The following is a 72,089-nucleotide window of genomic DNA, read 5'->3' as shown; positions in this document are numbered from 1 at the left end:
TATCTCGAGAGGACGTTTGGGTTAGTAATGTCATGTCTTAGGACTGTTCTATTAACTCGTCTTGCGAAGACATGTTAGTTTTTGATGATTCTTTTTCTGAGAGTTCTGATAACAAGTCTTTTGAAGGTACTTTTTTGATATGATGATGTCCCTTACAATGGAGATGTTAACTTGCCTCAGTACAAGATGATTCGAGAATAAGTCAGTCACGTGGCATCATGCTGCGTTTATGCCTGTCCTGGGCACTTATCAGTCAGTAACTTTTGGGATTATTTGTCCCCCGTATATAAAGTACAGGTGCCGAGCGAGAGGAGGCAGAGTAGCACAATACACAACTGGTGTTTGGAGGCATTTTTCAGCTACACCGTCTGTGATTCTCCAATATAGTGACTACATGTAACAATAGAATAACTTGAAGAAGACAAAGAAGTTTGAAACATTCAACATTCATCATCAAAAGCAGTGTCCCTGCATTTCAACTTTTATATCTTCAACTAAGCAATGTTGTCTATCACTCGCTGCATAGAAGTTTGGAAAGTCAACTCAAGAACTTCATAAGAACTTTGTATACTATCAATTGTTTTTTTGGTGTCCCATGAGTATTCGGTGGATGTTTTATAATACTGTAAATGCTTAAGTTGAATCTCAAATATAGTTATATTTGATGCTTGTTGGCTATCATTTTCCTTTGTTGGTAATGTTTTGCTATTGTTTGATAAACTTTTTTAGTAGATTTGCATAATATACGTCATGTGCATTAGTATAACAATATATATATATATATATATATATATATATATATATATATATATATATGTATATATATATATATATATATACATATATATATATATATATATATACATGTATATATATGTATATATATGTATATATATATATATATATACTGTATATATATACAGTATATATATATATATATATATATATACACACACACATATATATATATATATATATATAAGAACAAAGGTCAGAAGGCACCCATAATTACAAGTATACATCCATCCAATTGTGTGACACAGTTATGGCCAACGAGTTGCAGTATTGTCTTCATCGATGACACAAATGGTAAATGTTACTAACTTCATATAATGCAGAAAAGATAGCCAATGTGCTAAGAATTTCCCTGAAAATGTAAGTCATAATCACTTCAAGTGTCACTTTCAACTTAGCTGTTCCTGAATAAGATTAAACGATTAAAAAATACTTTGATTAAACTAATTATTATAGCATTATGTGAAAGTATTTTCGTTGACGAAAATGGTTTATTTCACCCAAAATGTTGTTTATGGATCACAGCCCCGAAAAGGGTCGGGTGATATATACAACGAACTGTTTTAGACCTTTCCAACAAGCCTAAGAACACCTCTTGATTCTTTGTGGTTCCTGAGATACGCATATTTCTTATTTTCGCGTCCTGTCCCTTATAACTTGACGTAGTACACTCATCTCCTCCAACGCCATACTTAAGACCTCAGGATCTTTCCACTAAGCCAAAGAACTCCTCTTTACTCCTTGTGGTTGCTAAGATACACATACCCCTTATTTTCACGACTTCCCGCCCCTACCCCTTATACCTCATCTCCCCCATTGCCATACACAGGATCTTGAGACCTTTCCAACAGGACCAAGAACACCTCATTACTCTCCGTAGTCCCTGAGATATGCTTACCCCTTATTTACGTATCCCTACCCCTTAGAGGGAGGGGTACGGCCATCGCCACACCCCCTGTACGTCGCAGGACCTCGAAACCTTTCCAACAAGCCCAAGAACACCTCCTAACTCCTTGTGGCCGCTGAGAAACTTTTAATTTAAAAACGTCTATGATTTATGGTTTATGATTTTTTTTTCATATGTTAATTTGGAACTTACAGCAAGATTGTTTTTTTTTTTTTTTTTTTTTTTTTTTTTTTTTTTTTTTTTTTCGGGGTGGGGGCCTTGCCAGGCTCCTGGATATAAATGCTTGTTACTCACTACATATGTTGACCTTTTAGTGAAAGGGAAACGTATATTTACCTTAATTTTTAGCTGTACTTTTTAATATTCTTTTAAGTTTGTGGTTGAGTATCTCCAAAATCATATAAGTAAATTATATGTTCAATATTTACATTTAATTACAAGTTACAAGAACACCAAATTTACCATTTGCAGGAAAATTACAATATTTCAATGTCCATGTTCATTGCAACCAGTATGTATTAGTAACACATCGAAATATTAAAAAGCATCTCACTTATAAAGCCATTCTGTCCCAAAATTATTATTATTATTATTATTATTATTATTATTATTATTATTATTATTATTATTATTATTATTATTATTATCATATAAGCTACAACCCCAGTTGGGAAAGAAGGAAGCTATAAGCCCAAGGGGTCCAACAGGAAAAAATAGTCCACTGGGGAAAGGGAATAAGGAAATAAATAACTATATGATAAGTAATAAACAATTAAAACAAGAGCATTTACGCATTTCTGACCTCTGCCAAATGTCAATGGAGTCGTTCAAGGCTAAGATCTATTTGTTGGGGAAATTTCGTTGAAATCAGTTTTTTTTTTTTTTTTTTTTTTTTTTTTTTTTTTTTTTTTTTTTTTTTTGCGTTATTTTCAAAATGGCGGAAAATGAGAATTTGGATCCGGATCTAGATCATCTAAAAATTTTAATGGGGAGGTCCATGACCTAAGATCCACTTGTGAGGAAAATCCAGTCAAAATCCGTCGATTATTTCTGGCGTTATATTTGAAATGGCAAAAAGTGCAAATGCGGAAATAGAATCCAGATCAAGATCACCTCCAAAATTTTTTAGGGTCGTCCATGACCTTACATCTATGTGTAGTTAGAATTATGTTAAAATCCATCTCATAGTTTTAACATAATCCTGTTAACACTAACGCAAACAAAAAAAAAAATGGATAAACTAGATTTTGGATCTGGATGAGGAACATCTCCAAAATCTAATAGGGTTGTCCATGACTTACCATCTATCGGATGTGAAAATTTTGTCAAAATCCGTCGAGTAGTTTTGACCTTATCTTTAAAATTGCAAAAAAAAAAAAAAAAAAAAATGCGAATTCAGATCTGGAATCTGGATCCGGATCATATACAAAATTTAATAATCATCCATGATGGTGGAAATTTGGTCAAAATCCGTAGAGAAGTTTTGACGTAATCCTGTCCATTGACATATAAAAAATGCCCATTTGGATCCAGATCAGCTCCAAAATTTATTGGGGTTGTCTATGTCCTAAGATCTATCCTTGGTGAAAATTTCATCAAAATCTGTCGAGTAATTTTGATTTAATCATGTTCACAGACACACAAATGAATAAACAGATTCGATCGCAATACCTCCATGGCGGGGGTAATAAAATATTTCAAGAACAGTAACCACATTAAAACAGATATCTCATATATAAACTATAAAAACATTTGCTGCAAGTTTGAACTTATAAAGTTTCACTGATTTAGCCAACCGATCAGGAAGATCATGCCACAACTTGGTCATCGCTGGAATATAACTTCTAGAGTACTGTGTAGTATTGTTCTTCATTATGGAGAAGGCGTGACTATTCGAATTAACTGCATACATAGTATTATGAAGAGGGCGGTACTGTCCGGGAAGATCTGAATGTGAAGGATGGTCAGAATTAGGAAAAATCTTAGGTATCATACGTAACGAACTAATTCAACGACAAAGCCAGAGACCAATATCTAGATCAAGAATAAGAAATTTTATAGACTGTAGGTTCCTGTCCAACGAATCAAAATGAGAGTTAGCTGCTGAAGACCAGATAGGAGAACAATACTCGAAATAAGGTAGAATTAGAGAATTTAAGCATTTTTCCAGAATAGTTATGTATATATATATACATATATATATATATATATATATATATATATATATATATATATATATATATATATATATATATATATATATATATATATATATATATATATATATATATATATATATATATATACAGTAAAACCTTAAAACACTTTCTCAATAATCCAATTTTTTGTGGGATTAAAGAAGACAGACCTAATGTGTTTCTCAAAAGTAAATTTGTTATCAAGAATCACACTTAAAATTTTACAAGAGTTTTATAGAGTTAAATAAACATTATCAATGCCCAAATCAGGATATAGAGGAGCAACTATACTTGGTCTACTTACAATCATACTTTGAGTTTTGTTAGGATTCAACTTCACACACAATAATTCTCACCATGGGCTAATTTTAGCTAGATCTCTGACAAGGATTCAACAACTAGAAATCTATATTCAGTAAAAGTTATATTTTGGTAGTTTTCCATTATGAGGCCTTATGATAAAGTTGCCTCTGTCATAGACATGACAGTTCAAATGGTATGGCGTATGGTACATTGCAGCATGAGGTGTCCATCAGACACACCAACAACTTCTTTATTGGCATCACCCTACGTCTTCACAAAATCTTTGATAGTCTTCGTGATAAAGAGATCTGCACAATCGACACCTTTACTAAGCAATCATTCTGGAATAAACCTTGGAGATGTCGGTGGTGTGGTGAATTATCCAAAACATGGGATTCCACTACTAGACCTCACAGAGGAAAATGTTTGTGAAGGAGTCCCTGGACATATCATGCCGTAGGATCATCACTCTCTTGGTACTCAAACAACACAGGGACGAGTGTAGACAAATAATTACTTGGATGAAACGTGCTTTGCTAGAAGGATGAGTCACAGCAAGAAGTGGCTAGACAGTATTCAGTCAACAACTAGTCATACATATAGCCATCAAGTGCTACTGAGTAAAAGGGAATACTTCATAATGGTGGCCGCTGACTCAATAGAAGGATTTGTTTATAATTCTATTCTTTGTTTTACCACAAAAACACCAGTAGCGACTACCACCGAGAGATGATAGGGCAATCGTTCTTACGGTGGATCACATCACTTATTTTACCATAGCTTCCTGAGCCATTTGTCCTAGTAATAGACAATAGGCCAGGCAATACCATGCTATTATAGAATATTCAATGCCCAAAATCTGCCACTTAAAAAAACAGGACATAATGAAATGGTTGGAAAATGATGGCATATCCTATCTACTACATGCTACACGCCTGAATTGCTGAGGAATTGCATGCAGAACAGGCTAGACCCACAATACCTCGTGGATAGTACCATCGGCATATGGGGTCAATGAGGTCGTCCGTCTACCACCTGCTCATCCTGAACTTAGCGCTACTGAGTAAGTATGAGGTAATATGCGAAGATATATAGTATATATTCCTCGTAACGACATTTGACCCAAGCAGACCTGCAGGCAAGATTGGATGAAGTCAGGCTTGTTATTACTAATATGGTATAGTAAGGGATGATCCGACGACTTTCAACGACTTAGTGTTATTTCACGTTATCGATCCAGACGCGCATCTCTCTCACTGCCTTCAAGGTTCAATGAGAATTTTTTAAATGATTTTGAATGGAAGCATTCACACTGGTGCTTCAATCTTCTCTGCTCCACTCTTGCTCCAGTTACGATTCCTTCATAAGATATTTTAACTGGAGCGAGAGCAGAAGAGGAGTAGAACGAGAGCGGACTGGAGCGCCCATGGAACGCATTTAAAATCACAATGGGATCGTGTAAAACATAGATAAATTATTTAAAAAGTTGTCTTTTTTTATTACTGGTCAAGGGAGTATAAACATAAGCACAAACTGATTAAATTGCATCGACAAAATTTACTGATTTTGTGACTACAGATGAAATATTAAAGAAATTAATAAAAAGCAAACCAGAACAACGATCTTATTTGCTGTAATGGAGTGATAATCAATATCTATATAATAGGCTACTATAGATATCGGTGATAATATAGTAAAAATATGAAATTGGCTGGAAGTAAGTTGGCTCCAGTATTGCAAGGTTAAAAAAAAAACGCAATACGTATAATAATAGACTGATCTTGTTGAAAATGCATTATATAATCTCACTAAACAATAGTCCTATATGATTATGCTTGTTAATTAGATTTTATGATTTTGGTCAAGCACTGAAAGAAAACATACAGACATGCACACACACACACACACACATATATATATATATATATATATATATATATATATATATATATATATATATATATATATATATATATATATATGTGTGTGTGTGTGTGTGTGTGTGTGTGTGTGTGTGTGTGTGTATATATATCCTCCCAAAAAAGATTATTTATTCCAGGCCTGAATCTATCGATTCAGCCCTAGAAAATTGATCTACAACCACATTATCTTTACCTGATATGTGCTTCTCATTAATACATTACGGTTGCAAATATAATGACCACCTAGTTATATGTTTATTGCAGCGATTAGTGCCAGTAGTTCGGTTTCAACTGTCGAGTCGACTCGTTGCTTCTTCTTCAGCTTTGACGTCATAAAACAAGCAGGGTGAAGAATTCCTTCCTTATCTTCTTGCAATAACACATCTTCAATCCCGTTATCCGGCGCATCCACTTGCATAAGGAACTTCTCGTTGAAATCCAGTGCTTGAAGTCATGGTTTCAAAGGTAATATGGTCTTCCTTAGATTTTTCATTTTTCCTTGTATCTCGATAACGTAGGTCGGGTCATTGCTCTTCTCCAAAATCCTGATTGGTTCTTGGAACTCGTTGGTAAGAGGGAATCCTCTTACCGATAAGTAGACCAACACGTGCCGTCCTACCATAAACTGTCTGTTCGTAGTCTTCATACCAAACCTTTTCTTTGCTCGTCCTTTACTCGTTTTCGTGCCTTCTAAGGAAAAATCCTTGACATTTTCTACGTCCGTTTCCTCTCGATCCTTCCCTATTTCTGCCAACATTTTCTTCTGTCTCTTGTTGAAAGCCTCTCCTCCTACTTCCATTCGGTGTAAGGGAGCTTTTTTAATGTACTCGTTCAGATTTCCAGCCATCTGACATATGTGACATGCACAGCAAAACTGGCACACGTCCTTATGAATGCCTGGCCAGAAAAAGTGTTTCATTATCTTCTCCGTCGTCTTCCTTATGCCCGTATGTCCCGTCTCGCGCGCTACGGCGATCACCTGTCTTCTCAACGGTGTGGGAATTAATAGGTGCCCATATATCACCCAATCGGCATTCCCAAAGATATCCCCGGGTCTATGCTTCCTGATAAGCAACTCATCTTTAAGGTAATAACAGGTCAGAGACTGCTGTGCCTCTGTCTCGTCCATCACACGGAACAATAACTAACTCTGTTAACTTAGCATCCTTCCGTTGCAGTCCTATCAGCCTTTTCCGACTCATTTGTACTTCTAACATTGAATTTTCTGTTTCTTCCAAGTCCATTTCTTCTTTGTCCTCTTATCCGACCGTCTGTCGTTCCTCTTCGCTTGGGCCTACTCAAGAGTTCTCTCCTTACGCACCATCAAGGGATCCTCTTCTTCAGAAAACAAATCCTCCTAGTTCATTACTCCTTTGATTTTTTTTCTCCTTTTACAGCAGTCACTTTCTTCTTCATACTCCTAGTCGTAACACAACTAGGAAACAGATATTGGTAGTCCTTCTCGAGTTCAGTCCTAGGACTATAATTCAAAGGTTTCTCCATTACAATGGGACAAGGCACGAACGGCGCTCCATCAACCTCATTACCCAGCTAGATGTCTACTCTTTCGACCACCAATGAATCCTTCACTGCACGGTCAAAATGACCTGTTACCAACTTTCATGACAGTCTTAAACGACAAATAGGGGTAACCTCCTCACCTCCTATTCCATTCAAATAACAGTCTTCTGTGAGAGACTGACCCACCAACAGGTGTAATACTCGTACCACCAAACTATGGTCACAACCTTTGTAGCGCAATATCTTGACTAGGGCTGCTCACTCCCGTCTATTGCTGCTAACCTACCTTCATAAATATTTGGTTTAAAGACCTCCCTGCTGTTAGGTTTCGTCCTGTTTGCCGTGTAATCGTTGGCTACTTTATTTTCCTCTCCGGCTTTTCCCAATTGCTTCTTCGTCTTCGCATTCTGTGACATGGCATTATCTTTAATCACTTGGGCGACATATTTCGGTTGGTTTGACCAACATTCCTTACTGATATGGCTTTTCTTGCCACACTTAAAACAGACAATATCAACCTTCTGCATGTTTTTCACGATACCTGGAGGAAGACGATTCGACAATGGTTGCTGTGGTACTATCAGATTTTGCTGACGAACAGTACCCATGCTACTTCTGCTGTAAGTGTTGAACTTTTTCACGTAGTTATCACTGAACTGGTTTCCATGGTTTAGCGAATATTCGACACTTGGTCGGAACGACGACTGAAACTTCATACCAGAGGAGAGTTTACAACTGATAATATTATAGTTTTCACTCAGCGAAGCAGCTTTATCAAATTTCTTCACTTCTCTCTCTCTCTCAAGTACGTTTGAATGTGTTTAGGAATACTTCTATATCAGCAATCTTCTTCATATTAGCAGCCTCTGTCCATCTCTTAAAACATCATCAGGAAAGTCATTTTCTCGTCCTTTTTCAAACTTCAAGATCTTTTATTATAATATTCAGGGGTCATCTGATACACTTGCAGCACGCTCCTCTTCCCTTCTTGATACTCCTTCCTCTGGCCCTGAGATAAATATAAGTAAATACTGCGGCCCTTCCTAAGAGTACACTCTGCAATAACACAGACCATTTATCTTCTGGCCATTTCATCGTCGCTGCAACCGTTTCAAAATGATCGAAGAACTCATGTGGAGCCTCTTCTGTGAACCTTGGAATTAACCTCTGTGTTTTCGACACATTAAACAAGGGTTCGTGCTTAGTAGGGGTCTTCTCTGTCTGTGTTTTCAACTTTGCAGGGGTGTTCAATAGCTCCAAGTCCCACGCATCCCTCGCTTATTCCATCTCCTTTTCTTCCTGTCTTCTCTCTTTTTCTTCTTCTCGCCTTGTATCCATTTCTTTTGCATGTCGTCTTTCTTCTCTCTCTTCTTCTTCTTGCCTTGTTTCTATTAAACTTGCATGTCTTGTGATCTCTCTGGCTTCTTATATCTCTTTTTGTTCTCGTTCTGCCTCTCTTCCCGTCTTTCTTCCATTTATTTTTTTGCATGTTGTGCTTCTTCTGCTATCATCTTCAACTTAAGCAGGTTCTCCTCCGCAGCAATTCGTCGAATCTCTACCTCAACATCCTTATCTGCTTTCATTCTTTCAGTTTGAGGGTCATCTAGTCCTTACTTCGCTAAAAATTCTACCTTAGCTTCCTCCAACAGTTCACGAGCTGCCAAAATATTTTCTTCCGACAACTTTCCCGAATTTATCAATGGATCTGAGTCTAGACACTTGATTTGGGCCTTAATCATCCCACTCGTTGCATGGCCACCATATCCTATTAAGATAGAGAGCCACTGAGCTTTAGTTACATTAGCTTCTGGCAATTCCTGAACATTTTGTTTATTCAAAAACTCTTGGATATTAAACTGTGCCATCTTGTAATTTAACAAACTTGAATTCCTTTCCAAAAATATATCAAAATAATACACAAAATCCTATTATCACTGTACTATTCAAACTTTCAATCAATACATGCCCCTGTTATCACCCATATCTAAAACTGATCCCAAGGGTCTGGGCACCAAAAATATATTATATGATGATGGCTCCTGGGTCTGAGCATCAAAAATATATTATATGATAATGGCTCATTATCCGGGAACCCAACATATAATATAATATTTATTACGGCTGGCAAGCTAAACAACCTCTTGAATTCAAAACTCACTTGCTTGCTTTTACATTAAAACTGTTACACTTTAAAATATCAATACATGAGCTCTGACACAGTTAAATAACTCCCATACAGCATTATATGAACCACTGAATATCCAAAGGTCTCTTAAGTACACTCAAAACTAAACTGGGTAACTATTACTACGAATAAACTTACTACAGTTCATAAACAGGAAAAGAGCGAATACTATTCTAAACAATGGTGATTAGAATAATACACCCTTTAAAAATATATATTTTATATATATTACAATGCTTTGAAAGAATTTACATAAAAAATAGATTACTCAAAATATCAAGTTAGAACAAAACTTATATTGAGACGAAAATGTTACGAATACAAATTTATAACAACACTTGACTTGAAAATTATATCTGAATAAAACCTTAAACTAAGACACAAAGAATAATACAATGAAACTTATATAATCACCTGGGGTCACTTGAAATTAAAACTTAATATAAATATTTAGGTTTGATACTTATTGAAAATATATAATCAGATCACGACACAAAATATTTTCTCGTTATTACAGGGCCATTTACAAAAACTTTACATAATGCCAACACTCACCACAAAACCATGAAATTAAAATCCCCTTTCAAATTTACTGCACTGTTTTAACTTACTACACCCGATATATGTTGGAGCACAAAATCACTTTGGAGAGGACACACTAGAGTTACTAAACACTTTTAAAACAATACTCTGAGCTGCATACATGAGTGAGAGAGATAGGGAGATGGCTGTATCTGTATCTAACCCTGGTATCACCTTATATAAGAGACTCAGCTACCCCCAGAATATTCCAAATAGTTTTGGAAGTGTGGGGGTTTGGCCTAAGTCATCATAGTTACCAAGTATTGCTCTCTCTCGAACATGTACTCAAGCAACTCCAGACGGCTCTCTCAGTCAGCTAGCTCCACCCACCCTTTGTCCCTGAAATGAAAAAAAAAAATATAACATCCTATCACTAGGTTTTTTTCGGGAAAATTTCAAAGTACCCAAAACAATTGCGTATTTTCTCTCATAAATGACATAATACCTCATAAAAATATAAAAGAAGTTTACATAAGCCTTTGTTCATATTTTATATAGTCACATAACACTGTCAAACAGCTAATATATAACTTTGTAACAAAATTACGTGAAATAAAAAAGTTATTTCTTAAAAATAACGTAAATTTACATATACTGACTCCTATAAAGAATGCAATGAAATTAACAACGAAAGTCTTACGTAATTTACATTATAAACTTACGACTGCAGGAGAAGAGCTCATCTTAAGAGCTGGTAACCTCTCTTCAATACACAAATAGAATTTAAATAAAATTATTACCAAATTACTGTATTTACTCTAGACTACAACTGCTTTGGAAATATATATATATATATATATATATATATATATATATATATATATATATATATATATATATATATATATATATATATATATATATATATATATATATATATAGAAGAAAGAAATTCTAAATGTATAATAGTAACTGACTAATGTCATCTGTTAAAGTTCATTTTTCAGTCTCACTAAACAATAATCCCAAACAATTATGTTTATTTACTTATATTTATGATTTTGCCAATGCAATGAGGGGACCGAGAGCGGAGAAGGAGCGTACCTAACGTGTGAGCACACCAGTACCGAGGACGAACCGAGAGCAAACCGACAACAGACAACATCCATGATTGCTTGGATCCTATCAATTTCATCGTCGCCAGCGCTGACGACGGTGATCAGTTTTCAAATAGAGACTACGAGTGAATTAGATTACCCCTGTTATTCCATATATATATATATATATATATATATATATATATATATATATATATATATATATATATATATATATATATATATATATATATATATATATATATATATGTATGTATATATATATATATATATATATATATATATATATATATATATATATATATATATATATACATATGTGTGTGTTTATGTGTGTGTGCATTCATTATTTTTCGTGCAATTGTTACTTTTTACATAACATGTGTATAGTGTTGTTGTTGAAAATATAAATGTCATTTCATCCATTTTATCTCCATTCCATATCAACATATGCAATATATTACGATCAAAACCTACTCACTAATACCCCATTATCATAACAGTAAATAAAAACATACATGTTATTTATAATTATATAAAGGCCTATAGGAAATATACTGCATGGAATATGGTTATTATTATTATTATTATTATTATTATTATTATTATTATTATTATTATTATTATTATTATTATTATTATTATTATTATTATTATTACTTTCTAAGCTACAACTCTAGTTGGAAAGGCAGGTTGCTATAAGCCCAGGGGCTCCAACAGGGATGGCTCAATGAGGAAAGGAAGTAAGGAAAAATAAAATATCTTAGGAACAGAAACAGCACAAAAATTATTTCCTATATCAACTATAGAACTTTAACATAATAAAAGGAAGAGAGATAAGATAGAGTAGCGTGCCCGAGTGTACCATCAAGTAAGAAAACTCTAACCCAAGACAGTGGATGACCATGGTGCAGAGGCTATGGTACTACCGAAGACTAGAGAACAATGGTTTGATTTCGGAGTGCCTTTCTCCTAGAAGAGCCGCTTTCCTTAGCCAAAGAGTCTGTTCTACTCTTATCATGAGGAAAGTAGCCACTGAACAAATACAGTGCAGTAGTTAACCCCTTGAGACAAGAGGAATTGTTTATTGTCGGCAATGCAAAATGTGAAAAACCACATCGTAGCACATTCTTCTAGTCATAAGTTTAAGACAGGGAGAATCAGGTGGACGGGTCTTCTTTCTCAACTCTTCAGCTAAGCCAAGGAAAGGTGCTTGAATATCTATAACGAGTCTAAGGTAAATGGAAAAAGTCTAAGAGAAAGTCACCATATTCAATAAATCTGATACTACATTATAATGCTCAACATTACTGGAAGGTTTTCACATGCAGTACCAAAATAATCAGAAGATATACCTGATAACTAAAAAGATATGGAAGAAAACCTATACACAACTTGCTTGAAGTGGATAGTAAATAGGCTACTAGTAATTCCTTTGGAAAATTAGATATGCCGTATTCAAATAATTTTGTATGTATCTTGCGCACAAATTCAAAAATAGAATTGATTAAGATCCCCCTTATAGTGCTCCGGTTTCTTATGACCTGTTATGGCATTTTAATAAAACTACCCGCTTTTCCAACTGAAATCTCATATGTCGTGTTTGCATGTATACACACTCGTTTGAACTGTTCTTAAAAATTCCTAAATCTCGAAATACTTGCATATATATATATATATATATATATATATATATATATATATATATATATATATATATATATATATATATATATATATATATATATATATGTGTGTGTGTGTGTGTGTGTGTGTGTGTGTGTGCGCGCGTGTGTATGTCTCACTTCAAAATATATCATAAAATCTTATCAATATAAGGCAAAAATAAATCTTACTCTCAATATACCTATCTTCAAACAGCGAATTTCCCAATAACACCGACCAGGTCCCGCTCCAGGAATGCATTTAATGACTACAGAGACTAGACTGAAAGGCTGGCCTCAGGAAACAAAGGTAAATACAGAATATGTTATTCAAAGAATGTCAGGAGTAAGAGATTAATAAAATTGCAGTGCTCTCTCTCTCTCTCTCTCTCTCTCTCTCTCTCTCTCTCTCTCTCTCTCTCTCTCTCTCTCTCTCATTCATCATCGAAGCATTTGAGATTTTACAATTTAAGATTATCAAGGGTGATGTGAAGGTGTAGAGAAGCATAGATTAATTCATAGAAAGGTAGGTATAGAGAAGCTGGGGATCTGTTCATTTGGATAGCATTATTGTTGAGAATGATAGACAAAAGTTCCTCTTTTTAATTCTCTCATACGTATAACTGTTAACTTTATTGCTTTTTGTTGACAAAATATAAAATATTTGGAAGAAAGCTCTGAAAACTGGGACAGTAGGTTTCGAGGGTTTTGGAATAAATAGATCTACAGAGCTTTATTATAATTGTTTTTCTTCAAAATCACGATGATTGGTGTAAAAACTAATTTTGGACTAAGATGTGTCTATAATTGATGTTATAATGACAATAGGAAAGGTTTTTACGTCATTTCACCTTTGTTAGTAATAATAATAATAATAATAATAATAATAATAATAATAATAATAATAATAATAATAATAATAATCGGAGATTTCTGAACTTTGCTAAAGGTTAATGGAGTCGGCTATCACTGAAATCCGTTAGTTTCTATAGACGTTAGATTAAAATGACAATATATGGAAATCCGGATGTAGAAACGGGATCTGGATCCAGATCATCTCCAAATTTGAATGTCGTCGCCCATGACCTAAGATCTACATGTGGTGAAAATTTAGTCAAAATCCGTTGAGTATTTTGACGTAATCCTACCTACAGACAGAGACAAATGAATAAATAATTAAACCGACTCGAAAACATAACCTCATTGGTGGAGGTAATGATAAGATCAATATCAGATAACAAAAAAGATTATGATATTATAAACAATAATATGTTAGACACTGGAAATATAGTGAAAGTTCCTGACTAACTATAACGATATGGTAAGAATTACTATACTTTTGCTAGCTTATAGAAAACTCCTCTGTTCATTTTCCTGGCATGAAGTTAAATATACGTTTTTATTTAGTAAAAGATCTTCCTCCGAAATAGATATAGCTCTAACTAGAATTATATAGTTTAATTAATATATACAAATAGGATTAAAGCTCTCAGGGTTGATACAACCGCTCGCGGTTATGTAATATAAAGCATCTAGTGTACCCGAGTCGTCGAAATGATGGTTAAATTTTTAGATATATATGCACACACCCACCCTCACACACAGACACAGATACAACCTTTCCCACCCCATCCCTATTTCCTAACTTGTAGCATGTGATGTTATATTGTGATATGAAGTCCCTTCTAAGCTTTGTTCACCCAAGATTTACAAATAGAGTTCAATAAAGAAAGCGCAGGAACGAAAGGCGATTAACCCAATGACAAAGATGTTTATTTTCTCTATTGGTGATATAAAATGGTACCAGAGATTCGTCTACAATTTATCATAATACATCTTTAAAAACTAAATCATAAGCAAAGACCACTTGATCTTAATGACAACTAGAAAATTTTTAAATTTTACAGATTTTTTCTTGACTTTTTAAATTCACACAACCTCAATACTCTTTTACACAAATCCAATGAATTAATGATTTCAAAGGTTGTTAATGAGCATTCTATACAATTACTTTTTTCCCAGTCACACAAGAGGGTAGGGGCACAGAAGGGAATTCCCTTCATGTTAAGTTCTAAGCAATAACAGATTATAAAGACGATACATTAAAGTTTTTGGCTCGGTCACACAACGTGGAATGATGATATACGCTTGGTCACGTCATTGACCTGTTTTACTGAGTTTTCTTCCCTCGACTTTTAGTTATATGGGCATCCTGCATGTGTAGGGCTATAATGGGCATCCTCCAGATGGGGAGGAGGATGTTGAGGCTGGCGTGAGAAGGATGCAACTTATGCTTGGGGTAAGGAAGTAGACTAGTAACAGACTGCTATGTCCTCACTTGCATGGCGCTTATACTGTCATTATTTCTCCCTGTATAGAGATATCTATACAGTTCTCGAAAAATCGTGAATGGTCTTCCAATTGAAAAACATAAGCATAGCGTAGGTTTCTCATAAATGTATTTTCATTCAATAAAAATAGTCTTCCTGAAGAAGCATTGTAAATATACGATTTATATTAGAGGAAATGCAGTTTCTACAAATATTAGCAATCATACTTCCCGAAAATTACACAATGAACAAATATTAGTAATATATATATCTTGGTTAAGAGACTAAGCAACCACAAGTTTTTACTTAGGATATTCGATTGATACTAAGAGAGGCTCATCAATATACATATATACAATGTCAAGCTGAACGTGTGCGTATATAACATAAATAAGGTGTTAATTATGCTACTCCGAGAAACACCAGAGATTTAATTTTTGTACTCAACAACTATTCTTTTTGTAATACTTTATCAAAATATTCATTAACTGCACTCCCTTTTACCGTATGATTAAAAAACAGTAATATCACAACAACTTAATTTATAGAAAATAAGGATTTCTCTACGACAAAGGAGAAAATACAACTCTTGTTTCACCATGAACCTTCAAAAGTTTTTCTAACAGATATTCTAAAACTTTGGATAATTATGGATTTATAGGAATTAGGTGATTTTTTTTTCTCTTATAGCTAGATTTTACAGTAAGATCATTACAATGACTTCATGTGATTTCATATATACAATATACACAATACAAATTGCAAACCCTACAGATAAGAAAGTATGAAAGCGTAATATCCAATACAGTAACTTATTTTATTCTTTATTTTACTATGGCATTAAGAACATATTCTTTAGTAAAAAGATTGTCTAAATCATTTTCATAAGCTTAACATTTTATTCCCTATGTTAGCAACTAAATTTGGGTCGTCTGTCAATAGTCCCAAAGATCGGCCAGGCCATACTTCCGCTAAAATATCTGATAATACCACCATTGCTGAGTTTTCGTCTTTCTTCGATGGTGTCATGAAATCCAATTTAAGAATCTTTAGTGAACTGGCAGTGTCAATTTTACAACAGCTTTTTAGTATTGACTTTAACCAAATCACAATGCTTCTTGACGAGGGACAAAAATAGAATATGCGCATTTTATTTTCAATATAACAACAAAAGACACATTCATCTTCATTCGAGATTTTCATCAAATTCAGCCTATCTCTGGTAATAATTATTTCATGAACATTACTATAAACTGCATCTTTCCCCTTCTTATCAATATACTTATTATTTACATACTTCCAAAACTGCGTCCAAATAAAAAGCGGGTATAACTCTAACCATTAGTTTATAGTCTTCACAGTTCATAAGCAACCAGTATATTTCTTTAACAGACAACTTGGTATGATTCTTTAAACAATATAATTTCCTTAAAACATCAATCATCTACCTATAACATGATGTGATGAAAATAGTTGCCTCTATTTTTTTTTTCAGTTTCATCATAACACTATCTTTTATTTTACAATAGAAATACATAATTAAAAACCACAATACTTACTTATAAAATCATATACAATACAAGGTTAAATTGCTTTAAACTTCTTAATACACTTGCCTGTTTCATCATCTGATGATAAATTTTGGTTCAGCCTTCCCATTTCCAATCCCATTATTCAGTGAATGAAAAAACCCTCGCACGTTATTCTGTGAAAACTTTTTATTTCGATTTCACGTTCCCATATGCCTTTGGCCTAGCGTGACACAAAATACTATTACAATCACTGCAGACTACATCAATTATAGTATCCCATTTGTTGTATGTAGGAATAATTTTTGTAATATTTTTATATTTTCTAATCGGGCATTTTACAACACTTCCCATAGCTTCCAACTGTGTATTATTTATAAAACTAACATCTTAATCTTTAAACCAATCTTACTCATTTTCGTCAACGATCGACATCAGCTTTGCTCGTACTAGTGAGGGTGGAATACGGGGTTCCTCGGTGGAGGAAGTTGTTATTGTTGTTGCTGTTGTTTGCTGTATTGATGACGATGCTACAGGTTCAATACACTTCGGCTCTTGGCTTACTCTTGTTCGCCGCTAGTTAATATCCTTTCAATTTTTAAAAATTCTTTTCTTCTGAACTGAATTTGAGATTGATGGCTTCTAAGGATACCATAGGAGAGGCACAAATGGATGTATCATCTAGTAATGAAATGAGTTTAACAACTGAGGCCCCTTTTGTAACTAGAAAGAAAAGGAACTGGGAAAAAAAAACTGCAAAGGCCCAAAAATGAGGTATCTGATAGCAGCTCAAGTGGAAATGAAAATGGAGGTACCTTAATAACCAAGAGACAACAGGTGAGTACTGGTACAGTCGCTCATATAAGTTAGTGGATGTCCGGATATTTGAGAGAGATTTTTATTTTCACTCCTTTCTGGACGACAGGTCTCTGGGAACTGGAAACAGGTCAACTCTTCATTAGTTGAACATTTGACTGGTTTCGCCCTCCCAGTCACCTGTCGTCCAGAGAGGGGAGAAATGGAGATTTCTCTCAAACATCAGGACATCCACCAACTTATATGAGTGACTGTATATCTAAGGTTGAAAATTCTCTATCAAGTTTAGTTAGGAATGAGGTAAAGAAAGACAGTATTGCTGTCTCTGGTGGAAGAAAGCGGGTGTACTTTCCCAGTATGCTGGATATGTACTACCATAATAAAATGCAGTGGTCGGTAAGGCTTTTTAAGAAATATCCAAGTTTTGAAGTCTTGTTTAAGGAGGGCAAACATAGGCCGTATATAAAGCAATTGAGTATCTAACTACCTCTGGCTTTGAAGAAGTTATTTTAGATAAACCAAAGGATAATGTTAAACATACGAAAATTATTGTGTTCTAATTTCCAGTCTGTTTGGACCCAGAAGATTTGCTTGCTGATAGGAGAGTTGTTTGGGAAAAGTGACGTGAAACTAAACAGAAGGGTCAAACTATCGCTAAGCCGCAGGTAATAGCATTAATAATGGGCGAAATTTCAGAAAAAAATATTTATGCCCTGCATTGGGTATAGGAGAGTGCCTATCTATAATGAAGGTCCTTTGTTATTTTTCAAGTGTAGTAAATGGGGTCATATGGAATACAAAGGCCAAAATAGTGATAAATGTAGATATTGCAGCAAGAACCATAATTCAAAGGAATGCCTGGAAAAGATAAAGGATAATGTTAAAATTGTTCCAAATGCTGTAACTGTGGAGGTGAACATAATGCAAATTCGTGGAAGTTTAAAAAGAGGCCAGTTATGGAAAACAATAAAACGGTGAACTCGATGCATTATTCTTCAGTAAATGGGCAAGTGAATGAAACTGCTACCCCTGTTGTTAATATATGGGAGCGCCGGAAAGAAGAAAGGTGCCGTCAGAGTGCAGTTATGATGAAACACACGAGGGATGATTTTCACAGGGATTGTAATATTAATGAAGGTGTTATCAATGCTTAAAAAGGTAATCACGAGTTTGCAGGGTCAACTCACCCAAGTTTGCAATGTTAAAAGTTTGGCTGGTTCTACAGTAGATGGGAATGCTGATGCACAGAATGTTTCTTCTTTCAAGTGGAATGATGAAGGTTAATAATTCCGGTAGGGTAATTTGTAAACCTAAAATGTCTAATATGGATTCGAATTAAAGTGAACAAAGTAATGCCTTGCCAAAGGGAAGGAGAGAAAATTGTAACACGACCATTAATAATAATACTGAAATACATGCAACGGCCTATTGATGATATGAAAATTAATGTAGTCTTACTTGCTAGAAAGTTTAGAGAAGAAATTAAGGAAAATGGATATGTTTAGTCTTGACTCTTTATCATGGAATGTAAATAGCCTACAATAAAGGTCAACTGATATCCATGCTTATGTACTTTCTCATGACCTTGATGTGATAACTTTACAAGAGACTGGTGTCAATTGTATTGGTTTCCAACTGACAGGATATCAGAGTTTTGAATTGCAAGCTGATAATGTAAATAATACTAGAGTTCTGAATACATTTGTTAAAAATGGTATTCCTTCTGTTGCTTCTACTGATACAATAATTAATGGTACCGAGTGTTTGTGTGCTAAGTTGCATTTGAGGGATAGTGTGCTTTATGTAATTAACATGTATGTACATACAGACAAATTAGATCTTGAGAATCTACCTATGTGTATTTTCGATGTGTGTTGTTTATTGATGGGAGATTTGAATGCTCGATATCATAATTTGGGAAGCCGAGGTAGTCAAAATAGGAATGGTTTTATGTTAAATACCATCCTGAACACCTTAGACAATGTATGTGTCCTAGGGAAATGAGAACCCACACACATAAGAGGTGGCAGAATCGATTATGTCTTACTTTTTAATATGCCCGAGTGCACGGCTGATGCTTCAGTCGTTGGTGAAATGTAAGTGATCACTTTGCAATTAAAACTTCTTTATGTGTAGAAAAACAGCTTAGTAGTAAAAAATGGAAAAGGTATTGTTTGAAACCAGATAAAAAAGCAGAATTTTTAGAGGAGGTTGGCAAGTGGTAGAAGGATTATAAAATGCAAATGGTCATGATAATGATGAAAACAAATTCTATGACGACTTGCTTAGTGTGGTTGGCGGTATTTTAGATGTGCCTATGCAGAATTGTACAAATACTGTGAAAAAATCTACATATACAAATGATAAGGTAGTGCTTGGTTGGAATAAACTGTTAAGAAAAGCTCAGAGTAATTGGAGTAAAAATCCAAATGATAGGAGTAGCAGAGAAACAATGATAGAAATAGCAGATGGGACATCAGAGGTAAGAAAAAAGGTAACAAAGAGATACTGGGACAATTTTATGGAAGGTATTCCCTTTACAAAAACCCGTGGGGTGTATGAAACGAAGTTAATAAGGTGAGGGGAGAAAGAAGAGTTGTTGCTCACTCTGACCCGTAGGGTAAAGCAAATGAACTAATGAGGGAACAGGCGGCTGCTGATAGTGTCAATGGTCTTCCAAACAACGTCCAGGCTTCTCTGCGGAATAGGCGATATAAGAGAAGACGACTTGTGGCATTGCAAGCAGCTGTGAATGATAAGACTTCTTTACCATTTACAAAAGATGAGTTATTGTTAAGCATCCAAAAAGGTAAATCTACTGCACCTGGTGAAGATGGAGTCACATATGACGTGATAAACTGTTTAATCTTGATGGAGGATAGCCCTCTGTTAGATATGATTAATCTTTCTTATGAAAATGGCAGATTACATATTAAATGGAAAATTGCCATGACATTATTTTACCTATTCCTAAAGGGAATGGACAGTATAGGCCTATTTCTCTAACATCCTGCTTATGCAAACTAATGGAAAGACTTGTACTAAATCGGTTACTCTTTGAGATTGGAGACCAATTGTCTTCAAATATGTTTGGCTTCATAAAAGGAGGAAGTACCTCTGACTGTGTTATCAAGGCCTTGAGTAATCCTAATATAAAGTGTAGGACATTTTTGGATTTAAAAGAGGCATTTGACAGAGCCAATATTGATGTGATTTTAGAAGAACTTGTTAACAAAGGCGTTAGGGGTGCATTATTGAGGTGGATCGAGAGTTATCTAACTGAAAGGAGAGCCAAGGCATGGTATCAAGGATATGAGTCGGAAGAAATGTTGATGGAATTGGGCACGCCTTAGGGTGGTATACTTAGTCCTACCTTATCTAATGTCTTAATGGATAGAATAGTGAGACATAGTTTTCCAAGAGGTACAGAGGTTATTATTCATGCTAAAGATATTCTAATACAATGTGTCAATGAAACAGTATTGCAATCTACTTTGGAAGAGTTGGAAAATTTATGCATGCATGTGGGTTTGGTGATTAATGAAGATAAAAACAAAATACAGTCACGTATGATTAATACAAGTATTTTTGTAATTAATGGAAAGATGTTGGAAAAGGTAAACTGTTATAAGTATCTTGAGATGTACATAAGTTTTGATAAAACCAAAGATGAAATTGTTCACTTAGAAAAATGCGTGTAGCAAGATTAAGGCCCTTGCAAGTTTTAGCATATCGAGGCAGTGGTGCAGGAATACCTGCCTTGAGGATGGTGTACATCAGCACAGTGTGCTTAGTTATTGACTATGCAGCGCCTGTACTGATAAATTACCCGGAAAGGGACCTGAGATCATTGGAAGTTTTCTCAAAACTGGGCATTGAGAATAATTTTGAGTTGCTCCATGAGCACAAGAATAGAACTTATGAGATTAGAGTTAAATCTACCTAGCATTGCAGATCGAATAAATGAGATAACTGCTATAGCTGCTGTTTGTATGATTAGGGGAGGAGAGAACACCTTAAAAATGGCTGTTGTTAAGTTCTCTGGTAATGAAGGAGCTTCTGTTAAGTGTAGTGGTTATCTTAAGAAATTGTACAATGGAATGATGAAATATGATGTTGTAAAGTATTGTGTTAAATTGAAGAAATCAGTACCTTCTAAGCCGTGGGTATGTTGTAGACTGAAAGTTGATATTTGTATTTTGAACTATAAGAAAAAGGAGTGTAATACATATGAGTTAAAGCAGACATTCTTATCCAAAATTAGCGAATTACCAAAATGTAATACCATTCACATGTACTGCGATGGTTCTGTTAATGGTGTAAGGGTTGGATGTGGAGTTATTGTACCGGAATATTATGAGGAAAAATGTATCTGTTGATTAGATTATATCTAGAATTGAGGACAGAAATTCTACAACTGCTGCTGAATTACACGCCATTCATGAAGGGCTGAAATTAGTGAAAAATAAGAGGAAGGATGTATTTGCGTTTGTTGATTGTGAAAGTGCTTCGCCTGCCCTCAATAGTAAATGTCCTGTAGATATTGACATAGCCAATGGATGTAAAGAACTGGTTTGTGCTATAGAAAAACATGGATTTTTTTTTCCATTTTCTTCTGGGTACCTTCACATGTGGGTATTGATTTAAATGAGGTTGCTGATAAACTTGCTAAGGACGCCACCAACAAAGAGTATGTTGACATAGAGAGTACTGTGAGTCTAAATAGAGTTAAGAAAGGAATGAGGCTTAAGAGATGTGTATGGGAGAAGGAGGAGATTCCAAGAACCATAAATAATGCAAGTGAAAGTATGATGCACTATTTGCTTGTATCAGAAAATACAAATGTCACATATGGTAAGGCTTTATCTAAAATACATACATTAGTAATGAGAATACGGTTGGGTTACAGATATTGTTGGCAGTATATTGATGGTGAAAGTGCTTCCTGTAGGTTTATGTGGTGAATCACGTAAGCATACACTACATCATTATATATTGGAATGTAGAAACTTATAAGAATTCATAAATGACAATTTTAATAATGTAAGAAATCAGCTATGCTATTTTTTAAAAAAAGATGTTCGTACCAAAATTGTCAAAATGTTTCTCAACTTTTACTGGAACAAATAACGTAGGCATTGCTTGATTTGTTTGTATAATACTGTTTAATGATATTATGTATGTATATTTTCACTATATTCGTTGGCGGGTTTATTAGCATGCTAATGCACCCCATTTGATATAATTCTTATGTCAATAAATACTTTGAATTTGAATTTGAACAGGTTCAATAGTCGAGGATAAAGTTGTAGCTGTTAAATCTCTATCCTCCTCCATCACAGTATCATCATCATACACTGCCTATGATGATTGTTTATTAGCCGCTGTATGTGTGGGTACTCCCTCTGTTTATTGCTCCAACACGTGTCGACTCTGCATTCAGGGACTGTATCTCGAATATTACTATGCTTATTTTCCCCTCTAAACTTTTTTACAAGGGCTTTCTTTTCTCTATTCTTAGATATGGCTCTTCTGTTAATTTTAGGCATGATAAATACCACTATAGTTCACTTGTAATATAATCAAGAAGAAAATTCGTGACCACACCCAGAGCGCAAGGCACTACAATTGTTTCACTGTGGTTTTTAGTAAATACTGAGACAACGAGTAAGTGTTGAACTCTGTGTGTCTGGCAATTAGTGAACAGAACTACTATGCGTAAGGCTTATAGTAAAATATCTCTCCCTATTCTATAAGTTTCTGGGAGTTCAAGAACATGGCGTCACGTTACTATAATGGCTCGTGGAGTGCCATATACATCTAAAAAAAAAAAATCAATAACTCAGTTATTTGTTGAATAATTAGTACGATACTTTCTCACGTGACTCCTTAGTTGTGGTGCAGTTCACTGCAGAAAAATCATGATTTTTGGTATCACAAAGTATATCCATGAAAATTACCGGCGGACGATACCCTCAAGTGTATTGCTACAGTCTGTTTTTGTAAACCATGTTTCTATTTTTATATCAGTATTGTAAAGTTCTGCTTGGGGCACTGCATCTCAGAATATGTTCCCTTACAATCCATTGTTCCCTCTTCTTTTCCTATTACTATATTTCCTGCTTGGTTTTCGGTTAATAACTTGTTTCGCTTAACCTCCTTATGAATCTCAACCTTTGTTCTTGACGTACGCAATTAACTGACACATATTGGATGGGAAACCCTAATTGCTGGCCTTCCTTCATCATAAGCATCTTTCTCGCAATCAAGACTGCCCTCAAATAGAGTCCTTTCGTCCTCATCATTTGGCCCACCATCGATATCCCGTTTCTCCAGTTTTTCATCGATATTTTCTCCTTTTATCCAGTCCCAAGGTTTTACTGAGATAAGTTCTCCCTTCGTTTCCTACCCTAGCTCACTTCCAGCATTACTTTTTGTTGTGCCTTTCCCAAGTTTTATCGAGTCCTCTTCATACTTTTCTTTCTCATATTCATATTGCCAATTATCCTTAAATATTTCTTCTTTTGTGCAATTTAATACCTGTTCTTCTATCGAGTTAGGTTCTTCATCCCTGTCCATTCCCTCGGTCATTATATCTGTAGTTTGATAACTTTGTTTATCTCCACTTTCCTCGACTGTTGCATTTTCTACATTGCCTTTGTGCAACTCATTTGCTTTATCGTTGGTTTCATCCTTTCCTTCCGTAGGTAGGTGAGGGAACTCTCCTTTAAACATATAACTTCCATGTTCGTATTTGCATACTTTAGCTATGTGACCTATTTCCCTACAACGAAAGCATGTCCGTGCTGTCCATTATACAAGATAGTTAAGGCAAATCCGAAAACCGTAATTGATGGAGTAACAATCTCTTTTATTCTCAAGCTGGCTGTCCTGACTCCCGTCAATAGTCCTTTGAGTGGTCCGTCGGCATATCTGTTTAGCCTGATTCCTTCCACTTTTCTATATTTCTATAAAACCTCTGTCAGCTTTTCATCTGGGAATCCGAAAGAAACATTCTTTATCAAAACACGTAATGGACGTGCTAAGATTCCAAATCTTTATATTTCCCAACTGGTCTGAATATACCTCTTTGCCTTCGAAACTTTCCATGAGATCATTAAACACTTTTGGTACTACTTTAACAATTACTCTGTTCTTATTTATAAAATTAACTACTATAATCGAATTATGAAACAATTTCAGGTTTGAAAATAACATTCTACTAACAACATCCATAGTAGGGTATACAGACAACTGCAGTCTAAAGGAGTCGTTATTCCTAAACGGTGTTAAGCATGACGCCATATTGTTACACTGAAACCAGTCACTGAAAGACTCTAACTGATAACTAGCCGTAATTTTAGCTACCCAAACCATGATTATCTAAAGAGTAACATCACCAATTCTCCATGAATGACCTAAATAAACTGTAATAGAAAAAACTGGCAACTTTGATGCTAAATAAACGGCAGTGAAACGAAATTGTAGGTAAAGTTACAGTTCCAGAGATATTAATCTGTAAGGCTATATATTATATACTTAATCTCATGGTTCAAAGGTAATTAATTGAATATCTAGACTACAGAAAGAGAGAGAGAGAGAGAGAGAGAGAGAGAGAGAGAGAGAGAGAGAGAGAGAGAGAGAGAGAGAGAGAGAGAGAGAGAGAGAGAGAGAGAGCGCAATGAAAATTTGTGCCGATATCCTGCTTGTAAATAGTATCTCTCTGACTTAATGTACTTTATAATATGTGATGTTCACACATTTCATACCTGATGACACAACCTTCAAATTTGACGAATCAGTGACGAGCGTAGGCTGAAATATGACAAATTGTATGAGGAGATATCCCGGCTTGACCCCTCCCGTAAACCTTGGTTTTAGATTGATGAGATTATATTCATCTTTACTTGACGAATAAGAAAAAAAAGAAAAAAAAAAGTTTGGAAGCATATTGAGATTCTTGTGTTTAATCTCAAAATGGTTATCATTTCCTTTTGAATAGTGAATAGTAAAGCCAAACGAGTAATTGCTATGTCTAAACAAAAAAGAGCAAATTTAATGGTAGTCTACCATGTGCATTCCTAAGTTGTAACTAAAGGATTTCCTTTTCCTTTTATATTATAGTCATTTTAATTTCAATCATGAATGCTATGAATAATAATTCTTGATTTTTAACTTTTATAAAGAAAATTTAGTTTTAAAGAGCTTACTTTTTACAAATTCATATATATAGAATGGCATGAACAATAGACTTTTTATGGTTGTTATCACAATGTGGTTGATAAAGCCTCATTTACATCTACTGTACATACATTATTCAGTCAGGTAAGGAAGTACTAATAAGAAATAATAGATTCCACAGCTAGCTGATAAGGCTATAAAATGAAGATTATTACACTATGTGCATCCTACGTTTTAACAATCAGCAAGGAATTCATGAATTGAACAAATATTACTCCTATTTCTAGAGGTGAATATATTTTGAAGTATAAATTTAATTACATTTACAGTGATTTTAACACTATAAATGTCTATTGAATATTCTACTTTTTTATAAATAAAATCATATTCAACTTGTCTGCTAAGGGCATTTTTTTAATCAAGATACCAGATTCCAGTTATATATTCACTTATCAACATCATTAATTGGCCCTAATACCCAATAGAGTATATATCTAACAGTCCTGGCTCAGTACCTTTTTTTTCATCTAGTTCACAAGTATTCTCCTCGACTTAAACGTACATAATTGCAAAAATAAATCTTACTTATGTTCATCATAGACAACCTATCATTTGTAGCTAGGACATCGTGATATTATTTAAACAATATTTTTCTGCTTATTTGATCAATTAACTTATTATTGATATTTTCCCATAAATATTTCTAGTTAAGCAACAAATAGTCATCTTCAAAATTTTCTAGAATAGATTCATCTCTTACATGTAACCGTAAATGTGTTTCGATTTGAGCAAACGATAAGTCTTTATCTCTATTACAGAATGAAATAGTATGGATTGCTAAAAATGGTAGAATCATTAAATCTATTGAAATCAGCAAAGTAAGAAAGTCTCAGTTTATAATAACATGCAGTTATCTCACATCCCATTGATCTATTAATAATACTTTTGTAAAAGCTTCAAGAAGCATACAATTTGCTTTTGCAGTTAGATTTACAGCGCCACATCTGCATTGACTCTTTAGGAGTTACGTAGTTTTCCTTATTATTATTATTATTATTATTATTATTATTATTATTATTATTATTATTACTAGCCAAGCTATAATCCTAGTTGAAAAAGCAAGATGCTATAAGCCCAAGGGCTCCAATAGGGAAAAATAGCCCAGTGAGGAAATGAAATGAGAAAATAGATAAATGATGAGAGTAAATTAACAATAAATCATTCTAAAAACAGTAACAACGTCAAAACAGATATGTCCCATATAAATTATTAACAACGTCCAAAACAGATATGTCATATACAAACTATAAAAAGACTCATGGCACCCTGGTCAATATAAAAACATTTGCTCCAACTTTGAACTTTTGAAGTTCTACTGATTCAACTACCCGATTAGGAAGATCATTCCACAACTTGGTAACAGATGGAATAAAACTTCTAGAATACTGTGTAGTATTGGGCCTCATGATGGAGAAGGCCTGGCTATTAGAATTAACTGCCTGCTTAGTATTACGAACAGGATAGAATTGTCCAGGGAGGTCTGAATGTAAAGGATGGTCAGAGTTATGAAAAATCTTATGCAACATGCATAATGAACTAATTGAACGACGGTGCCAAAGAATTATATCTAGATTAGGAATAAGAAATTTAATATACCGTAAGTTTCTGTCTAACAAATTAAGATGAGAATTAGCAGCTGAACACCAGACAGAAGAACAATACTCAAAACAAGGTAGAATGAAAGAATTAAAACACTTCTTCAGAATAGATTGATCACCGAAAATCTTGTAAGACTTTCTCAATAAGCCAACTTTTTGTGTAATTGAAGAAGACACACACCTAATGTGTTTCTCAAAAGTAAATTTGCTGCCGAGAATCACACCTAAAATTTTAAAAGTCATACATATTTAAAGAAACATTATCAATACTGAGATCCAGATGTTGAGGAGCCACCGTCCTTGACCTACTTACAATCATACTTTGAGTTTTATTAGAATTCAACTTCATACCCCATAATTTGCACCATGCACTAATTTTAGCTAAATCTCTATTAAGGGATTCACCAACCCCAGATCTACATTCAGGGGATGGAATTGATGCAAAGAGAGTAGCATCATCTGCATATGCAACAAGCTTGTGTTCTAGGCCAAACCACATGTCATGTGTATATGGTATGAAAAGTAATGCTCCAAGAACACTACCCTGTGGAACACCGGATATCACATTCCTATACTCACTATGGTGCCCATCAACAACAAATCTTTGAGATCTATTACTTAGAAAATCAATAATAATGCTGAGAAACGACCCACCCACTCCCAACTGTTTGAGTTTGAAAACAATGGCCTTATGCTTAACACGGTGAAAGGCAGCACTAAAATCCAGGCCAATCATACGAAATTTTGGACCACTATCAAGGGATTTCTGTACAGCATTGGAGATTGTAAGAAAGGCATCACATGCTCCCCAAGGCCTTTACGAAAACCAAATTGCAAACTAGGGAATAGAAGATTACTTTCAGCAAACCTATTAAGACGTTTTGCCAGAAGATGTTCAAAAACTTTAGATAACATGGGAGTTATGGAAATTGAGCGGTAATCAGTGGGACTTGAGCTACCACAAACACATTTACATAGAGGAGTAACATTACCAATTCTCCAACAAATGCTAAAAGCTCCTCTTCTTGCTATCTTGCGCAGAATAGCAGATAACTTTAGAGCTAGGAAATCTGCTGTCTTTATAAAAAACCAAGGAAAAATACCATTTGGTTGTACATCCCCATAAGCATCAAGGTCCATCAACAGAGCTTAAATCTCGAGATCAAAAAGCTAAATTAGTTAGTACAGGGTTGCCTTTTCCTTTGGACAGTGTGTGACTGAGCCATCTGATTTAAGTAAAGGAGAATTATTGCATCTACACCAAAGAGTGCAGATTTAAGGGTAGACCACCATTTATGTTCCTGAGTTGTACCAGAACGGGTTTCTTTTATGGTTAAATTGTACTCCTTTTCAGTTGAGGCATAAACTCTCTGAGCAAAAGCTCGAAGCTGAGTAGAGTTGTTCCAGGTCAAATCTGATCTATTACCCTTCCAAAGATGATAGGCCTCCTGCTTCTCCAAATAAGCACGTATACAATCCTCATTGAACCACGGTTTGTCCTTCACTCGGTACCTTAGTACATGAGAAGGGATACTCCTATCAATTATGTTGACTAGATTGTCATTCAAAGGGACAACAGGATTTACACTACTATATAATTGTGACCAATTCAAGCACAAAAGATCATGCAAAATCCCATTCTAGTCTGCTTGGGATTTCATATAAATTTTACAAGAGTATGATATATCAGGGACAGACTGCTCAGTCTTCACTACTAATGAAATCAAGGCATAATCAGATGTCCCAACTGGAGAACCAACCTTACTAGTTATAACGCCAGGGGAGTCAGTGTATACGAGGTCAAAGCAATTACCAGACCTATGAGTAGCTTCATTTATGATTTGCTCACAGCCTGATTCAAAGGTAAAGTTTAAAGCTCTAAAGCCGTGGCGATCGGTAGGAGAGATAGAACTCAACCACTCCCTATGGTGAGCATTAAAATCACTAACAAAGACAAAAGAAGCCTTTCTATCATCTTCTTGTATCTTAGCCATAATGGTAAGAAGACAACTGAAGATAAATTCATCCTTTTCTGGATTCCGGTAAATGGAACACAAATAAAAGTTGTTATACTTGCCACAAACTTTTATTACCTGAATCTCATGACATCTACATTAATAGCAGGACTTATGAGAAGCAGGGTATTCGGCCCTAATATACACCGCCATTCCCCTGGCCCCAGGGATGGCATCACGTTTCAACATTATTGGCTTCTTAAAACCACTTATTAGAAGCTCAGAGGAGTGCCTCATATTAGAAACCAAAGTTTCTGAACACAAAAGAGTATCATACTGTCTGGATGCAACTGTAGGGTCTTGGATATTTGCATGAAGACCACGAATATTGCAATACAAAAGACGACATTGACGAAATCTAGGACGTACTGGTCCCGGATTTTGCTCAATGACTCCAGACAGCATAAGAAATAATAGAAATAAAAAAGAGACATCATACTTAGAAACTAGACTAACAAGAATTATAACAACAAATATGTACAGAATTATAAATAAAGTGATTGATGAAACCCATAGACTATAGTAAAAAATCGGAAAAACTGGTCAACATGGAGGAGCCGATACACCAAGCAAGGCTAAATACCCTCCAGGATAGCCACTTCAACTGAAGGGAGGACAGTAAGGATGGTTTTGAGAAGGAAACGAATCAGAAAAGGAAAAGATAAACCACCAGGCATCCATGGCCCTTCTATTAAGCCTGCCCAACACATCATTACAAAAAAACAAAAAGAATAAAATAAAAATAGTAATATAGAACAGTGTGCCCGAGTGTAACCTCAAGCAAGAGAACTCTAACCCAAGACAGTGGAAGACCATGGTACAGAGGCTATGGCACTCCCCAAGACTAGAGAACAATGGTTTAATTTTGGAGTGTCCTTTTCCTAGAAGAGCTGCTTACCATAGCTAAATAGTCTCTTCTACCCTTACCAAAAGGAAAATACACTGAATGGGATGATAATTCCCATTCCACAGATATTTGAAAGTACACTTTTTCATACATTTACGAATATCAGCTGAAACTTAATACACCTGGGAAACACACCATGTCTTTGGTACTACAGTTACTGTAACTATTGTACTCTCTTGGAATAAAGTTAGTCTCCTTTTATAAAGTGGCTTTAACATTTTCAATATATTTTCCTGCTTCTTTTTTACAGACACTCCATAATCATTGTTATAGATTATACCTAGGATCTTTAGAATGTTTTGTTTCATTTCTATTCCTGTTTCTGGAACATTCAAGTTTACCCTTCCATGATTAAATTACCACAACGTAGGTTTTTTTTTTTTTTTTTTTTTTTTTTTTAACTCCACTTGCTTTTTCCTATTCATTAATTACCTGGTAAGTTTCCTCAATACCTTTTAACTTATTCACAATAATATTGCAGTCATCAGCAGATCAAACCGAAAATCGTCTTTAACCCATTTGGAAGATTTGGAGAAAAAAAAAATCCTCAACCTAGACTTCAGCATTGTAGACTAGAGTTCTTGAGGCATAACAAATAAAGTCAATGATGATGAACAACCATAACGAACAGACTTTCTCATAAGAAAACTGTCAGATATTTGGCCATTTGTGGATATGCAGCTTTTGTCATCCTTATAAAGCATTTTAATTAAATTCACAAAATCCGAAGAAAATCTGAGTTTGGATAACGTTCCGAATACAGTGTTCGGATTAATCCTGCCGAATGCTTCGTACCGATCAAGTCTTATTTGCGCAGCTTGCATATTTTCATTATTCGGGAAGTACATTAAGTCTCTTAGAAGTGTTACAGTCATTAACTGACCTTCTAGAGAAAGCATAGAACTGTTTCTTTGATACGAATGTAGAAAACATTGGTTTTAATTTGTTTTCTAAAAACTTTGCTATAATTTTATCATCTACATTCAACATAGTTATACGTCTCCAGTTATTAAGACTACACTCATCTCCATTCTTTGACTTTTCCACATTTTAAATTTAATAAATGAATATCTCAGTATTTTCATATATTCCTTTTTCATGATACTATACTCCACATAGTTTTGAAAAATTCAGCTAGTAATTCATTCATATTATTATCAATACTTGCTAAGCTACAACCCTAGTTGGAAAAGCAGGATGCTATACGCCCAGGGGCTCCAACACGGAAAATAGCCAAGTGAGGAAAGAAAACAGAAAAATAAATTATTGTAAGAAGCGTAATATTAAAATGAATATCTCCTATAAAAACTATAAAAATTTTAACAAATCAAGAGGTTGAGAAATAAAATGGAATAGTGTGCTCTAGTGCAGTGGTTCCTAACCTGTGGGAAATTTCCCCCTGTGGGGAAATTTAAAACTACCAGGGGGGATATAATTACACTACCTAATAACTAAGAAAATATCAGCTGTATTTTATCATGTTTGAGAGAGAGAGAGAGAGAGAGAGAGAGAGAGAGAGAGAGAGAGAGAGAGAGAGAGAGAGAGAGAGAGAGAGAGAGAATGTCTGTGGCACCGTATCTACCAGGTTCGGCTCACGTTCAAACATGAGTTCTGAAGGGGGGGGGGAGTGCAGGAGTACACTCACAGGCTCACAGTGTGCATTACGAATTTACGTGTAATGAGTTTAAACTCGGTTAGCAGGTAGCATCTGACACACGTACCCGGCTTATACTTGTTTTCTGTATAAGAACAAGGTATGAGAATAATATTATAATTTTTATAGTGAGTTTGTTAAGTGGATAATATGATATGCTGTTATTATTATTATTATTATTATTATTATTATTATTATTATTATTATTATTATTTGGCTGAGATTGGTAATACTCAAGAGATGTTTTATTAAAGTACTAATCTTCAAAGGTTGTATGTTTATGAGAAGTAATTTATTTACTTACTTATTTTATATTTGGGAGGGGATGAATGGAAAATTTTGTTATTTCTATACCGAATTACGATGTGTCTATGTTTAATTTTCTTCTCCCAAATTGATATGCTTTGTTTTATGCCTGATTTCAGACGTCAGAGAAACGAAGACTGTATCAAGATGATTATTAGGATTACGGGTTCACTTCTCTTGTAAAGGAAGGTGCACACATTCCTCAGTGTGTTGTGTGTTTGAAAACCTTCTCTAACAGCAACATGAAACCTTTCCAACTGAAGCAGCATCTGACAAATGCTCATCCACAGTTGAAAGATAGGAATCGTAGCTTCTTTGAGGTAAAGTTATCCAGTTTGAAGAGGATGAAGATGGATGAAACTGGGACGTATCAGCAAACCAACATCAGCATTGTGAAGGCTTCATATGTTATTGCCTTTCAGGGGGCCAAGGCAAAGAAACCCCACATGGTTGGTGAAAGCCTTATGAAACCATGTATCGTTGACAGTGTGAGGCTTGTGTTAGGAGAGGAGTCATCACAGAAAATGAAACAAATCTCCTTGTCCAACAACACCATCAAGAACAGAATTGCCGAAATGTCTGAAAATATAAAGGAAAATGTGGTGTCAAAGGTAATGTCATCACCCTCTTTTTTTCTTCAAATCTATGAGTCTACGGATGTCACCAACATTGCACAACTGCATGCTTTTAGCCGCTACATAACTGACAAAGGACTGGAGGAGAAGTTTCTTTTTTGCCGCCCTCTAGAGATGACAAGAAAGGCAGTTGATGTAGTGGCAGTAGTTGCAGATTTCTTTGAAGAGTCGGGACTGAGTTGGAACAAACTGGAAGGGGTTTGCACAGATGGTGGCCCTAATATGCTTGGTTCACGATCAGGATTCATTGCTCTTGTGAAGTAGAAGCAGCCTAGTTTAAAAGGAGCACACTGCATGATCCATAGAGAAACTCTCGATTCAAAGACAGTTCCGAAGAACCTTCATGATGCTATGGCTGTCGTCATAAACATTGTTAACTATGTGAAAGGATCAGCTTTGAACACTCGCCTCTTTCGCGAACCCTGCCGGGACATGGATGCAAACCACACTGATCTTTTATTTCATACACAAGTGCGATGGCTTTCAAAAGGGAACATGCGGGAAGAAATAAAGTTGGTTTTGAGTTACAGCAACAAAGTGGATCTGCTGTCTGCCTTCAACAGGGAAGTATTTGTAGCACAAATGGCTTATCTTGCTGATATTTTTGAAACTCTGAATGAACTAAATAAGAAATTACAGGGTCAAAGGAGCAACGTGATTGTGCACACGGACAGCATCAATGCTTTCATGGCTAAACTACAACTTTGGGGAAAACAAATGAAAAAAGGAAATACAGCATTCTTTCAGCGTTTGAGTGACATACTTGTTGAGAAAGACATCAAGGACCCACTGAAAGAGGAAATCTTCACTCACCTTGATCATTTGGGGACGAGTTCAAGCGATATTTCCCTGGTATCAACACTGAAGACAACTTAATGAGACTGACAAGGAACCCATTTATATGTCAGGTGGATGATGTCCCTGAAATCTGGAGGGTTGCACTGGGTGCAGGGGGAAATGACAGGAAAAAGGTTGGGAACCACTCCTCTAGTGTCCCCTTAAGCAAGATAACTTTAAACCAAGACAGTGGAAGCCCATGGTACATAGTGTATGGCACTACCAAATCTAGAGAACAATGGTTTGATTTTGGAGTGTCCTCCTAGAAGAGCTGCTTACCATATCTAAAGAGTTTCTTCTCTCCTTACCAAGGGGAAAGTGACCACTGAACAATTACAGTGCAGTAGTTAACCCTTTTAGTGGAGAAGAATTGTTTGGTATTCATAGTTCTGTCAGGTGTACGAGGACAGAGGAGAATATGTAAAGAATAGGCCAGACTACTCAGTGTGTGTGTGTGTGTGTGTGTGTGTGTGTGTGTGTGTGTGTGTGTAGGCAAAGAGTAAATGAACTGTAACTAGAGAGAAGGATCCAATGTAATCCTGTCTGGCCAGTCGTGAGACCCCCTAACTATTTAGCGGTAGTATCTCAACGGGTGGTCTGTGCCCTGGCCAACCTACAAACATTTAGAATAAAACATATAGCTTTCCAAACCTCTTTCTCTGTTACTTTACCCTTCAGTATTAAATTCATATCGTTATCTATGACAGAGTTCATATTTTCAAGAAATTTATATTTCAATTCACAATAAACAGCTTGTTCTTTAAACATATTTTCATATTACTCGAATACATTTCTTTGTGTAAACTTTTTGTCTGTTACATATACACCTACTTTTCCACACACTTTAATGATATTTTTGTTTCTACATTCTTTTCTTTCCCAAATAAATCTACACATTTTTTCTTACCATTCATTCTTTCATCATCAAATTTAGCTCTTATCTTGATCCCTTCATATATTTCATCTTCAATCAGATTCATTCTGTCTTTAAATCCCACTATTTTGTGAAAATTATTACAGTTAGCACAATGGATCCAATAATTTCTCCTTGATTAACTTTTCAGCAAACTCAATAGGCATAATCTCTCCTGATTTATAGATTCTGAGACTGAAACTTAAAAGCCTCTGAGCTGATCCTTTTCATAGTCCCACCAGTTTAGAATAGAATGAAATTGTACATTACTTATTTTCCCTTTCAAATGCCCCCAAAACTGAACGATGTTTTTATTAGGTTACTATTGTGTTTCTCAGAATATTTCTATTTGATTTCCAATAGCCCTTGCCAATAATAATTTTATTGTCCATCATAATCTTACCCAATTCGAATTATGATCAGACAGCTTAATGGAATATTTTACGATTGACTTGAATTATTTCTCAGATCTCGTACATATATACGATCAGTGCCTTATATACGTAAACTCTATCAAATGATTTTTATAAAACCATTATTCTCAAAGTTGCAAATAATTTTTCAACTTTTTAAGAGCTTCTGAAATAATATAGTTATCAGGATTAGAAAAACCTATCTTACGTGTTATACTGTTCCAATATCATCCTATGATCAAATTTCGTAGCTTATTTTTCAGGCAATACAATATAACATTTAAGATCAGTTCCTTCCTTTCCTTTTTCTTATTTGTCCCAGAAAGGCCAATATATTTCTTAATCGAAAGTCTGTTTCTTCTAGGTACATTTTACACTAATTATTTGACCCTTTACATCTGTCTCTTGATTCAGAACATTTACGCTTGACTTTATGTTGAAAGGGATAGCAATGCCTCCTTTCAGCAATACAGTAGGATTTAGTATGATATCCCAATACTCTTAAACATGCTCAAGTTGCGAAATTTCGTTGACATGTTCTTCAACAAATTCTATATCTAAATAATACAAATTTATAAAATCAATCAATTTACTTTACTTATGAGCCAAACATAGACCATTAACATTAAATGTTGTTGAAGTTAGGTAAGTGAAAGCTCTGAATATAAAAAGGGAATTGTTCATTATTTATTAGATTTAAAACTTTAATTCACAGGCAACAGATTTTGGTCATCTTCAGAGCTACTTATAGGTTCAATGAGAAAGTACATCATCATCCAATGTTAGCCTCAGAAGAATGCATTTGCATTGTTCTTCACTAATGGTAGCTTGCTACATTCCGGCGTCACTCGTGTTAACAAAGTTTAAAACTGTGTTTATTGTATGTTCTCCGTCATAATCTACATTTCTCTTTCTATTGCTACATATCCCTGAATTTCACTTTGCTCTTCTTCGATTGACTCCTGTATTTTGTCCTTCACCTCATTGAAAATTCATTTCCTCATCAGCGTGGATTTCTGCTTCTACTGTCGAAATAATGAGTCCTTCGTCAGGTGATACAGGAGTTACCATAAGCCTTTCAGCGACTTCCTCATCTTGTCTTTCCTTGTCCGTTTCTACTTTGTCCATCTGTCCATCATCAGTCCTTGTCTCAGTGGATGTTTACGTGCTTTGATCACTTGAGTCTGAATTAATGTTTCTTACACCTGGTTCCTTTCTCACTCTTTCATTGCCTGGTTTGGCTTCACCTGCATGCTCTTCTTCCCTTCAATTACTATTCACACGTGATGTATTTTTTTTTCTGCATTTGAGGAAAATCACTTTCACTAAAATTATAATTTTTCTCAGTCGTATTCATATTGCAATCCTTCACTTGTTGATTTTCTTTGCCACATTTGTAAAAGGTTCTTCTCTGCCCACTATATAGAAAAGTTGAAATGTAACCACCAATATAAACTGCTGATTGGATGTTTACTATTACCATCATCTTTCCCGTACGGATACCATTGAGTAAACCTTCAAAAGGTCCAACTGCAATTTCTTATGCCGGAAGTGCTTTACTTTTCCATGCTTATTCAATATATCTATTAACACTTTATCTTCTATCTCGAAAGGTGCATTCCTTATTGATTCAAACGAAAATTACGGACTTAAATTTATAACTGTAACCTAGTTTGTATCATTTATCTTTATAATCTTATTCTAGAAATTCTTCAAAACATCTGCAAAGATATCTGCTGAGAGTATTTTTACCACAATCTTATTCCGATTTATATTCTGAAAACATTTTATATCCCTAAGTCTTAGTTTTATGCCAAAAATTTCCATGGTGACATAAGTCACTGTAAAATGCAGGCCTATGGAGTCAATTCTCCTGAGAGCATGTTGTTTATTATGAGCCATCTAAATTAAACTGTTTTATTTATGGGTTAACTGCCAGTTCTCTGCTTAACAGGGGAAAGGTGGGAGGGGGAGACACTAGCTTGAAGGATATATCTTCCCATGACGCTAAGTGTAGTGACATACTACAAGCGGCAAACCGCGAAAGTTTGAAAACCTGACATACTATAACGGCAAACCGATCTATCTTTATATTGATCACAACCTTTGTCTCAGATGGCAGGCTGTTGCTCCACCATAGAAATAATCATTCCCGCAGACACATCAAAAAAGGTTCACTATTGATATCTGTATATTATTAGGAATTCCTGAAAAACAGGAGTGTGAGCGAGAAAAGAAGAGCACTTGACGACTGCTTCGAAGCTACTGCAGATCAAAGCTATCACAGGCAGAGTTGTCAACTTGGGTTGATAGCGAGCTGAGGGAATTATATTAAAAAACAGTTAAATACAGTTTTGCTTTTAGCGATAAATATTGCCATAGATAGTACTGCGTAATTATATAATAATATTATTATCTTGTTAGTTTAAAGCCACTTCTACCCATATCGGTGAAATTGGCATTAATAATGAAGCAATGAAAATATAAGGAAATAATAGAGGAAATACATGGATATTTTCAACATACTTACATTAGTAGAAATACATATATACCAGAAAAGACCAGTAGCCATTGCTTTAAATGTGTTGACTCTGAAAACCGCGGTCGCGGCCTTATTTTTCCCGCCAACATGTGCGGCAGAAAAAAAGAGACAGCGGCAACTACGACCGCGCGCGGCGTCGGTTTCCCTAGTATGTCAGGTCCCATAGGATAACACATGCTAGTGGGATTTTTTTCGCCGAGGCCACGCACAGCAATGGTTTGCCGCTTGTAGTATGTCACTACACTAGGAGAGCCCCCGATGGAAGTAGCCTCACGGTATACACTACTTGTTCACGAGCCAAGACTTGTTTACAATGCGTGTATCTATTTACCTAAATTACCACACTTGTCTTAGTAAGTAAAACTTGGGAAAGTTCAACACTAACATCCCATCACTTCTATGCACAACTGGAACCGTAGAAATCAAGAATGAATCCCTGGAATAATCTTAAAGTTGAAAAATATACGAGCACTCGAAAACGTGCGTTCCTTTTCTGCCCGGCCATTAACTTTTCTAATATTTATTTTTTATCAATAATCCGAGGATATATAACTATTCATTTTCCAAAGCTTGTACGCCTCCGGCTCTCTGGATATGCACATGTATAAGTGCCATTGAATCAAACTTTGTCTTTACTATGAAAATTCTACTACTATGTTTATCATGTTGATGAAATTTTCCATTAATTAATTAAAGGAAAAATATTGCCAACGTCATAATACCACATTAACTGCAGCCAACATAAGTGTGTAAATTCATCCAAAAGTTCAACCACATAAAGATCAGTCCTCTTAGTTTTGATTAATGTGAAGACCGCCAGAATGAGTGAATAGTTGATCCAAGCATTTATGTTGAAGTGAATTTAAAAACTCTAATGGCATGATGATAAATTAAAGCAACTGAAAACAAACGCTTTTTATTGTTTACCAGTATCTGATCGGTAAGTTAATCCCTTACATCGTTCCTATTTTTTTTTTTTTTTTTTTTTTAGATATATTCTGTATAGTATTTGTGGTAAAATTATCTATAGATGCATTCGATTTGGATCTTTTCGACTTTGAGGGAACCGAAATATGTCTCGGTAGATTTTTTTTTTTTTTCTATTATTTTGCTTAGTTTTCCACTATGTCATAATATGCTTTCATTTATGGGCCTCCGATTTTAAATCTCAAAAATATTATTACTTCGACACATCTCTAAGGTAAAAAAAAAGAAAAAAAATTAAATTGCGTATTATTGTATGTATGAAAAATCGAAATTAAACTGTTCTCGGTCGAACCATTAATGCAAATTTGTTTTATTGTTTTTTCTACGGTGTCCACATTTTCTCTAATTTAAAAGAAAAAAAGAAAATGTTAATCTATTTGATAATACGAACATTCAAGAACATGCAAGTGTTTCATATGACTAACGCAATTTGTTACGGTATTTTCCTCAAAGATCGAATAACGGTATGGTAGGCCCTGGCCTTTGAAGTTGTTCAAATATCTTTTGGGAATGATGACATTTAATATCTACAAAGCCCTAGCTGGTGATGGTGTATTCTGCAGAAGCTATCAGTTTTTAGGCCAAACTACTAACTGAAATTTCATACTTTATAATTCAAACCACGGAAATTCATCCTATTTCATTTTCCTCTTTATTATATACTATTTACTTATATTAAATTATCATGCCGTGACTAACTGAAACACCTGTTAATAAAATATTACTAATATTAGAAAATAATTAACTTTCTTGTATTGCTTAATTATCCAGAAATCCCAAACGCATTATGAAGGAAACGTAAGGAAACAATGCGAACTCGGAGAAAATCTCTTAATTCTTCTTCATTCCGGGTTTTAAACTATCCTCAAGGGGACCTTTTCATATTTAATGTAATAAAGGGACTATGAAGAAAAAACGCACAAGGGACGTCCAAAATAATATTGGTATCAAATAAATCTTGAAATATAATTAAATATTTATCAAAAAAAGCTGAGACGGAGCGAAATTCCTCATGTGAATCATGGAAAAAATATTTGGATTGACTTAGCTATCTTTTTCTATTGAAGATGTATATATATATATATATATATATATATATATATATATATATATATATATATATATATATATATAGATATATATATATATATATATATATATATATACAAATTCATTATTTAGATTATGCTAGCAATACTGTAAGATTTTATTTTAAGAAATATACTGTAATAATATGAAATCATGGATGTAAAACACATTTTGAGATTTTGATATTAAATTTTCATTCTAATTAAGGCCTAAAATGGTCCTTGAAAATCGTTTAAAATATTTTTTTACGAATTCAAGAAATGCAATATCCATGAAAATAGGTTTCTATAAATTTCACGGAAGAAATATGCTCAATAAAACTCAACAAATAGTATCAGAATAATTCAGTGCCGTTTTCCCATAAGAAGTACCGAAAAAAGGAAATATAGAAAATTTTGAACGGCATCGTTCCCTCAATTCTTTTTTTAATTTAATGCAAATTTACGTTTATTGATTTGGAAATGAGTTCCGGCAGAATCCTCAAAGGAATATAAGACTTTTCCCTGCGATTTTGACAAAACCATCAATAAACATATGAACAGGCTGTTACGTTAAAGATTCTAGCATGTACTTCAAATTTGCTTAGCAAACTGAAGTTCCCTATAAAATGATACCTTCAAAATATCAATAATACACGTTTCTCGTTTTAATCCTATATCTATGTCGTCGGATTATGAGTGAAAGGAGACAGATGTAAACTTACAAGGACGAAATGTACCTTATGAAAAGCGGTGAAACAGTCTGATAACTTCAATGAATTCTTGTCCAATGAATTTTAATATATTGTAGTGCATTCTACACCCTTGCAGTAGAGAAACGTCTTGTAAATAAAATAGTGGGTTGAACCTATACAAATGGTATGTGAAATTTTAACCGTGACGAGTCGTAGAAGTTGATTACTTCCTCAGTCTACTTCATTTAACACAGTTTTCCAAGTCGATTGTCCCTTAACTTGAATATAGGTTTTGCAGACGTTACCATTTCCAGTTTTTGAAAAGCCTAATACCACGATATCAAAAGTCATAAATGCATGCAGGATGCGTTGTTTCTCACTCCTTTTCATTTATTCAGAATTTATTTAAAAATTACTTCTTTATATTTCTTGGTCATAATGGAAACGTAAAAGGAATTTTTTCTCTCTACTTCTGCCTAAAACGACACAATATCATTAATAACACAAAATAATTGATCCCTTTGGTATAACCTTTGTAGTGACTAGGGGAATACTTACATTCCAGTGATTGTGTACGTACCTTCGAAATGGACAATAATGTCTCAATGGAAAGAAATGATTCATATGTCAGTAAACCAGCATAAAAAAAAAAAAAAAAATCTCAACATGTATACATATGCTATAATTCTACAATATTTTTTTATGTACAGGTTGGAGGCCTTTTATTCTGCGTTTGATAATGGTCATCATATTTATGAATATCCGTAGAGTAATTTCTTCAGAAGCAGCGAAAATCTTCACGCACTAAATGTTCTTGGGACGAGTTACATGACGCCTGTTCACCTTTAAGCTTCGGATTTTATGCGTCGATCCTTATCTACTCCCCTTTACTCAGATTCATCATCTGCCTTTTTTTTCTTAAAGATCAGATTCTCGTCTGAGTTTAATGCAGGTGGATATTTCTTCTAAATTAGTTTATTTGAACACGGAAATTGTTTTCCGTTATATGAAAAACGAAAGATCTGCACCATTTTCTAGGATTTTCCAGTTTTCATCTTTCACTCTTTTTTATTCTAATCTATACATTGCTGACCCTAGTCTCCTTTTATTTACCTGCCCTTCATTGGTCATATCTTTCTTTAGTTTTTTTTTTCTTTTTAATTCATAAGGTGTCTTTGCTAATAATACTTCACAGCTTGGTAGCTTTCCATTCACTTTCCTATTACATATCTTATTTTTCCTACCTTATTTCAGATCTTTATTAGTTGTCCTCAGATTAGTTGATCTATGATAGATAATTTCCTATAAAAAAGAGAATATTCAATTTCCAAACGGTTGGTTTGAAGGATAATCTATGTCTAATAATAAGGGTATAATGATAGAAGACTAGCGATGATTTTGATATGTGATCCGAACTTTCAGTTATTAAAATTACAAAATGCAATTAACTATTGTATATAATCATTATCACTGATAGAAGTTAGTTGATATTCTTAAATTTTATAAAGTTTTATGAATAGTTCAATTCGTGGACTTCAACGACATGTGACCGCGGGCTGTGCAATGAACACCGCCGATGTAATAGATTAGACGAGTGTCTGGTTATATTTAGAGAAATCAATGGCTTTGTTGTTCTCCAACAACAGAAACTATTTGGCTTTACGTAACAAAACTACAGATACACACACACATATAAATAAATAAATATATATATATATATATATATGTATGTATATATATATTAAGATATATATATATATATATATATGTATGTATATATATATTAAGATATATATATATATATATATATATGTATATTTATTAAGATATATATATATATATATATATATCTATATATATATATATATATATATATTAATATATGTATACATATATAAATATATATATATATATATATATTAACATGTACATATATATATAAATATATATTTATATATATATATATATATATAACACTATATATATATATATATATATATATATGTAGATATATATATATATATATATATGTATATATATACTAATATACATATAATTATATATATATATATATATGTATATATATAAATATACATAGATATGTATATACAGATATTAATATACATATATATATATATATATATATATATAAATATATATATATATATATATATATATAGCAATAATGCCAAATGCAGCTGTTTCTAGTTCACTACACAACAAAGGCCTCAGACATGTGTTTCATCCCTGGGATTTGGCCAGTTATCATCACCATGCTGGTCAACTACAAATTGGTGATACTGGCACACTTTTGTCTGTTCGCTCACAGCAAACTAACCTGGTATGGGTGACCAAGACTAGTAGCATGCAGCTTTGCTGATCATGGCAATGTACAAAATTTCACCACGTTAAGGTATCTCCACTCATATACTGTAGTTTACATACTCACACACACGCACACACACACACACACACATATATATATATATATATATATACAGAGAGAGAGAGAGAGAGAGAGAGAGAGAGAGAGATTTAATTCCAAAGAACAAAACACGTGTTGGACAGACAGCTAACAGAACCTAGTTCCAGATTCAGCAATACTAACTGATTAGCTCAAAACAATGTCACTACGAGATATAAATGCTTTGCGACATAGGATATCAGTGCAAGTAGTCTATTGGAGTTGCCTGCCTTTTTATATCATTCCAGATAAAATTCTTTCCCGACCTATGTAAATTGATCAATATAACCTTCTTGGAATAAGAACGCTTCATCACTAAGACTTTATAAAATTTAATTATGAAATACTATGTGAGATAAACAGGTTTATCACTTAGGGATTCTTGGAATTCACCCAAAACCAGATAAAGAATTTCAATAGGGAAATATTTGTTGTAGCGCAACAACCGCAATGCTTAGTTGTTCTGAATGTTATCTTGGCACCAGTATTCCATGAGCAATGCTCAGGGTATAAAATTTTATGCTTTTGAAGTAACATCTGATAAACGAGTATAATATTTAATCGTTTCCATACAAATTGTACCTGCATTCAATCATAATAAATAAATAAAGAAAACATATTGTTTATTGTTTTGGTTTTGTCCATGTTCAAATCTATTAATTTTATATACATATTTAGGTGTCTGTCGCATGTAATTTGATTAAAAGTTATTTCATACCTATTGATAATTAGTTAACACTTCACCAAAAATAATTGAAAAGCATTTTTATGAAAAAAAAAAAAAAAAAAAAAAAAAAAATGGAAAGGGTGAATACACTGATAGGCTTTCCCAGAAAACATTGTGGTCCCTCACTCTGCTAACCCTAGCTACAGCACTACAACTAGCCTAACGTAAGAATACCATCACAGCCTACAAAGGGGCTATGCCCCAGTTGATACATGACCAAGGACTCCGCATCATTATCTTACCCTATTGTAGACTGTATCTCTTGTTGGATCACTTACATATTTCATTCCATGAACATGGTTTCTTCAGATGCATCTCCTGGTTCATTATACCTTCAAAATTATGATTTCCCAACACCTACCACATTACAAATTTTCATTTTCAAAGCACTTATAACACACTACTACTGCTCTGTAGTTATGAGGACCTTTGACTGGCTGCAAAATACTACATTGGATCCTTCTCTCTGGTTACAGTTCATTTTCTCTTTGTCGACACATGCATCTAATAATCTGACCTATTTTTTTTACGGATACTCCTCTGTCCGCATTCACCTGACAACCTTCAGAATACCGAACATTTATTCACCCAAAAGCGTTAACTACTGCGCTGTAATTGTTCAGTGGCTACTTTCCTCTTGGTAAGGGTAGAAGAGACTCTTTAGCTATAGTGAGCAGCTCTTCTAGGTGAAGGACACTCCAAAATCAAATCATTGTTCTCTAGTTTTTTATAGTACCATAGCCTCTGTACCATGGTCTTCCACTGTCTTGGGTTAGAGTTCTCTTGCTTGAGGGTTCACTCGGGCACCCTATTCTATCTTATTTATCTCCCTCTTGTTTTGATAAAGTTTTCTTATAGTTTATATGGAAAATATCTATTCTAATGTAGTTACTGCTCTTAAACTATTTTATTTTTCCTTGTTTCCTTTCCACGCTGAGCTCTTTTTCCTGTTGGATCCCCTGGGCTTATAGTATCCGGCTTTTCCAACTAGAGATGTAGCTTAGCAAGTAATAATGATAATAATGATAATGATAGTAACATTTTCTTGTAACCCCAGGAGGGATAGGAGCCTATATTGACATAGTCCAAACAACAACGCTATTAGTAATTGGAATAAAGGAGAAAATTGACTAAAGTTCTTTTAAACGTTGGAGCTAGTGTCTCTTTTGAGAAAACAAGTTATGCGGCTGAATTTTTTCTTTTTTTGGATTGGCCAATTGAGAAGGGAATGCAAAATGGTGACTAATTTTCTTAATTAGGTTGAATGTCTAACATAGTGTGTTTGAATGATCGGCACGTGCTGGGGATGGATGGTGGGGAAGGAGTGAGGATGGCTTGGGAGGAACCTGTAAAGAGAAGATTGAAACGGTGGCAGAGAATTAGATGGCCAGACAAGATAAAGGATGATTATTGCTGGAGTGGGGGGGGGGGGTACTTACATGAAAGGTTGTACAGAGGCAAAACACCTTGGAGAAGAGTGGCTTATGAACAAAATGTGGATAAGACTGAACCTATGGTGTGCAGTAAGGAAGATAGGTACAGGATAGTCATACATGAAGGTGGAAGCTCGGTGATGAGAAATGTAGAACAATTTAGACACTTGAAATTTATTATAAAGCATAAAGGATATGAAGCTGAAGTTGAAAATGAATAGAATAAAAGTAGTCTCGGGGAAGTGGAGGGAGTAGAAGAAGTGGTATGTGATAAGTAAAAGTCAATCAAGCTAAAATGCAAGATATATAGCACATCAATAAGACCAGTGATAATGTATGGATCGGAAACATGTGTTCTAAGACGAAAAGAGGAAGCAAAGCTTGAGACAAAAGAGATGAGAATGCAGAGGTATAGTATGGAAATAATACGGCTTGAAAGATTAGAAAATGATGAAATAGGAAGAATGGCAGGTGTAATAAATATTACAGAGGTGATAAGAGTATCATAACTGAGGATGAATGGTAGGGAGGGAGGGGGGAGGAGTTGGGATTTGGGTGAAACCTGTTATATAGTCAGGTCACATAACGTCAGATTTTGATATCACCGATACATGACTGATAAAAGCACCAAATGTGAGTTGATCCCTTCAGGACTACTAATTGATTTTAGGGGAGGAGCCTTCTTGATATATTTTTTCCTTTTTATGGTATAAATGCTGAATTTCAATATTTTTACATTCATAATAAAATAAAACTATATTCATCTACATGAGGGAGCGATAGTATTACAAAAGAGGCTGAGAAGGGTTTAATTGATTGATTGTTATACAACTGAAAACATGAATCCAACTTTGATTAGCATGATCAACATTAATATTCTTGAAATATGACTGAAGTCTTTAGGAATGATGTCGGATCTCTGGCGGATCAGTTGATCAGTGAATCAGAGCATTAAAAGTTTTGATCAGGCCCTATTAGAAAAAACAAATTAGACTGGAGACACACACACACACACACATATATATATATATATATATACATATATATATATATATATATACACACACATATATATATATATATATCATATATATATACACACACACACACACACATATATATATATATATATATATGAAATTAGGATTAACTGAAGATTCTAGTAGTGACCTGGATCCATGGCTTAGCATTGTGTGTTCTGAAAGATACTTCCAATCAAAACACAGATTCATATAAGCAACCGCATGAATATTTTCATAGGGGCATGGAAATATTGAAAAAAAAAAAAAAAAAAAAAAAAAAAACAGGTACTTTAAAATAGTAGTGCTTGAAGATAAGTCATTATCAAATAAAAGGCTTCCGAAATGATAGCACTTCACCAACATTTACAGTCACTGACATAATTTTTGGGTTCTTATCACACAAAGGAAGAAGATCCTAGGTATAACAATATGCCAATAATGTATCTATTTAAGCTTGTTTAAAAGAAAAAAAAAGTTTTATTGATCTATAATGCGACGAGTCTCAAAGTTAATTTGCATTACATAAAAAGTGAATACCCTTCACTCAGTGAAAAAGCAGTGAAATTTTTTTAATGAATTTTCAACATCATATTCTAGTAAATAGACATTTTCACCTGTCACAGATATTAAGACCCACAACCGGTATCGGATTGATGTGAAATTGGCTCTCCGTCTTGGAGTAAAGTCATCGGAGTAAAAAATCAAAAAAACTTATTTCATCTAAATAGGAGCAAATATGACGCTAAAGATGTATGATGCTTAATTCTACTTCAAATTTTCGTTCTTATTAAATACAACTTGAACTTTGATATATCAAATACATGCATTTCATATTAATATAACAAAAGTTTTTTTGTCTGTTATTCCATAAATGTATTAACCTTTTTAAATTTTCGTAAAAGTGATCCGCCCAATTTAAAATCAAACATTGAGTGGTCCATGAAGTTTGGAAGGTAAGCGACCTCTGTATTACACCATATTAATTTTGCAAGATTTAAAGATGAATTCGCGAAATGCTCTAACTGATTACTTTCCAAGACCTCTAGTAAATTCTCGGCGATTCCATTTGATCAGGCTCATGAGCAGAACAAGACAGTAACAGGCTCAATGGGTGCTACGGGGCTTACTGAGAACTCTGTTGCCTTTCGATGATGGATGTTCTTAGGGCACAAGAACTGGTATTGTTACATATTATAGCAAACCTCTATTTATACTTGGTAGCATAGTAAAGAGCACGTAACTATTCGTCTCCAGTGTTAACAGGCTTTCACAGTATCTATAATTCTGGGGAAAAATGGGGATGCATCATATTCATATATATATATATATATATATATATATATATGTGTGTAGGTACGTGCGTGTGTATATGTGTATGCACACACACACACACACACACACATATATATATATATATATATATATATACACACACACACGACTAGTACAAAAGAATATTAGATGAATTATATGTTAGCCAGTTTGTTTGTAGATGAATCATGCTTCAGACTAATTGTTTTAGCTTTTTAGACAATTATTTTAGCTATTATCGTAATGTCCAAACTCTATTGAACCAACCTACAAATTTAGAGAAAGTTATTGTCATTGTATTATTCATATAATCAGAAAAGTACTTTTTTTTTTCAAATAAAAATTATCTAACCTGAAGTTTGATCTCTTCTGCCTTTTTCTTAGAAAATTATAAAGAGGTCCTACTGTAAAATCATTTGATAGTCCTCAAGGACTTCACTTGCCAAGTTTATCTTCCTCTTGTTTTTTACTAAGTATTTATATTTTACATAGGAAATATTTATTTTGATTGGTAATTCTCTTGCTCTTGTAGTTTCCTTTTTTACCTTCCTCACTGGGCTGTTTTCCCTGTTGGAGCCTTCGGGCTTATAGTTTTTTTTTTCCAATTAGGGTTGTGGCTTAGCAAATAATAATAATAATAATAATAATAACAATAATAATAATAATAATAATAATAATAATAATAATAATAATAATAATAACTATTGTAGGTAGAAGATCAGGAGGAAGGAAGAGAATTAGATAACGAGATAAGGTGAAGGATGAAATAGAGAGAAGAGGTTTGGTGGAAGAGGATGACTTTGATAGAAAGCTTCGGAGAGAGATAATGTATAATGTTGGAATAAAGTAGGGAAGGAAGATTCAAATATATTAGATCCAGTCACCTTGCTAGGTTAGGGTGCATATGAGTGAGCTATGTCTTCCTAACTCTCTTATAGAGTCGATCACTTTATATTATAGGCATCACTGGACACCCGGTGTTTTACGGCAATCAAATGCATCTAATATCCTACATATATTATAGCTAAACATTTTTATTCTGTCCTTACCTTAAGAAATAAGATTTTTACTTTGTAAATCATATGACGTAGTCTCCCTTAATGGTCGGAGAAATGTTTCGTTTTCTTTGATATTTATATATAGAAAACGTGTAGAGTAGGTTTTTCTTTTGAAGGATAGACGGATGGATATAGATTGGTCTGCCTTATACGGGACCATGGTCTCTTGCCCTTTCATCAGCCCGTAAGTGGAATAATGTTGTGAAAGTGAGAAAAATGTATAGGATGATCATGGGATGAGAGCACCATGACGATCGTGGCAGGTGTCCGAAGCTCAGTCGAAGGGCACAGCAAAGCCAATGAGTCCTTCCTAAACCCGGTTACCTGGATAATTTGATCTTTTCTTATTTCAACCCGAATAGGGACTCAGAAAAAAGTACTCTACAAAACGTAAAATACTGAATGATTGAAATCAAGAATATGAGGAAAAAACAAAGAAAAAAAAAACTGCCCATTTCCTTAGTAACATCATCACCTTTCTTAAGGGTTTTCTAATTTACTTCGCGACATGTCTCCTCCAAGTCTCAAATATTAGTAGGTTAGTAGTAAAAGGTCAACTAGGTTTTCATAAAATAGATAAAATAACATTATCACAAAGCACAAATGAGGCAATAAAGAAATTAAAACCATAGGAATAATTTTGAAAGACATTTATTTGACAACAACAAAAGTTATATATCACCTGGACACGTAATCTAAAGAGAAAGGAAATTAATCTTGATCATAGGTGTTTGCAAAAAGATGAGCCCTTTTAAAACATAGGATACATTACATACTGTACATAAACAAACAAGCTCCAAAAAAGTGACTGAGTGTTTGAGTGATGAGTTCCTCTGTTTCTCTCTGCAACACGAATTTGATCAAAGAGAGGCGACTTTGATAATCAAAGAACGTATTATGACCCAAAGAAACAACATAATAATCAACAAACAGTAGTAAAAGAAATAAAAAATCAAATTATATAAAAATCAATATGAATACAAATACTAAATTACAACAATCACTCTGTGATGCTTGATAATTACGAAATAACTTGCAATATGCAACTATTGGCCACTTGCAAAAATGGAACAACATCAAGAAGACAATCGCCTCAAAAGCTCAATGTGCTGCCTCATGTTAAAGGTTCCAGAACAATCTGTACAGACTTTCGAGGGTTATTCTGGTATGGATATGGTTTTGGTTACTCACACAATTGCTGTGATAGAAAATAAATGAATATATCATCTACATGAGAAAGTCACAGACCTAGCAAACACATCTCAGTGGTCACATTGCGCCATCGTTGTAGTAACGTTATTAATTCTATTGGAAATATATGTAGATATATAGACTAGAAACAACGTAGAAACAACATAGAAATGTACTCAAAAATATCACTTAACCACTCATACATCATTTTTAATTATTGATCTTATGATGATAATGAAAGGTCCCAATTAAAAACAGTACTTAATATGAAGAAATATATCTTATCAAAACAGTATATCGCCACTAAGACATATTTATAAATAAAAAAAAAAATAACATATAATCAGGTAAAATAAATAGTTAACGTAAATTGACGAAAACAGCAAATTCCAGGGTAGGTATACATATTTATAAATATAGTTAACAGAAGAATGAAGTATAAAATCTATATTAACCATAATAGCACATTCCAAGTAAGCCATAAATTGGTATATAATAGAAAATGTACATTCCATTTGGATACAGTAGTATATGAACACGAAATTCTAGATGTGTAAAATATATATTAACAAAAATAGCATATTCCAAGTACTCCATTAATTGGTATAAAATACAGTAATAAAGATAGTATTTTCCCTGACACTTATGTATGAAGAAAAAAATTTGATTTTTAGGAAAGCAATAAATATTATTTACGCATAAATATGAAAATACTCCAGGAAGAGTATAAACATATAATAGAAAAAATAGTACATTCCATATACAGTAGGCCATAAATTGTTATGCATTAAAAAAATAGCACAGTCTATATACATTTGTCTATAAATTGGTATACATTATCAAAATTAGTACATTCCATGGGCGCTGATATGTTAAGAGAAAATAAGAATTATGGAAGAATTATGTCACAGGGGTTTTTATGTACATATATATATATATATATATATATACTGTATATATATATATATATATATATGTGTGTGTGTGTGGGGGGGGGGGGGAGAAGTGGGGGGGGGGGTGTTTGTGTGTGTAAATGGAACATTACTGATATTTTATAAATTCATAACAATTACAGCATCCCATAAAGATATTCTGGAAAAAGAACATTTCGATTAATTCATAGTACTTTGTACATGGTAAAGCAAGAATGATCTCTAGGTCTCTTCTGGTAGCAGTGTAGATATAAAGCAAATTCATGAGTATATAATAAATTTTCAGATCAAAAATTTCACCTTGCGCAAGAGGGCACTTAGAGTGAGGTAGAATTGACACTGGCTTGCTTGCCCACTGACAATTACTACTTCGAGTAGCAGTAGGGGTAGTAAATGATGGTCATGTGGGATAGAAAGTTTGAAGTATGAGGACAGGAGAGTGCAGGTGGAGCCCGTCATACTGTATGGCCCTCCTGGGACACTGTACACCTTGTCATCTATCTTTAGTTCAACCCCGGCTTCCTATCAGAATACGTGCGTCTTTTAGGATCAAATTCCTGTGGGAAGGATCATTATGATGTTAGGTAATGTTGACATTTAGGAAAAGGAATCAAAAGTTATCACAAAGCTTATGAAAAGCTGTATGAGATGTTTAAGAAATAGTTTTATCCTGACAACTTCAATTAAATAGGTACATGGTATAGGGAAGAACGGGTGAGAATGTGTGCAGTGGAAAGGAATTACCCGAGAGGAGCATGTGGAGTGATAGATGATTAGGCGAGACTGTTGAGAGTGTGCGCATACAAGTGAAGGGAAAAGCAGAATGGAGAAGGGGATGAGATGGATACCAATGTGCAGTTTAGATACCAAAATGCATATCATTTAATCATCAAGATTAATAATTGCGAAGTTAAGGGAATATCGGAACTGAGTAAATTAAGTTCACTATTAAACATGTACTTTGGACCACCTTTTCTTTAAGGGGAAAGCTTCAGGACTTCACTAATTTTAACTTCTACTTCGGATAATTTTGCCTTTCTGTAGTTTCTGAAGCATGCTCCTTTTGGGTAGAAAAACGAAAACTTATGAGTTTTAGCAAAATTTAACTTAAGTCTTAGAGAAATCAAAACATATGAAACAAGGTTTAATTATAGTTTTAGAGAAATTAAAACTTACGAATGTTAGCATGATTCAATTTTATCTTTAATGTCAACCACAGCATATACTATCTTACTACTCAATATGTTGCTTTAAGGCAATGTTGCAAATACGAAATTTTGTGCACTTACTAAAGACAGCCTTGCAGATAAGATCATTAAAGGCTAGTTTTTCTTTTTTCTTGAAGCTGGTTGATGACAGCACACAATTGTTTCCAAGCATTTTAATAATACTTCGAACTATTTCTCTAGGCTTGTGCCCTCCTAGAGATTGCAAATATAGTGTCTGCAATAAATGAGAGGAAAATCATAAATAACTGAAATTATACTGTTCTTCACCACAAATAACTTGCATCTATATATAAAGGATCCAGAAAAGTCTCCAATAAATAATGGATGTACAAAAATACCTGAAGTACAGTGTCGTATCTCTAAGATAATACAAATTGTTCTTACCAATTACCTATTGAATGTTTCATCAGACAATATTGTGAAATCCTGCCCTCTTGAACCTACAGCACAATTTACGGATTGTATGGTAATACAGTTGGTTTACCATCAACCGCTTTTCTTCAAGCGTTCTGAGGCGTGCTAAAATTGTAGCTCCGTACTCTGTATCTAGCAGAATGACTACCAGTCCATAGTAATTGTTTTTCGAAGCAAAGGTTCGACAGTATATTCAGATATTGAGCCCAATTTTCTCTATGACAATCTTTAAATAATTACATGATAAAAAGCACACCCTACCTGCAGCCTCTGCCTCTGACACAACTACAAATCCTCTTAGACCTAAATATGGAGATCTTGAAGAGGAACCTGTAAGAAAATTTATTATACTGAAGTGCACTATGCAACTTTATGGTGACATGTATCTCACTAGATCCAAAATTAATGCTTATTTTATTTACACAGCACTCGAATTTTTTTAAAAAATCCATATGTATAAAAGGAAATTTGTACAAAAATATCACTACCTTTATCTGTAGGTCAAACCAGAGATACTCTAAAATGATAGTTATTGTTGATTAGCTTTTAAATATTTCTATAATTTAAGTAGAGATAGATGAGTCTGCTTTAAACATCAGTCTTTGAAGTCCATATATCCAGATTCCTAACATGATTTTATGAACAAAGATGCATTACTTGTACACACAACTTAACTATTGTTCAATAAAAGCTTTCCTCTTAACCTTTGGGAGTTATCTGGAGTGGATTCTGGAAATCAATAGGTATACAGTATTTCATGGAGATGAAGCAACCCAAAATACATATAATCTCTATCATATCTATCTTATATATAGTTGTAAAATGCCTGATATTTAGTTCTTTATTCTGTCTTTTTTATTGACTTTTAGTAGGTGCCGAAGTGGAGAGCTGTCTCTGATAAATGCATCAACTCTTCCTTGAAAAGCAAGTGTTGATTGTAAAGGTAACTGTTAACAACATATATCTGGACAATGATGAATATTTCCTATAGATTTTGAATTGAAATATACATTTCTTGAAATTATGAACAGTATCATAGATGATGGTATGAACTTAACCATGAAGGCTGAATTAACAGAGAAAGAAGTCTGGGAAGCTATATCAGGAATGAAAAAAGGGGAAATGCCCTGATGTTGATGGATTAGCCGTCGAATTCTACAAAACAATGTGGAGTATTATAAAAAAGAATTTATGAAAATACTGAAATATTCATTTACTAATCTTAAAATGCGGAAATAGTCAAATAAAGTTGTTATTAAACTTTTACCAAAAAAAAAATGGAGACATGTAATCTTAATAACTGGAGACCTATAACTATGCTAAATGTAGATTATAGAATTATAGCCAAGATCTTAGCAAACAGTTTAAAATCGGTGCTCTTGGATCTATCATAGCCGAAAATTAACAATGTTTCAAAGAGCAATAATTGTAAATTGTAAAATTCTTGCAAAATTGTGGCATACGGTACATGTATACCCAGCTCCAGTGGATTACGTAAAACGAATTCAGAAAAGTATTTTCAAATATTTGTGGAGCAGCAACTGTGAAGCTGTTGCAAGGAAAACTATGTTTTTGTCAAAATTAAGAGGTGGCTGTGGAATTATTGACATCCAGTGTAAAGCAAGGTCAATCATGTTTAGTCCATTTCTGAAATGTTTAAAAGATCGTTGTTTTGGTTACCAAATAATTATTTATTATTGTAAAGTCAGAGCAACCTACCTCATAGAAAATGAATGCCAATATCAGGATTGCACTATTTTTACACCAAGTTTTTATGAAAGTATGATCAATATATTACGAAGTGTTATTAAGATGACCTCTTATCCCCAGATAAGAACGAAAGTGGTATAGGAACATTTAATGAAAAACAGTGAATATGTTCCAAATATTGAAAAATTGTATCCACTATTCAACTGGAAACTAATTTGGGAACATGTAAATAATAAGTATATAGAAAATAAAAGTAGAGAAATTTTGTTTAAGTATGTTCATGAAATTTTAAGTACAAATGATAGGCTAGTTATGATGAAAATAAAAGATGTTAAGGAATGCGGTTGTGGATACATAGAAACTAACATGCATTTGGTATATTTCTGTCCTTTGGTTAAGAATTTGTGGTCCTGGGTATTCGAATTGCTTAGAAAATGTTGTAAATTGAAAACTAATAACAGGTTAAGGATTATAAAACTAGATTTTGAAGCTAATTCAAACAGAGATGAAAATACAGCAATGGTAATAATAGCAGATTTTATTTCAAGTATCTGGATGGCAAGACAATTGGGAATAAGTGCTGAACAGCAAATTATTAAGTGTATAAAGAATAGACTGTTAAATACATTTCATGTAAATATTATTGGATATAAGAATCGTGTTAAAAATATTTTCACAAATCAGTATGTTTCTAACTTGAAAACATATTTAGAAAAATAATAAAATAAAAATATAATTTTATCATACAATAGATGTTATAATGTATATACAAAAAATGTAAAATATAATTTGTGAAGGAATATTTCTTTATAAAAGGGAAAAATGTATGTTAAGAAAATGTAATTGTATTTTCATAATAAAAGATAAAAAAAAATCGGTGCTCTCCAAATTCATATCAGAGGAAAAGTTCTGTGCTATCCCTGGAAGGTCAATCGTTAACACTAACACCTTGCTAAGAGATGTAATATACTTCCTGAATAATGAGAACAAGAAAGCTGCCCTAGTAAATATTGATTGATATAAAGCGTACGATAGAATTAATCTGGATTTTCTTCGAAACGTTATCCAAACTTGGATTTTCTTTAGAATTTGTAAACTAGATTAGAATGCTTTATAAGGATGTCAAAAATTGCATATCCACAAATGGCCATACATCTGAACCTTTTCTTATAAGAAAGTCTGTTCGACACAGTTGTCCATTATCGATGATTTTATTTGTTATAGCTCAAAAACCATTGTATAGAATGTTGAAGGTTAGGGTCGGAACTTTTTTTCTCCAGGTCTTCCGAATGGGTTAAAAATTGTAGTGGTTGGCTTTGCTGATGGTACCACTATTGTTGTGAATAGGTTGGAAGGTATTGAGGAAACTTCACGGGTTATTAATTAGTATGAAGAAGAATGTGGAGTGAAATTTAGCAAAAAAAAAAAAAAAAAAAAAAAAAAAAAAAAAAAAAAAAAAAAAAAAAAACCTACACTAGGACTTGGATAGTAGAAAGCCAAACTCGAATGGCCAGAAGCTGGGATAGAAGTAAAACGAGGCAGTTTTAAGATCCTAGGTATAATCCATAACAATGAATTATGAACTATATGTAAGGGTGAACTGGGAAAATATCAAAGATATTATTTAAAAACTGTTAGGGCCGCTTTATAAACGAAGACTAACTTTATTCTAAAAGAGTGTAATAGTTAATGTAACTGTATTATCAAAAGCGTGTTATGTTTCTCAGGTGTATCCAATTCCAGCTGATATTGGTAAATATATATAATAGTGTACATTCAAATATCTCTGGAATGGGAATTATCAACCCATTAAAAGGAAAACTATGTATCTTCTAAAGAGTCAAGGAGGATGTGGTATTGGAAATCTAACTGTGTAAGCAAATTGTATGCTTTTCAACGGCTTTTACAAAATTATTTAAATAGATCAATGGGATGTGTAATAACTGCACATTATTGTAAGCTGAGGCTTTCTTGTCTTGTTGATTTCAACAGATTTCGCGAATCCACCATTCTTAGCACTCCATAGTACGACAAAATAATAACGATATTTCATTCTGTAATAAAGATAAAGACCCATCCTTTGTTGAAATTAAAACACATATTGTTACCTGCTGAGAGGTGAATCAGTTCTGCCAAGTATTGAAGAAAATATATCCTTTGTTCAACTGGGAATATAATATGAAAAAAAAAAATAGGTAAGTGGATTGATCCAGTAAATAGAGAAAATTTGTTTAAATACAGCCAGGAAGTCTTAGCTACAAAAGATAGGTTATATATGATGAACATTACGGACAGTTATTTGTGTGGTAATTGTGGAGAGCCGGGAACAATTATGTTCTTAGTATATTTTTGTAAATTTAGAAGAATTGTTGTGAATTGGATCAAAACATTTTTGAATAAGGTTTGTAAAATAAATACAGAAAGCTTTCTAAAGGTTTTACAACTGTATTTTCAGGCCTATTGAAAAAAAGGGATATAAAAATAGCAATGCTATTGATAAGTGAATTTATAATAGGGATTTGGTATCTTCATAAGGTAATGCCATTACCACATGTATTAAGTATGATCTCCTTCATTAAAAGTAAAATATTTATATTAAGATTTATAGTATATTGTTAAAGTCACCTGGGGATAAATGTCTTTTACATTTTACTAAAGAATATTTTCATTTCGAGAAGAAACAGTAACATTTGTATAGATAACAAATTCCATGATGATCATTGAAGATTAAAATATATACATGTACCAATCTTTATTTATCATATTGTTAGCTAGTTTTGTTTATTAGGTTTTGTAAATATTTATCTGAGTGACTAGTGTTAGAATATGAAAATGGTGAATTACAAACCACATCGTGAAAACTAATATTAATGTATAAATATATGTTTTATAAATATATATTGTTGAAAATAAACGTTCAAAACTATATTTTAAACATAAAACTTACCCGCTGGTTATATAAGAATGGCAGATATGCCAGGTGCACACAAGCGCCCTGGCGATAGATAGGCCAAACTATTCCAATAACTTCAGATCAGAACTTCCCTGCGCTCTTGCGAGCAAGAGGTGTTGGAATTCACTCGTGATTAACCTGGATTTTAGATATCTAATTTTCGGGTTCTGGTATTCGCTTATTTGTTGATTTGATCTGTGATCACGTGTTTATAACTTAAAAGGTAGGATTAGAAGGTTTTTCAACCTATTTCAAACCTCACGAAAGCATAAGGGTGGGATGTAAACATCTCGTCCATTGATGACGTCACAGCCTTATGACGTAGGCTAAAAGTCTGACTTGCTTTTTTACAAAGAATGATAAGTGTATTCTTTCTTTTGAAGTATTAAGTTTTAAATCAAATTAAAGGATCTTGTTATTTTAAGAAAATGTTATCCTTTTAATGGGTTTTCTTTAGATAATCTTCGATCTGTTTTCAAAGAATAACTAGTGTTCAGTTTATATTTGTTACGCAGTTGTCAGTAGCGATATTTATGAATAGTACATTCTTCTTACAACTCAAGGTTTTAAGTTATACTATATAAAAGGAACATGTTATTTTGCAATTAATTGATCCTTTCGGTATTTATCTTTAGTCAGAGATTAAAGGAAGTTACAGTTCAGTTAATGTTTATACGACGCAGTATTCTTTACAATCGATGTAGCGCACGATTCTGTGTATCGTTGTTTACTTGGTGATTTTGTGGAATACTAAAATTGTTCGTATATTAATTGTAGATGTTCCAATGGGTACGGGTGATAATTCGCCTTTTATTGGAACCCCTTAATTTAAGGGTTTATTCTAATTTATAGATATTCTTTTCTTATATCTATTAAGGTAATATTTTGTTGCATTTATATGGGATTCGGTGACTTTTGCATTCCCATTCAAACCATTGATAGAATTGTAAGTCTCTCTCTACGGGGTTCATTTCGTTTTAGAGAGCTTATACTTTGGTTTTCAATAATTGTGAAACTATATTTTCAACAAAGAGTACAATGCAAATTTTTTAGTGCTAAATTAGGCAGTGAATTCTATAGTGGAGTGGGGCTTCTATTCGGACCTGTCGTTATCCTAGCCTTAGACCTCTGTCAAGCCCCTGGACCCAGGGGAGAAGTTAAGTCGAACGGCAAAAGGAATCGAGAGGGTAGCTGGGGGTTGCAGTGTTTTAAGATCCGAACAGAAGTCCTCTCGAGCGTTTTCTGTCGATCCCCAGAACGCTCACCCTCGCTATAGATAAGACGAGGTAATAGTGTTTTCTAACTTTAAAGGCACGCTTCAGGCGCGAAACTGAAAACAAAATTAGATTCATTCTGTGTGTGTTACGTTTCATGCGTCGTGGACGTAATGCTACCGCGTCCACCAGATGGGTGTCGTCTCCCGACAGTGGGAAGCGCTATGGGATCGACGAAGATAATGCTGCATACGTTTCGCCTAAGGTTGATCCTTGATCTTTGCTGTTAGACATAAACAGCAACTATCTTCGTTTATGCAGTCTTATCAGCCTGCCGTTGGCAGTGCGGTTGGGTGTCACGATTCCGGTTTTGACGCAGTAGCACAGGCTACGTGCCTTTTCCGGTGATGACTCGTTGTCGCACTGGCGGCCTACCAGCCGCAATGTTCAATGGTGGGAGAAGGTGGATGCATCGCTTCGATTACCTACTCAACGCCAACCGACCGCTCATAGCGCCTAGTATAAGTCTATTCAGGCACGCCGACGTTCGCCAGGCAGCAGAGCATCCTACCAAGCGACATGACAGACAGCAGAGCCGAGCAAAGCGTCAGCGGAACGGTGCGAGCGTCAGCATCAGTGTGGATGCTCCAGCGTCAGTGTGGACGCTTCAGCATCAGTGTGGACGCTTCGCTACCTATGACCGTCTAGCGTTGGGACATTGTTGCTCCAGGCACTATATTAAGAAATAAATCTTAACTAGAAAGATATCATATTCTCGGACCAAGGTCTGCTGGGCTAATTCTTGGTTGGGAGAACTAGAATTAAAACCTCTAAGCATTGAGGTCTGAATTCAGAATCCTAAGGAGTGGACTCCTAGGAATCAAGACTTCTCTTCCTAGGATAGAGTATTGAAGGAGGAAGGGTGTAACTTTCAGAAGCTAATGAGAGTTTTTCTGAAGAGTTTCCCTTTTATCTTATACCTGCTGCTCCTCGTTCCAACTTCAGAGTTTTCGCTTTTTTCGTTGAAGGTGTGTCTATTTATTTCATTTTTATGACTAGCCAGGCTACAACCCTAATTGAGAAAGCAAGATGCTTTAACCCAAAGGGCTCATATAAGGAAAGATGGCTCAGTGAGTAAATAAGAAATTGAATAAATTAACATTAAATCATTCTCAGAAAAGTAACGAACCGTACTGTAGAGGTTGATGCAGCGCCTGCAGCTGCAACAGCAGGAAGTGCATTAAGGCCTTTATGAGAACAGAGCGTAAGAGTATATCTCCCACCATGGGCAGATCTTTTATGATTTAATGTATTACGGTTTAAAACGCTCTTGTTCAGTGGCTCGTAAACATAGCACAGTGCACTGGAGGAGGTGTTAGTTCGTGTTTGTCTTACTCCTACCCCGACACCTCTTCCTTACTTCCCAACCCCTGGGAGAAGGAAGTTCGGTAGGCTGAGGTACATCACGGACCTTGTACGCTAAACGTATGTTCCATCGAGCGATCCTGTCGATGCAGTCCAAGACGTTCCCTATCCGCTTTGGAATGATGAAGTAAAGCTCTTTTCTTTGCCTACGATTGTCGAACTATGATGTCACAACCATGTGACGTAGTCTCTTAAGAAGAGTGAAGTTTGAATGTCTTGAAGCGATCAGTTTGTCATTGCTATGGTATCACGGATCTTGTAACTTTTTTCTGCGTAATAGGACGCAGTTCCCTGACGAGGATGGTGTTCTGCGTTTTCTCTGTCTACTAGACTAGGAAGTTACTCGTCATGTACGCACGCGAACAGGACTTACCCTCGCAGCAGGCGTGTCGCGATGCTTAAACTGAAAGCAATCGAGCATGTTTTCTTCCACGAGAGAAGCGGAAGTCAGACAAGTTGCATACAATATTAGCTCTTCCTCTGGAATCTTACGCACTTTCAGGGAAGAAAGAGTTTATCCTCGTCGAAGGACACGAAACCTAGACTTAGTAGTCACCAACCAATACGTCCAAGACCTTTCAGGAGTAGTTTGTTTTCTAATAACTTATCCAGCAGTAACTGATGTTTGCCGGAGGTTTTCTTTTCAAAAGAAGGCCACGTGTTAGCACCAAAATCGTGTAAAACACATAGTTCTTCGAGAGAAAAGGTGCTCAGTTTTCTTCTGTTCACGCTTCCTATCCTCCCCCAGTTTGGGGGAATGTCTAGTACTTTCCTCTGGGGTCTAGCAACTACTGTTTACGGTATCTCGCAGCATTGGATACGTTCAGGTCGCGCACAAGGCGCGATGGAAATGTCATAAGGACTTTCCCAGGTCGCTCACGGGACTACGGTTGATGATCTCTCATAGCCATCGCTCACGCTTGAGTTGGCGCGAACGCTGCCCCACGAGTGTAGGTTTGGTCTGAGCTAAAAGAGGTCAATTCCATCTCTTTTTAGCGTTTATGATTCTCGGGGGGAAAAAATTTCTCCTAAAAGAGTTAAGGACTACCATAGACCAAAGAAAGTCTTCCGTTAGTATCAGACAGCGTAGTTCTCCGATGATCAACAACACTTCCTCGCAGAGATATGCTCGTGTTACGGGAAGCGTTAGAGCAGACGCTTGTAGCAGTCTGGTCTCTCTCTTACGGCAGACGTCACGCAGAAGCAGACGCCAGTTCTGGTCTCTCCCTCACGCAGTCACAGACGCAGATGTCAGTCTGGTTGTATGCTGGACGCTGACAGTCAAAGTTGATCCTTTCAACAAGTTGTCTCATCTTCGCGGTCTGCGGGACACGCGACTACCACTCATGCGGACGCATGCTACACGCGGACAGCTCTCAGCAAACTGGTCAATCTGAAATCCTAAGCAACCTGGACGCATGTGTCAGTCTGGACATAAGCTGGTTAAGGTCAGTCAGGTTTTTCCCGCGTCATGATAGACTAACAGTTGCTTCTTTGCGCCACTGACCGGACGCGATGCTGTCGCCCCCTCGCGGCACGCTGTAGATTTGCAACAGGCGGGACGTACACAGAGCGCTGTATCCACATGGCAAGGTGAACGCATACAGCACGCTGACACCTTTCGGCACAGCAAGTACATGCGGCATTATGATCTCATGCTAGACGCATACAGTCAAGTCTTTTTCTCACAGCAGTATGGACAGACTGTTGTCTCTCCTTCGCGTCTCTCTGGCCATGCAGCTAACGCTTCCTCGCGTCAAGCTTTTGGCTTTAAGTATGTTGAACAATCGCTGGTTACACGCGATCAGTCTTAACCTCACAGCATGAGGTTCACGTTACTGATGCTTCTTTTCAACGAGCCTAGCTTCAATATTGGTTTCTTGCAACCGATCTGGACGCGTTTCGGGAGGCAAACTAGATCTTGACTCTCTCTCACGATAAGTTGAGCATATGCAGCATGCTGGAACCATACTGGACTTATGCTGGGACCATGCTGGGTGCATGCTGGAAGCATGTCATCAGCCCGTTTCCCCGTGTCAGGATCATGAACCCTTTATTTTAAACCATCAAGCTTTAGGTCTAGCTGCCTCCATTATTTCAGAAAACCCATAAGATCTACAGGGTTGTTCGAAGGAGGCAGCTGAGGCTATCGCTTGCACAAAGGACCTTTGCCTCAAGGTTTTGCAGCTCAAAATAGGAGGTTTTATGGAGTGGTGTAGAGCTAAAGCAGTCTCTTCATTTAGTAACTCTAGAACACAAGTGGCCTATTTCTTCTTAGACCTTAGAAGAAAACACATTTTTCCTCCTCGACCATCAAGGGGTACAGGAGTGTGCGGGCAGCTGTCTTCAGACGCAGGAGATTGGATCTATCATATAAAGACCTTATAGAACTTCTCAGATCATTTGAGATGACTTAGAAGCGTCAGCAAGATTCGCCAGCCTGGAATTTAGAGGTTGTTTCTGGAATTCCTCGGTAGTGACAGATTCGAGCCTTTACACTTGGTTTCTTTGTTAAGGTTTAACTTTGGAGACTTTTCTGAGTAAGTCTGGCAATAGTTGAGAGTCAGTGAAGTTCACTCTTTTAGCAAGAACATGGACTTCAGAATGAATAAACCATAGGTGCCTTGCAACCTTTATTCTTGGTCATTAACAAACGTCCTTCTCATCCATGGCCTAAATCTTTCGAGATCACTATCCTCTCGAATATGGTTTGTGAAGGGTTGAGGAGAGTTGTTTGTCTGGTAAAAACAATGAAGTTTTATCAGGACAGGACTAAAGAAGTTAAGAGACTATTCAAGGCTCTTGGGTACACGGTCAAGAAGCCTGCTCTATCTATGTCTAAAACGCTCTATCATCTCGTATAGACTTTAATTACAAAGGCTCTTTCACACTGTGGTGTGACAGATCTTAAGCTGTCAAAAGAATAAAGACTCATGAAGTTAGATCTGTGGAAGCTTCTGTAACTTTTAAGCAAACTGTTCTCTGCAAAGCATCGTGCATACAGCCTGTTGAAGGGGTAATCCTATATTCGCCTTGCATTACTTATACCGTTTCCAATCTCTTTATGAGGACGGTTACGTTTTGGAATCATTCGTAACAACGAGTGCAGTAGTAGGTGAAATATCCACCACTATATTTCCCTAAATTCCTAGTACCCCCTGTTCTTCTCTTGGAACTTTTATATATGTTTTTATGATTGTACGTTAAGTGGTTATTTTTAACTCTTAAGTGAATTTCCAATCATGTTGCTGTCTCTGACCCGCCACCAAGGGTGTCAATCAGCCATTCTTATATAAACCAGCGGGTAAGTTTTATGTTTAAAAATTATATTTTCATAATAAAATAAATTTTTGAACATACTTACCCGCTGGTTATATAAGTTATAATCCCGCCCTCCTACCCTCTAGAGACCGAGAGGCATGGAAGGTCTGAAGTAATTGGAATAGTTTGGCCTATCTATCGCCAGGGGGCTAGTGTACACCTGGCATATCTGCGATTGCCACGAGATTTCGAATTTCTGCGAAGTGTCCAAGATACTATTGCCATTCTTATATAACCAGCGGGTAAGTATGTTCAAAAATTTATTCTATTATGAAAATATCACTTTTCTTAAACGTAAGAAAAAGTTTCAGATATCATGGCTCAGCAAAAGGGCAAATTTCCCTGAAGTTCTAACTGATCATGCAAGGATTTTCGCCTTATGGGAATGTAATTTGCCCATCAATGGCATTTGCCAACGCACTGGGTTTCATCGCTCTACCGTACATAAATGGATTTAATGATGGCAAGAGGAAGGGACCTTATAAGAGCCTGTATTGGAAGACGAAGTGACATTTCTAGAGGACGAAACCCTTATAAAAGTGTCGTAAGTAAGTGCATTTACTTCAGCCGTTCAAATAACAAGGGACCTTCAACTTGATTGCAGTACCCATAAAACAAGAAAGCTGTCTCCATTTCACTTAACATTCATTGCGACGTGCCAGCAAGGAATTGCTAAACCTCACTGCAAGAGAACATAGAATGGGATTTGCCCAGCAGTATTCAGTAGAGGATATCACATTTTGACAGTGTAATTTTCACTGATGAAAAATGTTTTTAGTCAGTGAAACGGGTAAGGTTTTCAAATGTTCCCCATATTCAGGAATCCTCAAGTATCGTAGTTTTAGTTCCTCATATGAGTTAACCCATCAGGGAAATCATAAAGTCCTTTACTTCATTCAAAGTCAAAGGTATGCATAATTTAATCAACCATTCAATAACTTTATATGTAGACCATGATCCATAAACTTGACCAAGTTTTGCAAGTTATTTCATGTGCACTGTTTTTCCTGTTCTTTGCAAATCAAGACTATTTATACATTGTATACTAGTAACCAATATAACTTTTCTTATAAAATCTTTAATTTGAATACCTATATGTTTTGTTAACATGCAACGTAGTTTTATGTATTCTGTATTCTTATTAAATATTATATATATATATATATATATATATATATATATATATATATATTTATATATATCATATATATATATATATATATATAGACACACACACACACACACATATATATATATATATATATAGACACACACACACACACACACATATATATATATATATATATAGACACACACACACACACATATATATATATATATATATACACATTTAAATTCCGTCCGTCAAAGTTGTAGGCTGGGATTAAAAATTGGCCCATTAGCCAGTTTACCGCAAACTTTTGAGCTGAGGGGTCACGCCGGTAGTACACGACTTTTTTTAAATATAAAGGTATAGAAAATAGAAAACAATATTTGTGATTTTCAAGTGACTATTGAACAACATACTGAAGGACTGTTATAAAATTTGCAAGGGATTTAAACGTAACTGGAAACTGTTAAGGGAATCACAGTTTATTTCCACTTGGCTTTTTATCCCTGGAACTACAGTACAATGTCGTACAATATTATGTACCCAAATGTTAGGGAAATTACGACAATGGTCCATAAGTTACTATTTTCAAGTTTCCTAGAATTGAAGAAAGAAAAAAGTAAATGGCTTAGGAACATAAAAAGAGATTTCCAATCAACAGCAAATCACCAGGCAAGTTTGTAATATTTTAAGCAGCTCTCTCTCTCTCTCTCTCTCTCTCTCTCTCTCTCTCTCTCTCTCTCTGGTGTATATGGGTGGCCAAGGACATTACGAGTCATGCGATTTCAGTTTTGTTAAAATGTATTTACTTGAAATGCAGAATGGTGTAACTACACAACGATAATGAATTGCAGTCCATTGGTAGCGGTTTTAACTTTTATTACGAAATTTTACTATTAAGAGTTCCATATTTATTTTCACAGTTTTTATAATATAAAATATTTGCCTTTTGTAAAGTAGACAAATTAATAGATTGTGTCAGAGTTGCTAATAACAGCTATTTATCTTACCTACTACTTGTTACGTTTCCTGATTATCGTATATCATTGTATTTGCAGGTTTGTTAACACCATGTCCATGCTGATGATATTGTGAGGGAAATTTCTATTGTTGATGACAAAACTGGGAAGAAAATTGCTGGTAAAAAAAACGCGCCCATATTTTAGAGACAATGCTGTTCCCACCTTGTTTCCGAATAATCCTTAATATTTTTGCCAAACAGAAATTCGAAGAGAGTCACCGGATTCTAAAAGGCGAAAGATAGAAGAAGCAATATTCAAAGTTGCTATTGAAAATAGTTTATCGGATCCTAAGGAATACGAAAAGCAAATTGGACGATGCGATAAATGGAAAAGCAATATGGTATCCTGCAACCCCACCACAGTTATCTATAGTCTACCGCCACCCTGCTGCAAAATGCAGACTTTTGTTTTTCAAGTTTGACACCGTACACATCCTGAAGTGTGTCAGAAATAAGTGATTGAGTCTTGAGGATGTTTGCAAAACAATGGTATTTCCAAAATTTCCGTTCAATAACATTTCAACTATCTCCTTTTATCCTTCGTTCCCTGGAAGTCATTGAAGGATTTGTATATGGTAAAATCTGATTTACTGTTAAATATATATATATATATATATATATATATATATATATATATATATATATATATATATATATATATATATATGTATGTATAAAGTTACAATTAAAACGTTACGGCCATCCACATTTGAATAAAAAACATAGATTTAGTTCTCATTATTTTTAATGAATATGTTATTCAAGCAATGCAAAATCTTGAGAAAGAAAAACAATGATCTAATTACGATGATACAGCACATTTAATAGAGATTTTATGGATTTGATGGTCAATAGTTAGTGTAAAGTCAATGTCTAAAGGGAAAAGAATTAACAATGAATACTGTACCCCACTTACCTGTGATGGTAATGATATGAAATAAAATTTCTTGTTAGTTTCTTAACTAGTTAGATACTTGGGGAAGATTTTCTGGTGGAGAATTGACAAAATAAACACTTATAGCCATAAAGCACACGTTTTTCCCAGATGGTGTCATAATAATTATAGTTAGAAACATCTATGATATTATGAATAAATTTACGCAAATTTTTTATCTTTTTATTATTAAATTTTACAAAAGGATCAATACAATGACTTCATATATACAATATAAAATAATAATAAATTACATCCTTTACAAATAACAAAGTAAGTAAGCCTTATATCCTATAGAGTAACTTATATTTCTTTTTATTCTTTATTTTACAAAAGCATTAAGTACATAATCTTTGGTAAAGAGCTTGTCTAATTTATTCACATAAACTTTACTCAATATAACTTTGGTTTTTGACATTTTATTCACTATATAAGTTATTAGGTTTGGGTCGTCTGCCAAAAGACCCAAAGATCGACCCAACCACACTCCTGCTACAAAATCTGATAGTAACACCATTGCAGTGTTTTCGTCTTTCTTCGATGGTGTCTTAAAATCTAACTTAATAATTCTTAGTAAACTATCTGTTTCAATTTTACAACAGCTATTTAGTATTGACTTTAACCAAATCAGAATGTTTTTTGACGAGGGACAAAAATAAAATATGTGCATATTATTTTCAATACATCCACAAAAGAGACATTTATCTTCATTCGAGATTTTCATCATATGAAGCCTATCTTTGGTATTAAGTATTTCATTAACGTATCTATAAACTGTATCTCTGCTGTTCTTATCAATATACTTATTATTTACATGCTTCCAAATCTGTTTCCAATTAAAAAGCGGGTACAATAACTCTATCTTTGGTTTATAGTCTTTACAGTTCATTAGTAACTAGTATATTTCTTTAATAGACACCTTAGGATAATTCTTTAAACTATATACTTTCCTTAAAACATCTATCATCTCACTATAATATGATGTGATAAAAATAGTACAATCTCTATAAGTTTTATCAGCTTCCATTAAAACACTAGCTTTTATTTTACAATAATAATACATAATCTCGAAACCATAACACTTACTCATAGAAATCTTGTTAAAAGTTCTGAACATAATAGCTTTCGATTTATGTACAATATTCATTATTCCTAGCCCTCCTTCTGCCCTTGGTAAAAATACGGTGTTTCTTGCAATGGGTTCACAGGTTCCATTCCATAAATATCTAAATAAACTCCTCTGTATTCGTTTGGCACAATCCTGTGGAACTATATATACATGTGACACATACCACGTTTTTGCCAAAATTTTACAATTAATTACAATACATTTTTGAAACACAGTCAGCTTCCTATTCCTAAATATACCTATAACTTTGTTTATCTTACTCTCTAGATTATTCCAATTTAGATTAACACTATCTTGATAATTATTACTATGATAAACACCTAGTATTTTACAGGAGTTATGAAGATAATGACATCCATTTATTGGCCATTCTGATTTATTTCTCCATTTCCCAATGCCTAAAATTGAAGTTTTCTTTCTGTTTAAATTTGCACCACTTGCCTTTTCATAATCTGTGATTATATTAAAACATTCTAATATTCCTTTGTCACTAGTAACTACGATAACAGAATCATCAGCATATCCTAGAACAGAAACCTTTAAATTATTTGGCAAATTCAATGACATTTCTACGAGCTTAATCTTCATCATCCTGTAAAAGGGTTCCTGGTAGATAATAAACAGAATCATGGATAATGGACACCCTTGCCTTACCGATTTTTTTATAGGGAATGGATCAGAGATATTACCATTTATGCATACTACACTTTCAGCGTCATTATATAACATTTGTATTAGCTGAATGAAACTAGGATCAAAACCAAAGTTGCTCAATATAGCATATAAAAAGTCATGATCAACACGATCAAAAGCTTTAGACCAGTCTAAATTTATTATCGCAGCTTGTTTATCATTATCATTTGCATAAATCATAATATCTCTCATGATGGAATTCAAGTTGATAATTGACCTATCATCAACACAACTAAACTGCTCGCGGGAAATAATTAAATGTAACACATTCTTTAACCTATTAGTTATTATTTTCGCTATTATTTTAAAATCCACGTTTAGCATTGTTATTGGCCTCCAGTTTGTAATAAAACCTAAATCTCCTTCCTTCGGTATAAGCGTTATTATTCCTTTATTCATTTTAGAGATGGTCTTATATTTAAAAATAAACTTTACTAAGCTCATAAAATCGTTTTTTATTTCTTTCCAAAACTTTTTGTAAAACTCAACAGTGAGACCATCTATTCCCGGGCTTTTGCCGTTCTTCATCCCTCTCAATGCTTTTAGTACTTCAGACTCTGTCACTTCTGAGGTTAAAATATCATTCTCATTCCCATCAATAACTTTATCTACTAGATTCAAAAACAGGTCTTGATAAGACTTATGACATTTCTCTTTTTTGAAAAGTTTTTCAAAATATTCCCTTATATTTAACGCAATAGCTTTGGGATTTAGTATTTCGGTACCATCGTCCCTCTTTATCTTATTTACATACGATTTAGAGTTTTTCTCCCTCCCTAATAGGTACGCTGAAACTTGTTCACCCTTTAACTTATCATCCACTTTTGCTCTAATTTTGACTCCTTCACAGATCTCGTCTTGAATACTATTTATTCTTAATTTCAAAGAGTTCACTAACGAAAACTTGTCCTTATTCAATACCCCTTTTCCTATTTCATCTTTCAACTGGTAGTTCAGTAAATTCAATAGCCCATATTTTGCTTGGTTAATCTGCTTTGAACACGTAATAAAGAAAGATTTCAGTTGAGCTTTTGCATATTCCCACCAACACAAAATATTTCCAACTCTATCTTTGCTCCTCTTGATATTATTCCAATTCATAAGAAAATTGTCTCTTACAATATCTGTATCTAGAATATTACTATTAAGTTTCCAGTACCCTTTACCTAGCAACGCTACATTTTCTAATTTCAAAGCTAATACTATAATACAATGATCAGTCCAGCTGACAGGAATATTTTGAATATTTGCCACATGGTTATGTAAATCTTTTAGATAAAACCTATCCAGCCTTGAACCATAATTCTCCCTAACATAAGTATACTCCACTTGGTGATGACATGAATTCCAAACATCTATGAGTTTCAAGTTGCTTTTCAAGTTTACTAATGACTTTGATAGAAGTTCACTATCGGAATTAGAACAATCTCTCATACAGGTAATAGAATTCCAATCTCCACCCATTATGATATTACTTATATTGTTCCTTAAGAAATATAAAATATCTGTATTAAACAATTTCTCCCTTTCTTTCCTCTTACTATTCCCAGCTGGAGCATAAACATTTAATAATTGAACAGTAACGTTTGAATAGCGGCAATTAACACTCATTACATAGCCATCAGTATTGTTTTCAAAATTCAAAATTTCCACATTAGATGTTTTATTTAAAAAGATTGCTATTCCACCCTTAAGAATTTGTGTATAATTAATCAACACTTTGCAGTATTTTTCAACATATTCCAATTTCCCTTCCCCTTTTATATTGTGCTCTTGGACGAAAATTACATCTAGATTATAAAGAAACATAAAGTTTATTATTTTAATTTGCTTATTCAAAGTATTAAGTCCATTTACGTTAACTGTAGCTACATTTAATGTGGATGAAATGAATTTTTTATATTATGTAAAATACATTTACAATACAAGATTAAATTGCTTTAAGCTTCTTTGTACACTTTCCTGTTTCATCGTCTGATGATAAATTCTGGTTTGTCCTTTCCATGTTTTGGCACTGGTCTTTCTTCAACGTTATCTTGAGTTTATTGCCAGAGTCTGTTTTCGTATGCCATGTTTCCATTTCCAAATCAGTACTGTAAAGTTTTCTTTGGGCCGTAAGTAACTCATATGTTTCCTCACAATCCATTTTTCCCTCCTGATTACCTTTTATTATACTCGCTGCTTCATTTCCTGTTGATAACTCGTTTTCTTTAACATTTTTATGAATCTCAACCTTTGTTTTTAATCTACGCAATTCACTTACACCTATTGGTTGGGAAACCCTAATTCCTTCATCGTCATCATCCTGCTCGTAATCAAGGTTATCCACAAAAAGATCCCTTTCATCTCCATAATTTAGCCCACTGCCGATTACCCCTTTCTCCAGTTTTCCATAAACATTTTCTTCCCTTATGCAGTCCACAGGTTCTCCCAATACAATTTCCTCGTCCGGTTCTTTCCCTATCTCACTTCCAGCAGTCCTTTTTGATGTGCCTTTCCCAAGTTTTATCGAGTCACCTTCATCCTTTTCTTTCTCAGAATAATTTTTTGAGATATCCTTAACAATTTCTTCTATTGTGCAATCTAAATCCTGTTCTTCTATTGAATTGGGTCCTTTAGCCTTTCCCAAGTTTTATCGAGTCACCTTCATCCTTTTCTTTCTCAGAATAATTTTTTGAGATATCCTTAACAATTTCTTCTATTGTGCAATCTAAATCCTGTTCTTCTATTGAATTGGGTCCTTTATCCTTATCCGTACCTTCGGTCACTATATCAGTATTTTGATAACTTTGGTTATCTCCTCTTTCTTCAACTGTTGCCTCTTCTACATTACCTTTGTGCAACTCATTTGCTTTTACGCTGGTCTCATCCTTTCCTTCCGTAGGTAGGTGAGGGAACTCTCCTTCTTTAAACTTATATCTCACATCTTCGTAACTGCAGTCTTTAGCTAAGTGACCTATTTCACCACACCGAAAGCATGTCCGTGGCTGCCCATTATATAAGATGGTCAAGGTAAATCCTGAAACCGTAATTGATGATGGGACATTCTCTTTTAGTCTCATGCGGGCTGTCCTGACTCCAGTCAATAGCCCTTTGAATGGTCCGTCAGCATACCTGTTTACCCTGATTCCTTCCACTTTTCCATATTTTGATAAAACCTCGATCAGCTTTTCATCTGCGAATCCGAAAGGAGCATTCCTTATTGAAACATACGTAATGGAGTAGCTAAGATTCACTATCTTTACATTTCCTAACTGGTCTGAACACACCTCTTTGCCTTCATAATTTTCCATGAGATCATTAAACACGTTTGGTACTACTTTAACAATTACTCTGTTTTTATTTATAAATTGAACTCCTATAATTGAGTTATGAACCAATTTCATGTTATCAAACAACATTTTGCTAACAATATCCATAGTCGGGTGTGCAGTAAACTGCAGCCCAAAGGAGTCCTTTCTCCTAAACGGTGTTGAGTATGACCCCATACTGTTACACTGAAAATAGTCACTAAAAGAGTCAATAGATGGCAGCACCGTCGCCACCGTCTAGCGCAGACTCCCCCACCTAGGCCAGGCTAGGGGGGGGGGGGGGGCACAACTCGAAATTAGAGAAAATCACAAGTTTCCAAGGTTTATAACTGCACTGTCACGTAACCCACATTAACTATGCCTATTTCAGCACTAACGGCACATATTCACCGAAAACCTCACAACATATTTTCGGCGAAACTGCAGCTATGACACCAGAAATAAGCAAAATTGAACAGAAGCCGCAACAGATTGTTGTTTACCTACAGGCTTCTTCTTCTTTCACAAATTGGTACTTTAAAATCTTAAAGAAATCAGAGAAAGATTCTTATGAATAGCACTTTTGATATTCTAAAGAAAAAGGGTGCTCGTTTTCAATTGGAAGAATATATATATATATATATATATATACACACACACACACACATATATATATATATATATATATATACTGTATATATATATATGGATATACATACATGCATATACATATATATACACACACAAACACACACACACACACACACACATATATATATATATATATATATGTGTGTGTGTGTGTGTGTGTGTGTGCGTGTATATATGTTTGTATGAGTAATACGCATTTAGATATTGAACACAGTTACAGACTCATAATGTAGCCA

The 72,089-nt window shown here is 34.5% G+C and overlaps 2 protein-coding genes across 2 annotated transcripts; both read left to right on the top strand.

The window, feature by feature from the left end:
- Positions 1-32,773: 32,773 nt before the first annotated feature.
- LOC137645207 (protein FAM200C-like) lies at positions 32,774-33,430 on the top strand. Its single transcript, XM_068378029.1, has one exon. It carries the CDS (start codon positions 32,774-32,776, stop codon positions 33,428-33,430), a length of 657 nt encoding a protein of 218 aa, XP_068234130.1.
- Positions 33,431-33,460: 30 nt separating this feature from the next.
- Positions 33,461-34,042, top strand: LOC137645206 (protein FAM200B-like). The gene has a single exon (XM_068378028.1). The coding sequence runs from the start codon at positions 33,461-33,463 to the stop codon at positions 34,040-34,042; it is 582 nt and encodes a 193-aa protein (XP_068234129.1).
- The last annotated feature ends 38,047 nt before the right edge of the window (positions 34,043-72,089 follow it).

This window comes from Palaemon carinicauda, chromosome 8 (assembly GCF_036898095.1).
Source record: "Palaemon carinicauda isolate YSFRI2023 chromosome 8, ASM3689809v2, whole genome shotgun sequence".
Taxonomy (NCBI): domain Eukaryota; kingdom Metazoa; phylum Arthropoda; class Malacostraca; order Decapoda; family Palaemonidae; genus Palaemon; species Palaemon carinicauda.
The sequence above is the reverse complement of the archived record's forward strand: the minus strand, read 5'-3'. Positions and strand labels throughout refer to the sequence as shown.

Bases quoted from the DNA above. Each gene is read 5' to 3' on its own strand.
- LOC137645207 (XM_068378029.1), top strand. From the start codon at position 32,774: ATGAAACCTTTCCAACTGAAGCAGCATCTGACAAATGCTCATCCACAG.
- LOC137645206 (XM_068378028.1), top strand. From the start codon at position 33,461: ATGATCCATAGAGAAACTCTCGATTCAAAGACAGTTCCGAAGAACCTT.